The following is a 71,892-nucleotide window of genomic DNA, read 5'->3' on the forward strand; positions in this document are numbered from 1 at the left end:
TGTAGACCAGGCTGGCCTTGAAACTCACACAGATCCACCTGCCTCTGCCTCCTGAGTGCTGGAGTTAAACTCATGGACCACTACACTCTGCTCCCGAATGCTTAAGAATTCCTTTGAAATTTAATGCTAGGTACTTTATGTTCAGGTATAAGGCATCCTTAGACTCTGGCTGAAGTGATTTGTGTCGATCTCACAGCATCGAGACAGCCCTGTTCCCACCATGAGGGAACACACACCCTGCAAATGGCCACCGTTGCCCATCTGCACACTCCTGCGTCACCCCCAGAAGAAGCACACAGGGTCACTGGGTTAAAGCTTGATCACGCCAAACTTTAGTGAGATCAGAAGCTTTCCTTGCAAACCTCACTCCAGCCTGTCCTGTCGCCTTCCTTCTAGGAAGGCAATGACAGTCGTGAGCCATTGGTAGCATGCTCTTCCATGTGAACGAAAATACATCTGTTGGATGGGTGTGCTAGGCAAGAGAAGGTTATTATCTGGAGGCAAGGGGATTCCTTAATTGTGCAACAAAGCAACTCCTTGTACACTGCCTTGAATAAACGCTCCTTTATTTCAGGGGCTGCATGATCTCCTGTGGCGGGCTCCCTCCCATGTCAGTAAGCAGTCATGAGGGAGAGGTGCTTAGGCGATGCACCAGTCTGTAAAGGGCCTTTGACGGAATGCTCACTGCATCTATTGACGCACTGGGAAGTCTGAGGTCACAAGCTTGGCCGGGACACATGAGCCCAATGAAGAGGCTGGCTTTGCCCTCTTGACACGAAGCCAGACACTATCAGCTTCATTGTGCACTTAGGGTCATGTGCTAACAAAGAGGATTTCTCTAGCTATAATCCCCCTAATGATGGCTTCTCCCAGCCTTCCCCCAAACCCCACCAGGCCCCGTGGCTTGGCAAGCCCGAGAGAATAAAGGCAGCTCAGCGCTTGGCTTTTGAACCGAGTTCAAGGCAATTAAAGTCAAGGGCTAAAGAGAGAAGAGGGGTGCTTAGGAACAGCAGCATAATAAGCAGTATGGCTGGAGCACTCTAAATTAACTCAATTAGACAGAGCCCGATTTAACGGGGAGGGCTGGCGAGAAGCGCTCCTCTCATTAAATTTGATGTTAGAGGGGCTTCTGTTGAAATTAAACTTGTGTTAGCTGTCTGAGTCACAGAAAGCAGCATCTGCATGGGCATGTATGCTTGTGTGTGCACACGTGCAGGCTCTCTGGTTTAGGTGGGAGTTTCGAGAGGGGAGAGGAAAAGGCTTGCACAAAAAAAAAAAAGAAAGAAAGAAAAAGAAAAAGAAAGGAAGGAAAAGGAGATTTGAGTGAGTGAATGCCCCCGGAGCTCAGGAGTGGAAGACCAGGCAGAAATCCAGACAAAACTGGCAGGAGCCCTGACCAGGTCTCCCAATTAAGAAGGCATGGGCCTCGCGCCATGGGGGCTTCTGCTGTTTTGCCTGGGCTGCGGAATCCTGCTTGGAGTTCGGGCTCAGTTTCCGCGGGTCTGCATGACCTTGGAAGGTGTCCTGAACAAAGAGTGCTGCCCGCCCCTGGGCCCTGAGCCCGCCAACATCTGTGGATCTCAAGAGGGCCGAGGCCAGTGCACAGAGGTGCAGACAGACACCAGACCCTGGAGCGGCCCGTATGTCCTTCGAAACCAGGATGACCGTGAGCAATGGCCGAGAAAATTCTTCAACCGGACTTGCAAGTGCGCAGGTAAGGCCCTGGGGCAGGTGCTGCTTCTCTCTCTCCAGATTGCCCCTTGGTGGAGCATCCTCGCTGGGATAGCGATCCCTCCCGAGTCAGAGCTGAGACTGGTGGCAAACTGTTAGGCCAGCTGTTTTGGTGGCAAGTCTAATCAGTAAGGCGGATGGGCTGGGCTGGATACATCTTTCACGCCCTGTACATGTGCTTATGAAAACTAAGTCAACATTGTGTGGGCCGAGCCGGAGTTTCTGAACACATGCCAACATACCTTTGGCTTGCTTGTTGAGAGGGGAGGCTACGGAGATGGGGAGCCTGCTTTGAAACTAGAACAAGTCCTTTCAAGATGGATCGGGCCTCTCTTTGCAATGGGTTCACACTTGCTGAGGCTTTGGGTGCGGCTTGGCATCGGGTTAACAGGAGAGGAGGCAGGTGCTGCCGAGTCCTGGCCTCAGCATTTCTCAGGATTTGAGGAGACCACGAACAGGGTCCATCTGCTTTGTTCAAGCCAGGACTGGACTGCAACCGCCCAAGTTGGGGTGATGGGGCCAAGAAGCTAACTCACTGGGCTGCTAGGAGGGATCAGTGGTTCCCTTCTGCGGTTGTCTGAACTCCATGTGAGCAGCTCTCAGACCTGCTCCCTGTCCTTCCCGTACAATCCTGTCTCTCCCAATCCTCGCTTCTTTGAAATCTTCATTTTTCTCTGCCTTTCTGGGCTTCTTAAACCTTCCTCTATTTCACTTCTGGTTTGCAGAAACCACACCCAACTGTGATGAACTCGCAGTCTGCCAGGGCATCTGAAATATCAAAAATGTGCAAGCAACAGCTCCAAGGTCCTCAGACATTGTCCCTCGGCGGCCAGGTGCCTGCAGCCTTCCCTTCTGGCATATTCCTGCCTTCTTCCGGGCTGCAGAAATGTGGGGGAGAACAGACAAGCCAGCTGTGTCAGGGTCTGAAACAGTATCTCAAAGGGAAGGTGACAGAACTCCAAAAGTCTTATAACTTTGTATCGATGTGTTTGCTATTATGTTAGAAGTTCTGAGAGATCCAACCTAGGCCCTTGGGTATGCCAAGTAAGTGCTCTGACACTAAATTACGTCCCCAGTCCTTGTAATGATTTGGAATTTTCAGGTCCTAGTTTTGCTCTACCCATCAGACAAAAGTTATGGTATCATATTGAATATTATTACCCATTTTCGAGCCACTGAAGCATTTGCTTCAATAGACACGTCATAGGCTTTCAGCCCCATAGGGGGCATTACATTCCACATTTGGGCTATTAGAAACCACACTAACGTAGGTAACCTTTGCTCTAAACACCCACAGCCATCTAAGGCAATTATTCCCATGCCAATGGGTGGCAAAAGGCTGTGTCTTTTCAAAAGCCAAGCATCTCTGTTTTGGAGGGGCAGAATAAATCAGATGAAACAGTTAGCCTGTCTTAACCCACAGACTCAGCTTCCACTTGGGTAGTGACAGCACATTTGCTTTTAAAAAGTGGAAGCTGTGGAACACAGCAGAATAGAAGGGTTACTTGCGATCTCTCTTTGTTGGGGGAATATTTTGAATATTCATCAAGAAGGGACCACAACTTGGGTCTGAGTTATACACGTTCAGAATGAAACAGGAGCTACTGTTCCATGAGGTAGTGGGTCAGGAGTAGGGCCCGTCTGTAAGTGTCACCTGGAAAGACATGGCATTTCCAGAGGTCAGTTCCCAGAAGCAGGGCTCCCAACACTGACTACCCTTGAGGGCCGGCCTCTGCCTGTGGTTTATCTCCTGTCTCTGATTCATTTGCCTCCTGCTCCCTCAGGACCATTGCTCATCCTGAACTGCATGCACACGTGCGTTAAGGTTGCTTAAGATCTGCTGCTCCTAATATTTAGTTTGATAAATTATAGTCCTTTTATCCAGCTTTAAGAAGTATAATTGCCGGGGGGTGGGGGCAGAAGAAAATGGCTCGGTGGTTAAGAGCACTGAGTATTCTACCAGAGATTCCAAGTTCAAATCCCAGCACCCACCTGGTGGCTCACAGCCATCTACAACTAGTTCCTTGGCTAGTTCCGTGGGATCTGATGCCCTCTTCAGGTGTGTAGATGTACATGCAGACAAAACACCCAAATACATAAAAAACACGGTTGCCATACTGAGTTCTGCACATAACCAATGCACACAATTTAAAAAGTTGTATACGTGTCTAGCCTCACTTCCCTGTTTCTAATAACCGTGTCCTTGTCTTCCTTTGTGGTTTTGCAGGAACGTTCTTTGTGGACAAGGCATTATCTTTAACTGTGCTAAAGGGTGGATATCCAAAACTTAGTCACGGTGTGCCTCTAACTCGGTGTTCATTTCAGGGAGAGTTTCCTCCTCTGCCCTCTCCCTGGTAACCACCATGCGCCTGTCCTTTCTGGTTAGCTGAGCACTTCAGACGCCTCACTAAGGAGGAACCTGGCAGTATTGTACAGTGTGTGTGTGGGGGGATTTGTTTCACTGAGCGTAGCATCTTTCAGTCTATCTACAGGTTGTGAGAGCTAGATGCTGGTCCCATCACCTCTTTCTCCTCTTTTTTCAACTTACTGAAAAAAAAAGCGTTTTTTTTTTCAATTGTAGAAATTGAACCAGAGTTTGCACACACTGAGCAGACATTCTACCTGTGAGCTACATCCTCAGTCCCCTTTGGCTCCATTTTTGCTGCCTGGGGTCTGTTTTCCTGAGTCTGGAGGCACAAGACGGAGTCTTTATAGGGACTTGCAACAGAACATTTTGCTCTGTGTGTGTAGCTGTCGTCATTGTGCGACATGTCAAATCTTTCAAAGGCAGACCATCCGATCTTCTATTTTTTCCTCCTTAAAGAGTGAGTGATTTGCCTTCTTTGGGAAGTGTTCTCATGTACTCTATGGAATTTATACCTGATGAGCATCCCAAAGGCACTTGGCTCTGGGAGCCCTCAAAATCACTTGCAAATGGAGCACTTGGGACCCTCCTGGACACCCTGAGGTTTCTAAGGCAGAGTTGGAAGTTAACATCTGGCCAACAGAGGGCCGGGGACCTTTGTATCTGCTGATTCGTTGAGAAAGTAATGAGACAGGTTTTCTATTGCAGGCTGGTAAGAGAACCTTTAGTCCATGCAGGAAGACAAGGAAAACTAAAACAAACAAACAAACAAACAAAACAAAAAACTAAACTAAAATAAACAAATCCTATGCTCCAGTTCTCTATCGAGCATTTCTCTATTCTTTATTGGGATAAATTGGAAAAAGCACTTGCTGGATGCAGTTGCCAGGGGTGAAGTGCGAAAGTTGGGAGGCCTTGGTGTTGGCCGTCACATTCTGAGGCTCACCCCGACAGTTAGCATTTATGGGCAGATGCCGGTTGCAGCTGTATGTTTGGGCTTTTGAAATCCTTGGGCACCGAATAGTTTTTGAGCAGTTGGCTGAGAACTTCTTGTTTGTACAAGTGACTAAGTGCCTCATTTTCCAATCTCTGAAATGGGGATAATGATGGAACCACACTGGTAAAGTCTTTTTGAGCTCTGCAGATGAAAGAATCGGCGTGAGTATAAAGTATTGTTATTAAAATAATAGAATCTCTAATTAAAAGGAATAGGCTATTTAGACTTCCTTGTAAACTCTCTAATAGGTGGTCGTTAAACTTAGTTAGGCTAATAGCGTTTTTGAGTTTGGGCCGTGCGGTGCGTGTAGGGACATGTGTTGTGTAGATGTTTTCTCTCTCCTCATCCTAGTCCAGGGGAGGATTTTGACTCTTTAAATTTAATTTTTGCTCAAGAACACACTCAAAGATTGGAATCATCTTCCCACCTTGCCTGTTTCCCAACAAAAGTAGCAGCAACAACAAGAACGCATAATTTTTTTCTAAATGTGTCCCATGTGTATTTCTCACCACTGATGCATGAAGGAGAGGGGGAGCTCATATTAACCTGGTGCAAGATAAACCAGAAAATCGGAAGAAATATACAGCATGCATGCCAGGCTGTCACAATGCAGCTTTCTAGTTGTTTTTAGCCTTTTGATAAATTCTACAGGCCAGGTCTGTAAGCTAAACAAAAAAATAAATAAATAAAAATAGAAGGGACCGATGTACATTTAGAAAAATAATTTTTTTAACTGAGTAAATAGGATTGCACACGACAAGTACCAACTACTTTCTGGCGAGTGGTTGACTGCGTGTGTGTGTGTGTGTGTGTGTGTGTGTGTGTGTGATGCATGCATATGTGTGTGTGGCGCATGTGTGCTTACGCATATGTGTGCACACGTGTGTGCGTGTGTGAGACTTTTCTTTCATTACAGCTCTGTGCCCATCTTAGTTGGCAAGCAGTGCTGTCTTCACCTGAACCAGGAGCGCTGGTTCCGTCCTTGGTCAGATCACAACCCCTTCAACCCCCACCCAGCCCCCACCCCGCCCCCCACCCCACCCTCACCCCGCCCCCACCCCCACCCCCATTCTTTCTGCTTTTACTTCTCCTGCAGTTACAGTTGTGTTGATGTCTCCTCGTGCACACGTGTCCCATTTCGTCTGTGACGGTGCTTTATTTATATCTGCGTTCCCCAGTGCCTAAAAAAAAATGCCCCTTCTCCAATATTCAGGGTTTCCTCCATCACTCACTTAAACGACATCTGTTTAGTACCGTGTGGCTCCCATTTTGTGTAGAAAGGGGGCAGTGGACGTTTCTGGGGTGTGGTAAGTGAAGGGAAGCCATTGTTCTGCCATTTGGGAAGTGGGGTTTTCTAAGACTGTCAACAAAATGCAGGTGGAGTTTGTGACCGGGACATCACACTCTGGGGTCTGTAACAATACACTTGTTTATTTATTTATTTATTTCAAGAACTCTGTGGAGCAGAACTCTTTTTTTTTTTGAGACACAAAAAAGCCACCAGCAGCGGCAACTTGTTTAAAAATATAAAAATCTGTGGGGACAGAGGAAGGCATACTGAAACTTGTTTTAAGACTATTTTTAAAAGTAGGACGTCTTTTATTTTTTCTTTGGCAAGTCATACAAATGAGCAATGCATGTTAATCTCATGTACCCCAGCTTCCGGAAACCCCAACTTCCCCTTTCTGCTCTCCCCAGGAAAGACTATGTTTTAGAACAACTTTAAGTTCAGGTGAAAAGTAAGTCAAAAGTTCAGAGGTTTCCCAGGTATCCCCTGCCATAGATGACCCCCATGACCCACCTCAGTGTCATGGTCCCTTGTTTAGTCTTGGCGGTAATTAGGTTGTAGATGTTCAATGAGTTCTCTGTTGCATAAATAAGCCAGGAAGACTGTTATTGATGGTACACCTCTACCAGCCAGAAGAATCGTGGTGAAGCAGTGTTGTGTGGAAATTGCAGCATAAGCTGTGAATAACTCAGCTTCAGACCTCAAGAGTCAAAAGCATTTTCATATCTTTATAATGTAAGCATGTATTAAAGTCACTGCTATGAAATTTAAATGTGTTTTTCCCTACTATTTAGAAATATTTTCAGGACTGTTTTGAGTCCACAGAAAACTGAATAGAAAGAATCAAGGAGATGACTCAACCGGCAAAGCATTTGCCGTACAGTCAGGAGGATCCGCTCTGGGATCCCCAGGGACCATGCAGAAAGTGGAGCTCACTGTGTACTTAGAAAACTTTACCCACATATATGTGTGTGTGTGTGCATATATGTATTACTTTTTAAAGATTTAATTTTAATATTTGTAGGAAAGTGTTAGTGAGACAAATAGAACTTTGCTGACCTTCTGTTATGATTTCATTGATTTAGTTTATGAAAGAGAGTATTTTATTTAAGATATCGTAGTGTCAACTATCAACCACAAAGTGTTGAAACTTTCAGGGTTTAATCCTCGTGCCTATCACGTGGGTCTTTGTGACCGAAAGTCTTTCATTAATTCTGGTAAGCATGATGAGCTAGACGGTGTCTTCAGATGACCCAACTAACCTTCTGAAACTTTATTATGTATAAAAATATTTATTTTTATTTCATATCTATGAGTGTTTGCTTGCATGCATATGTGTGCACGAGGTACATGCATGGTTGGTGCCTGGAAGACTGTGGAAGCCAGAAGAGGACATCTGATCTGTGGGAACAGGAGTGAGTTTCTGACTGTTGTGAACTACCGTGTGCATGCTGGGAATTAAACCTGGCCCTCTGAACCATCCTTCCAGTTCCCCGTGTGCACGTGTAATTCCAGTGCTGGAGGCAGAGGCAGACGAGTTCCCGGAGCTTGTTGGCCAGACAGTTAGCTCGGCTGGCCCAGGTTCAGTGAGAGAGTGGTTTCAGAAATAAAGTGAGAGTAATAGAAGACACTTAACATTGACCCCTGGCATGCACATACGCATGTAGGAACACAAACCCGCATAGACATGTATGAACATAACAGCAACAGAAACAACAGCCACAATACACACACACGCACATGCACACACACACGGGCACGCGTGCACACACATGCACACACACACACGCACACACACATGCACATACATGCACACATGCACACACACGCATGCGCACGTGCACACACACACGCACACGCGCACACACACTGAGAGCGAAAGGCACACATATCCTTTGTCCTTGTACCTTCCTCCCTGCCCACCACTGCTGGCACCCTGCGCCACGCTGGTCTTGGTTTCTCCCCCAGTGACGTCATCCTGTAGATGACTATGCACTTTCTGAGCAGACTTTAAAAAAGCACCTGCAAGTTTGACCAACTAGTATGCATTCTTCAGACATAAAAATTGTGTTCAATCGCTTCTCAAAAAAAAAAAAAAGAAAAAGAAAAAAAAAGAAAAAAAGCAAAGCTATTCCTGTAAAAGCTATCCCAGTGGGTGACACATTCTCTCTCTCACTCTCTCTCTCTTTTTGTCCTGATGATGCTGGGGGTGGGAGCCAAGAGCTTCACCACTGAGCAGCTCTCCTCGATGATTATAAATAAACAAGCAAATCAATCAATCAATAAGAGTCCAAGTGGCTGAGGGACCGCAGCTCAGGCCTTTCGTCTTGCAGGGGCCCAGGCTGGGGTGCAGGCCGGTGGCAGGGCATGTGAGTAGCTCCTGCAAAGCTCTGGGCTCCACACCTCCTCACAGTTCTGCCCAAGCATGGCACAGAGAGGATCTGCCACGATGCTAAAAGGCAGGCAGGCAGGGGAAGCTCTCCAGGTGCAAGGAGGAACAGGTCACAATCTTGGGGGCGTGAGGTGGAGGCAGAGCCTGACTGGGCGCTGGCCATCGGCATCACATACGCGGAATCACTTTAATGTTCCGGGGATGAGCACCTTTATCCTCCTGTGGGAATGACAGCTGGGCTTTCATCCGCGCCTAAAATGTGAGGGGCTCTGCATGCCCAGAGGAAACTCACAGGTCCCAGGTGCAGAGGCTTGAACTCAGGCTTGGCCACCAGTCCTCAGGGACGGACCCCTTCACGCGCGCTCACTGTTCTTGTCCCCTGGGTGTGGGAAGGCAGGGGCGTTTTGTTGCAGACGGCACATTCTAAAGGATCTGCACTTCTGGCCATCATGGTCTCCAACTCACTGTTACCGACAGCCAGGCACCATTGATTGTTTGTCTGATGCTGTCTTCTCTGTGAGATTAAACCAGCAATTTTAGAGTTAGATGCCAGCCACGTGCTGGAAGTCAGCTTCTTTGCTGCTATTATTATTATTATTATTATTATTATTATTACTATTTCCGGGACAGGGGTTCTCAGTGTAACCCTGGCCGTCTGTCCTGGAACTCACTAGTTGGACAGGCTGGCCTTGAACTCACAGAGACCCACCTGCCTCTGCTTCCTGTGTGTTGGAATTACTCAGTCCGTGGACCAGTCTGTGCTGGCCCAGTGGCGTGGAGCTTAGCCAGATCTTGACGGGGCTGGCGTGTGGACAGGGTGCTTGAAGAGGGAGCTCCGGGACACAAGAGGCAGGCGGGAGCGTTCCTTTGCTAGGGCTGCTGCAACAAGCCATGGCAAACTGTGGGGCCAAGTCGTTTTCTCCTAGTGCTGGAGGCGGAAGCCTGAGGGACAGGGTGTGAGCCTGGCTGCTGTCTTCCGAGACCTCTCCCCTCGGCTTCCAGATGCTCTCCCCGGGTCTCCGCATGATCCTCCCCGGGTCTCCGCGTGGTCCTCCCCGGGTCTCTGTGTGATCCTCCCGGGGTCTCTGTGTGATCCTCCCCGGTCTCCGCGTGGTCCTCCCCGCTGTGTGAACAGTGGTGGCAATCTTGCTGGGAGAGGCAGGGACGGCTCCACTGCACTCATTTTTGGCCTAACTGCCGTCTTGATGACATCATTTCCAAAACTGGACACGTGCTGAGGTCCTGGGGACGAGATCCCCACTTCTTACTCTCCTCCTCTTTGGCTTTAACAATAGAAAGGGATTGCCATATAGCAATCGAGGCTGCGAGCCTGAGGAAAAGGCCACAGCATCGAGCCTGGGCTCTCCAGGGCTCCCACCCTGTCCTGTGCTTCCTGTCTGCGTGGTGGCCTGGTCTCCCCTGGTGCCGCAGGTCAGGGCTCTTCTTTGCCCCTTGGGATGTCGGTTCTCTTCCATTCTACCTGGGATCCCAACTGAGAATTTTCTTTCGCAGTGTATAACCTCCCCCCCCTCCCCCCAGGAAACTTCGCTGGCTACGATTGTGGAGGCTGCAAGTTCGGCTGGACCGGCCCCAACTGTGATCAGAAGAAGCCCCGGGTCCTGCGGCGGGACATCCATGCCCTGACCGCCCAGGAGAGGGAGCAGTTCCTGACCGCCTTGGACCTGGCGAAGAGGACTGTGCACCCGGACTACGTGATCACCACGCAGCACTGGCTGGGACTGCTGGGGCCCAACGGAACCCAGCCGCAGATCGCCAACTGCAGTGTGTATGACTTCTTCGTCTGGCTCCATTATTATTCCGTTCGAGATACATTATTAGGTGGGTTTTCCCCACTGGCTTAACATCCATCATTAGAGGCTTGTGACTGGCTGGGGGGTGGTGGAAGCGATTTGATACAAGGTAATTAACGGGGAGGCACCCTCAAGCGAGGTTGCTTTTTGGACCCGCAGAATCACCAAACCCCGCCCGGAGTTCCTTCCTGTTCTCGCACACACTTCAAACCTCTCCTGGCTTACATTCCTGGTTCAAAGCCTAATCCTAGCTCTCTCTCTCTGTGAAACTTAATCCTCAAAGGCATGAGCTGGTGAAGTGGAGGCAAATTCCTTTTGAATCCAGGAAAGAAAGAAAGAAAAAAGTTCAACTGTGGCTTGAAAGCTGGCTCTGGTCTTTTGTTAGAATTAAAGATTTAACTGAACACACGCTGGGGGGAGCACAGCACTTCCTCCAGAACGGCAGCACTAGAAAATGCGGGGCTCCTGAGACACACCCATCTTCAGGCTTCCCTCCCTTGGAGTTCACCTGAGGATGCTTCCCAGCTGGACAGTAGGCTCCTGCCCTCCACAGTTCTCTCCTTCCACCTGGATGTGGGTTCCGTGGATGGAACTCAGGTGTCCCGGCTTACGCGACAAGTGTCTTTACCTTCTCGCTGGCCACAAGCATCATTTTCATTCACTTCTTTCTTCAGCATCCAACACAGGCACAGGCAGTTACCCACAAGGCGGAGTGAGGGGAGCTCTACTTTGCTGTGTCTTGGTGTGAATTTTTCCTTGACAACACAACTCCAAAATGCTGGGCGGCTCCTCGGGTTCCCCAAAGTTGTCCCTTGACCCCACCCCCATCACCTGTGCTGTAGTGCCTGTGTCTCCCACCCACACAACAATAACAAAAACGATGGTTGTGAAGTATTGAGGACTCCCCCAGAACCTAAAACATGGGGACTGGGATATGGCACAGGTGGTTCATGGTCGTGCACATGGGTTGGGGGGAAGCCATTGGCTTGTTCCGGGAGAGTTCGAATCCATTCTAGATTCTTCTCGTAACAGTCCTGCACACTTGGCTATCTCTGCTGCTGTCCCTACCTCTGGGTCCCCTCCCTGGGGTCAAGGTGGACAAAATCATTGAGCGTACTTGGTCTGGTGCAAGTCTCACTTGGCCCGTCACTGGTTCCCATCCTTTGGTGTCGTGTCAGCCTCATACTTTTGGGGTAGGAAACTTGAAACATTTTTTAAAAATCATTTTTGTTTCAAAGGCTCTGTGGCCAACAGCAGCAGCAGGAGCTCTGCTTTCAGTGTTGTTAGAACCTGCCTTACAGGCTAGCATCCATCTTCCCTTGTCGATAGGTGCAGGGACCCCTCTGACTCCAAGCCTTTGCCGCTTTCCTGTCATTACTCGGAGGAATTCTGGCTTTATGAGAGGGTAGCCTCTCAGGAGGAAAGGAAGACTGTAGTGTCTGGTCCTCTCTAGGAACTCAGTTTATATTCATGCCTGTTCAGCTGTCTGCAGTTATCACAGGTACTTTGAAAGAACTAAAGAGAGCTGGTGTTCCTCATGCCATCCAAAGCCGCTATGAAAGGCAGGAGGAGGACGGAGCAGGCACCAAGATGGGCGTTAAATTGCTCAAAGAGCCACACTGAAATCGGCAGCCCCAGCAGGCAGCCAAATTGGTTCCAGCATGTGTTTTCTCTTCTGCTTCCTGACCATGCTTGTCAGCTGGAGGTTCTTACTGACGGATGCGTGAGGCAGACCTTGAGGAAGTTCTTTCTGGTTGTATGAAGGCTGCATCAGCCCCCAGATGTGGCTGAAGCTGATACGTTATTAAGCAATATCTCTGCCACGAGCTTATGCAATTCCAAAGAACTAGTCAAAAAATACCTTTAAAATACATTTCCTTTAGGTCTCAACGATGGGCCTTTTTAGACAGCATTTTATTTTCATGTGTTATCATGAAAAAAATTAAAGTGTGTAACAGGACACTGACTACTGAAAATGGCCTGGGTTTCTGTGTTCTCTGCTAAAAAAAAATCAAACTAATTGCTTCTGAAGCTCTTTTACTCTTAGTCTTACTGTTGCTTCTGAAGCTCTTTTACTGTTAGTCTTACTGTTGTTTTTTAACAAATAGTTTTTAAGCTAAGGCACTGTAGACTTTCCGGACACAGACATACCCCTTGTATTCTGTTCTGTGACCTCTGTTTCCCAACGGTTCCAGGTCCAGGACGCCCCTACAAGGCCATAGATTTCTCACACCAAGGGCCTGCGTTCGTCACCTGGCACAGATACCATTTGCTGTGGCTGGAAAGAGATCTCCAGGTTGGTGCAAAACACGAGCTCTGTATCTAAAAAGTGTTTGCGTTTAAGGAATACATACTGTTTAATATCCTTACTTCAGTGACTGCTAGTCAGGAAAACGACTGCACTCAGCCCTTCAGACAGCTTCCCTTTCTGTGAGCATCTAAAGTATGCTCACTTGACAAACTCCCCGTGGAGGATGCTGCTGCGGGTTTTGCCCTCCTGTTGCACATAGTTCTCCAGGCTCTCCCGTCTCCCTATGCTCCCCACTTTCTGTGCCTTTGATACTTCTCCTTCAGTTGTCATGCGCACGAGGCTATGCAGCATTTCCCTTTTAAATCCGCTTTACTGGCTTAGCAATAATGTCCTCCAGGTTCATCTACTTTGCTGCGAATGGCAGGATCTCCTCCTCCATTAAATCAGGACCGTTGCATCATGCTTATTCCCACACATGCATATGTGAGGTTTCCATATTTATATAGACATGTATGAATATATATTTATCGACTTTTAAAACTCATCTGATTTGTATTCCTGGTTCTGCTATAAATTCGGCCAGGAAACACACCCAGTCTTGGCCTTGCACGTGCCGGTGGGGCATCTGACACGCACATAAAGTGATGGGACCTACCTTTGCTTTTTAGAGACTCATTGGCAACGAGTCCTTTGCTTTGCCCTACTGGAACTTTGCAACCGGGAAGGCTGAGTGCGATGTGTGCACAGATGAGCTGCTGGGAGCCGCTAGGCAAGATGACCCAACCCTGATTAGTGAGAATTCAAGGTTCTCCACCTGGGAGATTGTGTGTGACAGGTAACGCGCGACTGAGCTCCCAAGGCTGCTTTCCCTCGGTCCCGGGTGGTACGCGCGGTATTTCTTTATACTTCTCTCTCTCCGTGGTACATGGGGTCATGTTTACGTGTTCCTGAGAGCAGTTTTTCCGTGGGAGGCAGGAATTTAAACACTTTCTAAGTTCTCAAATGAAAAAGCAGATGCACGGCAATTGTGTTAGTGGGCTGAGTGTGCTCAGGCATCGTTTGGAGACCTGGGGCATGAGTTTACAACCAGGGGCAGCCCCGGCTGGCTCTCAGCCAATGCTTGCTGTGAGCATGGAGCACATCCTTGGTGAGGCAGCCCTGCTGGGAACACGAGGGTTAATAGGACCCAGTCGTCCGCATTTGCAGAGATCAATTGTGGTAAATGAATTACCAAGCAGTCTGAGAAGTTCTGTAGCTCTGTCTCTGTCTCTCTCTCTGTCTCTCTCTGCCTGTCTCTGTCTCTGTCTCTCTGTGTGTGTGTGTGTGTGTGTGTGTGTGTGTGTGTGTGTGTGTAGCCAAAAAGAGAGTCAGGACAAGTCCACAGGGTGGCTAGATGTGGTTAGGCAAGGAGGGTGTGGGTAGACTGTAGGTTCTAGGTGAGGGAGCGCCACACATGATTCTCCCGAAGCCTCTGGAAGAAAGCCGGTGGGTGTCTGGCTCACAGGTCCCTGAGGGGTTTGTGTGGGACAGAAGCACAGACCTCGGGATGTGGGAGGCTCAAAGCTATCCCTTAACCCTCGAAAGCTGCATTAGCAAACAGGTGGCCGGAGTCCTGGAGGAACTCTTTCTTCAAAGTTGTCCTTTCCGGGTGCAGTTCAGGAACCCCTCTGACTTTTGGGGGTCTGTCCCAAGAGTCCCAGGGGTACTTGACATCCAATTTTCCTCCTTATGGTGAAATTTAATTTATGAATTAGGCACAGCAAGAGACCAACGACAATAACCAATAATAAAATAGCGCAATTGTAGCAGTGTTCTGAAGTAGGGTCGATGTGAACAGGGTCTCCCCTTTTCTTTCAAAATCTTTTCGTTTCTCAGGGTGCTGTAGGGATGTTAGAGACCAGAGTTGACTGCAGGTAACCAACTGTGAAAAGTGAAATTGTGGACAGGGAATAACAACTGTGTCTCAGAAAAAGATTCCCCGAGAGGTTCTCCTGCGTTCCTTCATTTATTTCTTCTCTCTCGAATTCCCGCGTTTTAACTCACACTACCCTGACTCCTTATCCGCCACTATTCAGTTGCTTCAGGGCTACCTCCCTGGCCATAACTGTCCCTGGGCATTTGCTGCTCCGAGGGGTCCTGCCCTGTCACAGGAAACTGCCTTCTGTATGCTGCACATCCTGAAGCCCTTGCTCGGGTCAGGCCTCAGCTAGTAGGATGCTGTAGATACTTTTGCAGAGTCTCACTCAATCCCATACAACACCACTTGCCAACACGCCTTTGCCTACTCATAGGTGATATGAAAAGAGGCTCCCGTGATCACCTAAGTCTAGAGGACACAAATTCAAAATGTGTTTTAAAAAAAAAAGACTTGGGGCATCTTGTAGCCTCTGTAGACGAACACGGTATTATCCATCTAGGGGAACCTAAACGTGTCCGAATCTGGAGTTCACCTCACAGGCCATCTCCCAGGAACACACCTCGGCGCCTCTGAGGTCTTTTGTTGGTTGGGGTTTGGGTCCTGGCATCCTGCACCCTTGCATGCGTGCCCACTCTCTTCTCACTTGCCGACTGTGTCCCCTCACGCTTTGAAGCCCACGCAGGAGTGTCTCTAAAGTCTGCCTCTATGCAGCATCAACACCCTGATGCTGAGACTTCAGGCTCCGGCAGCCTGTGTCGTCAACCTCTCAGCCTCACAGTTCCCAATGTGGTTTTCATTTCTCACTTAGAAAAAATTTATTTCATGGCCTACAGAGGGGACGCAGTGGTTAAGGGTACTTCATGAAAAAAAAAATCACAAAAACCAAAGTTCCAGTCCTGGCACCCACATAATAAGCTGGGCGTCCCAGGCAAGTCTGTCAACCCAGACTCTTGGGGTTGCAGCGTAAGAGGGTTATGGTGCTTGTTGGGTCCTTGCCAAGGAAACATAACCCCCAGGTTCGTGTACCCCCTACACATGTGTGCCATAACCCCCAGGCTTGTATACCCATGCACACGAGTGCCATACCCCCCAGGTTCGTATAACCCCTGCACACATGTGTGGATACATTCACAAAAATGAGTCTATGACCTGAAAAGTGTTATTACTTACACATCATAGTTGATTTATAAATATATTATACATCTATGTCATTTACACTATAAATAATTATTTAATAATTATCACAACGATTTTAAGCATACAAATTATGGGGTGTAATATTGATAACTTTGTGTGTGTGTGTGTGTGTGTATGCATGTATGTGTTCAATGTGGCACAATAAAATCAAGGTGCTTGAGACTTTTACCACTTTAAGTATTACAAAGTGTTTTAGTGCTGCATTTTATCTGCATACTTTTATCTGGTTTTCTGGCTTCCCGTTTGTCTCCACTTGGGCTAAATGTTCCTCCCATCTCTATACTTATTCCTCCCAAAATGGCTCAATTACAATTATAGTGGCCACCATCTTGCTTGTCACGGTCTTTTGAATGGAACGGTAATCTTTGTCACATTTATTTCTGCCTTCATGTTTTAGGCACCCACATTTTTGAAATGTCTCTGTCCATGATTGATTTCAAGGGTAATATTTTTATGCCTAGTTTTGACCATGTAAATTAACTAAGGACCAGGACCCTCGCTATTTGTTCGGACCAAGTTCTTGATACCATCCACAAAGTTAAGGCGTATTGTTTTTAATTCTATAAACCTTAGCTTGGAAGACTACAACCGCCAGGTCACACTGTGTAATGGAACCTATGAAGGTTTGTTAAGAAGGAACCAAGTGGGAAGAAATGGTGAGACACTGCCAACCTTAAAGAATGTGCAGGATTGCTTGTTGCTCCAGAAGTTTGACAACCCGCCTTTCTTCCAGAACTCTACCTTCAGCTTCAGGTAGGCACTGACCTCTTCTACAGTACTTCAGAACAGTGTTCTCCACCTCCCTGATGCTGCGACCCTTTAATACAGTTTCTCACGCTGTGGAGACTTCCCAGTCATAGAATTATTTTTGTTACTACTTCATAACTGCATTTTTGCTACTTTTATGAATTGAAATGCAAATGTTTTTGGAGACAAAGGTTTGCCAACAAGGTTGGGATCCACAGGTTGAGAACCACTGCATTAGACTATCATGCTTGTACTTGTGTGGGGCCAAGAGGAATCTGGGTGTTGGCAGACACCTACAGAGCTAAATATTGGAGAAAGTCTTAAAACCACAGACTAAGGAGCGGTTGATGGTGAGAAATACACTCTTACCAACACTGCAGTTTCATTAGCTTTTGAATGCCACCACAGTTTCTTGATTGCAAAAGCTTGAAGTGAAAGAATGCTAGACCAGTCAGCAGCAGAGCCTCTCCTATCCCTACCCAGCATTAGATGGCCAGATAATGCAGTTAGCAGCAGACCCTCTCCTATCCCTACCCAGCGTTAGATGGCCAGATAATGCAGAGACCTTTTGCCAATCTGAACTGACGTCACTGACACTCTGGTTTCTCTCAGGAATGCTCTGGAAGGTTTTGATAAGGCAGACGGCACACTGGACTCTCAAGTTATGAGCCTCCATAATTTGGTTCACTCCTTCCTGAATGGAACGAACGCTTTGCCACACTCAGCTGCCAATGACCCGGTCTTTGTGGTATGTTCAGAGACTTGAATCATACAAAACTCTTTCTGCATCATCTATCGGATTCGTTGGGTTTTCAGTGCAGTGAAGGGTTGGTGATATTCCCATTCTACATCAACGAGGTGATCTCTGCACATATATACTGGGTGGATACACACGGGAAACACAGTAGGTAGCAAATGAAGCCCCTACTCAGGGACCAATCCTTTGGAGATGGTTGGATTTAGATAAACTTAACCAGGAGTTTAGAGTCCAGAGGGTTGTTTGTAAGTTAGCAGAGTTCTGTCAACAACGCAGCGGAATTATACCAGAAGCTAGCACAAATGTGAATTATTATTTTCACTGGCAAATGAGTGGTGCTGAAGAATGTTAACCGCACACAAGCCATCTTTAGCGTGTTAGTTGCCTGTAGGAAACGAAGGCTTGGCTAGTCAAAAGAAATTAGGGAAAGGAATGCTGCCGGGTGAGAACCACAAATGCTTTCCACCCTGGTGGTTCTATGAAACCTGGACTTTGTGTCACTCACTTTGTTGGGCTTCCTCCTCCTATGAGAAGAGACAGCTATTAGAGAGAGTCGGCTCCGTCTACTCAGGGTCTCTTTGGCTCTCTGACACCCCAAGCACAATGAGTTTCTTTGAGAAGTCTGACTTCAGCATCACTTTAAAGCAAAGGGACTTTGATAATACTTCACAATGGGGTTGTCAATTTTAAGGTTCAAAGCTGTGCTAGTTCTTAAAGATAAGTCTTCCAAGGAAGTCTCTGGAGACGACTCGAATGGGGACTGTGCCAGCCGGGGTCACAGTATGCGGCTGCCCATCACGATGTGTTCCACCTAGAGGCGGTCCTCTGGTCACGTAGCTATACAGCACACCCCTTTTCATGGCTTAGCTACCCATGGTCAACCATGGTCTGAAGAAGGAGGAAAGATGAATATGGTATGACAAGTTGTTTTGAGAGAAAGTCCACAGCCATACCAATTTTATTACTGTATGTTGTTATTGTTCTGTTATTTCATTGATTTGTTAATCTCCTGATATTCCTGAGTAATGAGTTAAATGTCACCATAGGAATGCATGTAGAGTAAATACACAGTGTATATGAGGTTGGCTGTTACCTAAGGTTCAAGCATCCATCAAGGGCTTGGAACATACGGCGTCCGTTTCCTTCTAACATAGACGAACATGTTGGGCCATTACAACTCTTTACATGGAAAGATCGGAGGATGATGGGAAAGTCCTGGCCAATGGGCATTGGAAAGGATGGTTTGTTAAGCTTTGGGTTTGTGCCAACTGATTTGTGGAAACAAGCATGGAGTTTCACTCTGGGTCAATCCTGTCACGAAGAAAGGGCGATTCTGTCACTGGGTACTCAAAGCACTTATCCGTAGGGAAGGCAGACTAGATGCTGTTTACTGGTCAGTCAGCAGCAGCCACTTGTAGCGGACAGCAAACAGGACATTGGGTATTTTGTCTGTGCTCAGACATGCCTGTAGGGTTATACTGGCTTGGTCCTGATCCATCAGAGTCACAGAGGGCCCTGTCTGATGCTAATGTTTCACGGAGCAGCTCATGTCTGACGGAGCACATCCATCCCTAGCTGGCACCAGATCCTGGGTGTTGACGTTGCTTCTTGCTTCTCAAGCACCGTTCATTAGAGTTGGCTGAGAGGATTTGCAGAAGAGCAGCACCGGTTGCTCTCGGCTCACACTACAGGCTTGTGGGCTGTCTTCAGAGCTGTGTGTCTTTAGCAGATGGTTTAGGACCCATCATAAAAATAGAGGCTTCCTTCTGTGCTTCAACTTTCGGTCGTATTTGGGATTTGGACTCTTCTAGAATTTTCCATTCATTTGTTGAATTTAATTAATGCGTCTTAGCTTGCTCGGAGTTTTGTGGTGTTAGCTTAAACAGTAGCCACCGCTCTGGGCTGGGGGTCAGCAGTCTGAGGTCAAGATGCTGGCACCCTTAGCTTCAGACACAGCAACAGGAAGGGAGAGAGTGTTTCCTTTGGCTCATAGTCCAAGGAGATGCAGGTGATCAAGGTGGAAAATCGTGGCGGGAAGGATGAGAGGTGTCCAGTCATGCTGCATCAACAGACAGGAAACATAGCAAACAGGAAGTGGGACTTGCCTATAAGACCTCAAGTCCTCCCCCACTGAGTCACTTCCTCCAGCAAGGTTCCACCCCCTAGACGTCCCATCATATCTTCCTACACAGCGCCTCTAGGTGCAAACGAGACATTCAAACACAGGACTCTCTAGGGGAAATTTCACACTCAAGACACCAAAGCTCTCCCTCTGGGCTTCTCGCTGTAACCTTGAGGGGTGGAAATAGAGGAGTAAGGTCTCTTGCGCTCTTTCTGAGGAGGACGCTAATCCTATCACATCAGGGCCCCACCCTGAAGGCCTCAGCAAACCTTAGTTACCTCTTTTTAGGCCACGTGTGCACCTCAACGAGGGTGGTTTTCAACACACGAACTTGGGTGAGCTCATCGGTTCATAGCTTCTTCAGTTTTTAGAAGTCTGTCTTTGTAGACCGCTGGGAGGCAACGTGACATCAGGAGGAGGACACCGGACCCTGCGTCAAGTTGACCTGATTCAGCTCCAACTTGTTCAGCCTGGAGAGTGTGGCTGAACAACACGGGGCCCCTGTTTCCCACCATGCAGGTCACACGTCCGGATCTTGTAGTGGGAAAACACTGCACTTATTATTAACGTAACTTTACCTCAGGATAATGTGATAATGCTCTAGGCACCCCAGAGGTGATTTGAGTGTTATCATTAAAAATAATAATGTTTTTTTTTGTGGTAGTGTATGGGAGAGGGTTAGAGAATTATGGGCCGGGCTTGAGTTTCCAAACATTAACTGAGGTTCCTTATCTTGTTCTAGTGTTCTCGTCTAGTGTAGACAGTGATGTTCTGGGGCAACTGACACTGAGCGTCCCAGGGATTTCACGGTGACTCCTTGTCTTTCGCTGGACCTGCTCTACAAAAGAGAAGGTGTTAGTGACAGTGTAGCTTCCAATGATGTTCAGCTTGCCTGTGGTGTGCAGTATGCAATCTCCCAGGGTTAGATACACAGCTGGGGCTCCTTGGTGGATTCAAGAGTGGCCAAGGTGAGCCTTAGGAAATCCTGAGATCAAAGGTGAATGGTTAGTTATTCCTTCTAGAAACTGCTTCTCCCGTCAATAATACTTGGTGGCGTTTTCAGGAGTGTGGACTATTGTTCTCTGTCTCTCACCAGGTGGAGACTCATCTGTGAGAATTCTGCAGCCATTTATGCCACCTCCATCATGCCGGCTGTGGTGTCTTGAAAGAAAACGTCTCCCAAAGGGAGTGGCACTGTTGGGAGGTGTGTCCTTGTTGGAGTAGGTGTGTCCTTGTTGGAGTAGGTGTGTCCTTGTTGGAGCAGGTGTGTCCTTGTTGGAGTAGGTGTGTCCTTGTTGGAGTAGGTGTAGCCTCGTTGGAGGAAGTGTGTCACTGTGGAGGTGGGCTTTGAGGTTTCTTATATGCTCTAGATGCCACCCAGTGTCTCAATTCACTTCCTGTTGCCTTCGAGATGTAGAACTCTCAGCTGCCTCTCCAGCAGATGTCTGCCTGCACGCTGCCGCGTCCAATCGCAATGATGACGGGCTGGACCTCTGAGACTGTAAGCCGCCACCTCAGCTAGATGTTTCCCTTTACTTGAGTTGCATGGTCATGGTGTATCTTCACAGCAATAGAAACCCTAGCTAAGACATCAGCGCTGCTCTCCGTCTCTTACTCCATGTTTCAGGCCGTTTCCTTGACTACCACATCAGCCGTCGGCTCTCTGGTATCTATGTGCTGTATCTGCTCCTCACTAGATGTCTCCAAAAAAAGGTTTTCTTAAAGTGTGAAGTTTCTACTATAAATTTGAACACACGGCCCCAAGTCATAAGGACAATATTGCAGCTTCTTTTGTCAATATTTCCAATTATTTTCAGTAGAACCATGTGGCTCTTTAATGGATTGAGGATGAGGTCAGGGACCTCCCTCTGCTCCTAAAGGAAATAACAGGAAAATGCTAGTAAATCAGTTTCTGCGGGACCCCTGTCTCTGTGAGGAAAGCTCACGAACCTCATTAAATCCTACGGGCACAGGCCGCATTTCTCTGTAAAGGGCCAGATGGCAAAATTCTGGGGTTTTTGTGGCTGACAGAGTTAGTTACTCAACTCTGTTCTCCGTCCTCTCCACCTCCTCTATTGCTCTGTCTCCATCCCTGTTCCCCATTGCTTTTATTTATTACTTATTTGCAATTGGTACTGGGAACTGAACCCGGGTTCCACGGTTGTCATATTTCATTCACTTAGCACTGAACTCATAGTATTTGCTTTGCTGGTCCTTAAACTAACAGGCCCACAGTTTTCATTTGCAGCCAGGTTACGGGGCACTCTCCCTGGCCCCCCAATGTCTCCATCTACCTTTCTTACTTTCTGTTTTCCAATGGAGTCTCCCTATGTCACCCATGCTGGCCTTGAACTCACAATCCTTCTGTCTTTAGCCTGTGAAACATCATATTCTTTTCCTGTCCTGGCCGAGAACCCACACAGTAACTTGGTTAACGAGAAACACTGCAGCTTGCATGTAGCTCAAGGATACCAGGCATTAAGTTGTCTTGGTCTTCATTGCTTTTAATGTCATCTGTATCGAAAATTTGGGGGAGGGGCAATAACACATTATTGTACACGTATGAAGAATAGAGCAAAGCAGAGAGTCAGAGCCTCTCTTTGAAGGCAGGGTAGCACCATCCTGGCGCTGGTTTCGGGACGCACACCTGAGGTTGTTTACAAAGGGCTTTATGCCTGTCGCATATTGAGCTTTAGGTTAGATTATTTTAGCTGACAGAACTATAGCTTCGGGAATTTCAGATTCGTGAGGCAACTCATGGCATACTGCTTTTATTAAAATTATTTCCGTGAAATCTCTACATGCAAGAGAGCTACAGATTTGTGTAGGGCCACAATAGGAAGAAGGGAGAGAAGGCAGAACATTGAAATAGAGGAAAACACTCTGAAGCAGTGTCTGGAATTCTAATCATCCCTATGAGCTGCCGCAAATCCACGTCTTTATCATGGAAAGTGAGGTTAGGCCACAGGAATGCAAAGCACTACTCAGTTCTGTATCATAGAGCCCAGAGACTATGAACAAAACGGGAGGCCAGTACCCTGTGAAGTTAAACACAGAGAATATGAAAAAAACGAGGAGGCCAGTATACTGTGACGTTGAACAGTAGTTAACCGCTGAGAAACGGCTGGGCTGGAGCCCCGGGATGATCCTCCTGAGGTGTCTTTAAACAGGGCTATGCGGCCTGTCTCTGTGCCTCGATTACGATGACAGTCACACTCCAGAACTGAGCAGAAGCTGTGAGCGGTGCAACACGCCTGTAACTCAGGACTCAGGAGGTAGAGGCAGGAGGATCAGGAATTCTAGGCCATCACTGGCTACGCATTGGCTAGTTTTAGAGCTAACCTGGCCTACATGAGACCCTTCGTTAAAAGGAAAGTAACGGAACGGTCTTCCGCTGTGTTTATATGCCACTTTTAAATCTAATCTAGTGTTACCTTTCAAGACACGGTTTATGTGGCTTGGGGGATGGAACCCGGGTTTACGTGCAGGGATGAGCCCTTCCAACTGGACTAGGCTTGTATTTCTTGTACCTCTGTAACGTGTAGTCTTCCCGCCTGACGCCTGGGTCCTGTTGCTGCTTTAGCCCCCAAATAACACACAGGACGTTATATTAATTATGAAGCTCTTGGCCGTTTGCTTGGTTTCTTACCGGCTAGCTCTGACTAGATTATCAACTCATAATTACTAATATATATTTTATAAGTGTTGGGGTACCCCGAATTGAGGAGGGGTCCCTAAGCTGGATTCGTCGCCCCAAGAATCAAGAGACTACGCGCCAATTGATGCAACATGCAAGAGGCTTTAATTAGGCATCTGCAGATGGGCCTCTCGGTCAGCTTTTAGACCGATTGGCCCCGAGGTTCAGTTACAATCAGCTTTTAAAGACAAAAACCACAAGCCTTTGGGAGGGGTCCCTATCTTGTGATGGGGGGGGGGGCGGTGGGGAGGTACGTGACTACTGACCAGGGGAAGTAGATGTCTTCCTGACCTACACGTTGTAAATTCCTCAAACCTTGGTATGAGTTAATCATCTCTCCCTAAGTAAATGGTGGTTATCATCTCCTTGTTTCCCACGAATCTTGTTTGCCCATCTCTGATGCCCTGGTCAGTTCTTCACAGGTGGTCAGCAGCCCGGAATTGGCCTTTTGTGGGTTTACAGCCCTTCTGCAATTAAGGTTGCTAAACCATACATCCCATTCTGTGGTTTGGCCAGTTCCTGGGATGTGGACCTTTGTTTACTTTCTGAGTTCTCTAGTGGGGTGCCCTCCCTGTTTACGCTTATATTTTATTTCTATAAATTGGGGGTCTTTCATAAGGACTTACCTTTTTTGAGGACGCTTCCGGAAGATCACACAGCGACAACATTCTTCACTACATTTCCCAGAATCCTCCTAGATTCCTAGTCCCACCTATCCTGCTTCCCTATTGGCCAACAGTGCTTTATTGACATATACACAGGACTTCCCCCATCACACCTCCTTTCAAGGCCGAGTCCTCTGTTGGGCATGTGTCCATTCCTCATCTTGGCCTCTGTGAACAGCATGGTGGGAAAACCGCAGGTGTCCTTCGACATGCTCCCCTTTAGATACCAGGCCTGCAGTGGGGCTTGGGATACACAGTCTCTTTCTCGCTTTTGAGATGTTTTCCATCATGGCCCTACTAGTTTTACACCAACAGTGTGTAGGTGTTCACCTTTCTGCACAGCCTCACCAGCACTCTTACCTTCGTCTTCCTGGTAGACATACTCTAGATGTACTTCTTTTTGTGACTTCAGAGTTGTCCTTATGCAAGGCACATGCGCGATGAGTTCTGTCTGTGCGTTCGTTGGGAAGTCCGCGAGTTGAGTAGGTAACCATCGCTAGCTCATGTGTTTGTTTTCCACTGAACATTACCATAATCCCCCAAGCCATTCTGGCTACCACCACTTCCCCCTCTCTCACCTAGTTTTTGTCATTTGACACAAGGTACAGTCATCTGAGAGGAAGGGATCTCAACTGGAAGGGAAAAAATGCCGTGATCAGATAGACTCATGGGTATTTTTTCTTTACTGGTGATTGATGCAGGAGGGCTCCGCTCATTACAGGTGGGGCTACCCTCAGGCAGGTCGTCCTAGGATGACGAACTTGAAGAGAAGCAAGCTTGTAAGCAGCACTTCTCCGTGTCTCTGTTTAGTTCTTGCCTTGAGTGCCTGACTTCTTTCATAATGGGCTACAACTGTAAGCTGAAATAAACCTTTTCTCCCTAAGATGCTTTTGGTCATAGCCTTTATTGTAGTAATAGGAATCTAACTAAGGTAGTTAGGACAGTGTGGATGTGTGTGGTTGTGTCTCCACATGTGTGTGTGTGTGTGTGTGTGTGTGTGTATAGTTCAGAGATTAATTGATAGCATTTCAACTATTCTTCACTTATTTTTTGAGACGAAGTCTTACACTAAATCTGGAGCTCATTGATTCAGTTGAACACGCTGGACAGGGCACCCTGGGATGCATCTGTTTCCAGATTCCCGATGCTGGAATTATAGGTGTGCACTCAGTAGCTCCTGGCTTTTTAATGTGGGTTCTGAGGATCTGAACTCAGGTCCTCATGCTGGTGTGTCTTTTTTTTTTATGCACTGAGACATCTCCCCAGACCAAAAAAGGCTCTAAGTTTCTCATAATCCTATTTTCAGTTTTTAAATTTAGTTTTTTAAATTCATGTGTATTTGAGTGTGTCTGCTTATTCCTATTTGAACCAGGTGCCTGCAGTGTCCATGGAGTCCAGGAGAGGACATTGAAAACCCAAAGCTGCAGTCAGTGAGCGCCATGTGGGAGCTGGGAACTGAACCCAGGTCTTCTGCAAGAGCAGCAAGCTCTCTTAACCACTGGGTTATCTCTCTAGCCCCCATTTCAATTTTATACTTACTTTCTTTCATGCTTCAAGTTATATATGGTAGCAAGTATAATTTATAAATAGCACATGTTTCTCTTAAGTTCACTTAATTTATAAAGTTGTTACATAGTTTCTTTCTTTCTTTCTTTTTTTTTTTGGTTTTTTGAGACAGGGTTTCTCTGTATTATTTTGGAGGCTGCTCTGTAGACCAGGCCTGCCTCGAACTCACAGAGATCCGCCTGCCTCTGCCTCCCGAGTGCTAGGATTAAAGGTGTGTGCCACCGCGGACTTGTTACATAGCTTCTTAACTTTTCAGTTTCCTTTGGTGCTGGGGATTTAAGCCAGGGCTTCATGCATGCTAATTAATCATGTGCTCTGCCACCGGACTATACCTCCAGCTCTCCTTAGAATTCTGAATATTAAAATAAATAACCCACATAAGAGGTTCGCAATGTAAAAATGTCCATAATGAATCCCCAGTGTCATTGCTATCTTTCAGCCACTTGATGACATTTCCCCCCTAGACATATTTTATAAACATGGAAACAAATAGGTTACAGAGTTAACTAAATGGAAACATACTATAGACCTTTCTTCCTTCCCTCTCCTTCTCTCCCCTATTCATTCCTTTCCATGCCAGCACCCACCCTCTCGTAAAGGCTGTTGTCCTTTTTTTCCTTTATTCTGGCCGGTTGGTGATCTGCAGCCTAGATTTATCGTCAGACTTTAACCAGTCTCCAAGAGACAGACACTGCTTTTGTGTGTGGCAATAACAGGAAGCCCGAGGCTGGGAAAGTTATTCAAGGCGGATGTATTTAGCTCGTGTTCTAGAGGTCTGAGATATCTCCTAGACTTGGGAGCCTCGTGTAGAGTCAACTCATGGCAGAGACAGTCAGCAAGAGAGCGTTCCCCAAGAGAGGAGCCGAGAGCTGAGGAAGCTACCTTCAACAACTGAGTGGCTAGACTCTGGTCACCCACTGACTCTGACGACTAGGAAGAGAGTATTAGCCACTCAGGAGGCATGCCCCCCACAACTTACGCACTTAGCGTTCCCACTACCCTTATGCCTTTGCTTTGGTAACTGGAAGCCAACACGGATTTTGAAGGGGACGAAGCACATTGACGTCACAGCAGGTGCCTTACAAATACTATTAGGATAAATAACATAGGACAGGTACGCTGAACAAGTAGGACAGAGTCCTTGAGCTGAAGGGTAGATAGAGCATTTGACATTTGCTGAAAATCCCGAGTCCCCCGGAAGGCATGCCCCTCCTAGCTCCTATGAGGCAGAACCACCTTCACCACTGGTCTCTCCTTTGTCATTCTGTTATTTGTCCCTCTGCTCTCTTTCCTTTTCTTCTTTGCTGCTTTGGTAGGTGAAGAAGCTTTAATTTACTTTCTCTTTATAAGTGAAGCTCAGCATCTTTTCTACGCATTTAAAAATCTTGCTTACATTTGCTTTTATACGATCTGTATGCCCATTTCATCATGGACTCCATATGTTTTTAAATCCCAAATATCCAATAGAATCAGAATCAGTGAGAGTGATTTGCTCTCTATGTGACTAACGAATTGCAACATTCTTTGTGTTGATGTTTTTAACGGGAGCACTAGCGTCATGTCCATGCAGTTATACAGCTTTCACTTTACTTATTTTTAGTTTACGCAAATCTTATGTGGTCACGGACACCATATCTAGCCTGGCCATTATGTGTTCAGTGACTTCTTTTAGGGTAGGTATAGTTTGGTAGACTTCATGTCTACCTGGTTTTGAGGTCCTGGGCTCAGCCCTCCAAACCTTTATTTCCTCTGTTTTATTTTCTGTGAAGAAGCTGTTTCATTATTAAGCATTTATTTGGTGACAGCTCATATTCTGGAGGTGTGGATACAAGCATAGTAGCTTTACCTCCACAAAGCTCTCTATGCGAAATCACGCTCCTCGTTTGCAGTGCGGAGAACACAAGATTCAGCGAAGCTGCTGAGCGTGCCCAGCAACCACCAAGTGCCCGAGCAGAGTTCCCCTGCTGTACTTGCAACAATTTTGCCTTTGTCAGTTGAGACGATTCTTGACTTGATCCCACCACAATTGCTTTCATTATAGCTGAGCTAATTTAGTGTGGTTAGGTCATGCTAAGCAGAGTGAATGCTAATTGGTGAAGGGCATGTCTGAATAAACCTTTCATGGCCTTTGAGACGATGGGGCCGTCGGTTTTACTGCACTTATGTTGCATAAACGTGGTGTCCACTTGTTTAATACGCAGCTTTCACGTAACAGACATCCAGTCACTGCTCCTTACGCAGCATGTCTGGGCAAGTCCTAGAAGAGCTGAAGTACCAGGGAGGATAACTGAGTACCACTGGCAAAGATCTCCATGGGTTCAGTCTGGGAGCGTTACTTTAGCAGATGGTAAATGCCTCTCAACACTCGGCTTTATAAGCAATAGACACACACACTGTTGAGAACCAAGTCAGTACCAAGAGCTGAACCAAACGCACTTCCTCATTGATTAGATAAAGCATGACTCTAGCGGAAAACCATAATGTATGTGAAAACCTGGGATGGTCTAACATCAACTTCAGTACCCATCTCCTAGGGCTTCGATGATTCTGCAACCAAAAAAATGGCCTTGTGGCAGCTCTGGGCAGACTCCATCCTAACACCACCATGGTTTTCTCCCCTCCACCTTTACTTAGGCTGCAAGCTGAAATGGCCACCGCCCTGAAAGTTGCTACCTTGATAGCAGAACGCAGTTGCACCTAACCTATGTGTTTCCTCAAAATTTACAAAATTATACACACGTGACCCCTCAAGGAATTAACAACTAAATTTCCAGTGTTATAGTGTCCTTCACATAAATGCTATCTTACCTTGTATGCCACGCATATCATATACTATATATATATGTATATATATTATGTCCATTCAGTTTAATGATTTCTTTTACTTCATATGTATACGTGTGAGTACTTGCATGTATGTCTGTGCACTATGTGCATGTTTGGTGTTCTTGGAGATCAAGAGACGGTGTCAGAGTTGGTGGAGCTGGAGTGACAGGCACTTGTGGACTGCCATGAGGATGCTGGGTTGTGAACCAAGGGCTTCTGTAAGAGTTCTTAACCAGTACACCACCTCTCATCACTGGACAAATTTAAGCAGGAGAATTTTTTTCTGATAAAACTTCTTCAAAATGACAGAGGAAGTCTCTACCCCCCCTCTCCCTCTCTCTATCCCCCCTCTCTCCCTCTTTCTCACTCCCTCTCTCCCTCTCTCTCTCCCTTCCTCCCTTCTTCCCTCCCTCCCTCTCTTCCTCTCTCTCTCCCTCCCTCCCTCCCTTTCTCTCTCTCTCTCTCTCTCTCTCTCTCTCTCTCTCTCTCTCTCTCTCTCTCTCTGTGTTCATGCATGTGGAGGCCACGGGTTGACAGTGGATGTCTTCCTCAGACACTGTATGCCTTCACATTTATTTTTCTATTTCGTGTGTCCACAAGCGCGTGTCCCGTAGTGTATCATCGTCAGACGACACCTTGCTGGAGTCAGATCTCTCCTTCCACGATGCGGGTCACTCACAGGGTTTGAACTTACCCACAGAGCCATCTCACCTACGCATTTAATACTCTGGTGTCCTTGTGACTACAGTTGCTCACTAGTCCACTTAGGATGCTGTAACAGAAATACCAGAGACCGGGCTCAACCAGTCAACAAGGATTTCTTATAGCCCTGGAAGTTCAAGATCAAAGCATCAGAGTGTGGCAAGGGCCTGCTCCGTGGTTCATAGAAGGCTGCCTGCTGTCCTTGTTGTGTTTTCACGTGGATGAATGTGAGGAAGTGTTCCCTGGGGCCTCCTTTATAAGGGAACTAATCCTACCCATGTGCACTCCACCCCTGTGGCCTGCCATCTTGCAAAGACATTCAGCCCCCCCGTCACTGTCAGTCACAGGGAATCAGTCCATGCGCCAGGGAGGAGCACATGCATTCAGTCTGTACAAAGCTGCTGATTCTTATCCCTCACTAGAATGTGTTTCCTGTGGCACAGTTCAGCCGCACGGGTACAGTATGGGTGTTAGCTATCCATTTCATGCATATTCTATATTGCTTGTTTAGGGAAAACAGCATCCTTATGACATATTGCTTCAAATCCTTGGGAGAACAAGGCCAGAATAAAAAAACACCATGAAGTAACAAGTTTGATTAAATATGGTTTTTGTTTTTGAGACACGGTCTTACTATGTCATGTAGCTCCGACTGGCCCGGAACGCAATATGTAGAACAGGCTGGCCCAGAACTCACAGAGATCTACCTGCTTCTGCCTCCCCAGAGCAGGGACTAAAGGCACATGCCACTACTTCTCACCTTAATAGGTTTGAAAAGGCAGTGCCCATAGGAATTCCTTCACTGAATCAGGCTGGCTCAACTTTTTGTTTATTTATGTCTTTCACCTTAGGTTTTAACTAAGGCACAGCACCTGCGTGTCCTCATGTCTACCCACCCCTGTAGGATGCTTGCCTTGTGACTTTCAACACTCAGTCCGAACTCACCCCAGAGTTCAGAGTGTAGACCCTATAGCAGTAACATGTTTCCCCCATGGGAGCCTCTCTGATTACAAAGGATGTCTTCCGGGGAGTTACAAAGCCGCCGCGCTACCCGTCTCTGATGAAGTACGCATCCTTTTGCAGCTGGGCTCAGCTGTTCCCAAGCACCTTTTCTCCAGGTGCAGAAAGTCTTCTCATTTCTCTACTACGGCAAGAATCTGAATTTACAGCCGTCTGAGTTCAAGCCTCATATTCGTTCCTGTATGGTATTTTCTCGCCAGTGAGAAGAATGCGTGCTGATTTACTGCTTTCTCCGGCAAGGGTTACGTTAAAAAGTTTTTCAGCCGCGTGCTCACATTTTCTCCAGCAGGGCTTCTGAGACGGGGCCTAGGCCCCCTGCTTCTTGTACCTATCCTTCTTTTCTGCTTGAACGGAGCAGAACACAGAGCTGTGCAAAATTTTGCCACAATTATTTCTAAAATGTTAAATTTTTAATACCAAAATACAGTTATGTCCCAAGGTCGTGGGTAAAGGTCCGTAATAATGTACATTTATTTACTTGATTTTTGCCCCTCGTATCCGACCCTGAAATAACATTTGGCTATTACAACAACAATACCTAAGTTAATTTTCAACTTGCGTCTAACAAAGATACAATGAATGTTCCAAGAACAGCACACGGTTTCCTGCTGAGGAACTAAGCCTTAGCAAAAACACTCGTTGTGTGAGCTACGCTGCGTCTCTTGGTAGCCTTGGGTAAGTTATTACTCACAGTGTATTTATTATATTCTTTATTACTCACACTGTATTTATTATATTCTTTGCATCTTTTCAGAGCACACTGCTCCCCCTCTTTTATTGCACCCTGTAAATTGGGCACTCCGTACATAGTTTGTGCTAGAGCATTTATTGTATGTTTTATGGCCCTTATGAGACCTATTGTCTTTCATTATTTTCCTCCTTTCTTTTTATCTCTGCCGATTATAAATTGCTTTGGAGTTTTGTCTGCTTTTTTAATTATATGCTTTGCACTGGGAGGATTCTACCATATTTCTACAAGCTACTCGCCTCTTGCAGCCCAGGCACTGCCTCTTCCTTGGAGTCTCGAGAGTCTCTGGCCTTTTTCCTTAATCACAGTCTTTTCTCCGAGTTGGACTCAGAGGTTATTAAAGTTCCCAGTTGGCTTAGGAACTCCTAAGTCAGATTCTGTACTTCCTCCTCCTTGCCAAACCCGAGAATACACCTTAAGACTAATGTCTTATTGTGGTTGGTCCTGGGAGTTAGATTCATGGCTGAAACAGTGCAGTTTATTGTGTGTGAAAATAAACGTGTGGGTTAAGAACTCTGGCTTCATCTTTAAAGGTGTGAGGATGGGGTGCAGAGATGTTCAGCGACTAGACTATACTGCTCTCTCGGAAGACCCAAGTTAACACCCACGTTGGGTGATCCAAAATCACCCTGTAGCTCCCGTTCTAGGGCTCCCTAGCTCACATGCTCATACCCCTGGCCCTCAGGTACAGATGCACACGTTGAATTTAAAATGAAAGAAGCGTTTTATCGTAAAAGGAACTCTGGCTTTAGAGTGGGGCTTCCTGGGTCCAAAGTCTTACTCCCTCACATGCTATCGGTGTGCTTTTGAACCAATCTCTTAATTCTTCTGTCCCTTATATTCTGGCTAGATTGTGGCCCCCACCTCACTGAAATCCTAATCCCTAGCTGCTTAGTAAATGACTTTGTTTAGATGTAATTAGCTCAGATAAAGTCATATTAGAGGAGTGTAGGTCCCTAATCCAAATATGCAAGGGGCCTAACTTAGTCTACTTCCCGCAGCTATAACAGAATTGCACAGTCTGCATGCATTGTAAACAATACATTTTTTTTATGGTTCTAAAGGCTAGAAAGTCCAAGAGCATGGCACAGGCACCCAGTATCGAAGCAAGGCAGCTGTGACGGAAAGGCAGAACGTGAGTGTGCGTCAGAGAAAGGAGGGACAACAGGCAGAAATTGTTCTCTTTATGAGGAAATGGCTCCCATGGTAACCACCCCACAATCACAGTGTTAACCCATCTACGTGAAATGGTTCCCATGGTAACCACCCCACAATCACAGTGTTAACCCATCTATGTGAAATGGTTCCCATGGTAACCACCCCACAATCACAGTGTTAACGCATCTATGTGAAGTAGTTCCCATGGTAACCACCCCCACAATCACAGTGTTAATGCATCTATGTGAAGTAGCTCCCATGGTAACCACCCCCACAATCACAGTGTTAATGCATCTATGTGAAGTGATTCCCATGGTAACCACCCCACAATCACAGTGTTAACCCATCTATGTGAAGTAGCTCCCATGGTAACCACCCCACAATCACAGTGTTAACGCATCTATGTGAAGTAGTTCCCATGGTAACCACCCCCACAATCACAGTGTTAACCCATCTACGTGAAGTGGTTCCCATGGTAACCACCCCCACAATCACAGTGTTAACCCATCTATGTGAAGTGGCTCCCATGGTAACCACCCCACAATCACAGTGTTAATGCATCTATGTGAAGTGGCTCCCATGGTAACCACCCCACAATCACAGTGTTAACGCATCTATGTGAAGTGGCTCCCATGGTAACCACCCCACAATCACAGTGTTAATGCATCTATGTGAAGTAGCTCCCATGGTAACCACCCCACAATCACAGTGTTAATGCATCTATGTGAAGTAGCTCCCCTGGTAACCACCCCACAATCACAGTGTTAACCCATCTATGTGAAATGGCTCCCATGGTAACCACCCCCACAATCACAGTGTTAGCCCATCTATGTGGTCAGAGCCCTCAGGACCATTTACCTTCAGTGGCAACAGGATTTCAGCGTGACTTCCAGAGGGACCGTCAAACGGTGGTAACTGATGTCTATACAAACAGCAGGAGCCGGGATATAACCAGTACGCATCATGTGGGGATGAAGGCAGAGGCCCACAACCAAGCAGGGACACAGATCACAGGAGGGAACCAATGCTACTAGCGTCTTACTTTGGAACTCCGTCTTCTAGATCTGGGAGTTTGTAGTGTCTGAGGCACCCAGGCCGTGGTCCTTCCCTACAGTAGCCTGAGCACTGAATGAAGATAACGTCCATTAAATCAGGCTGTTTTGAGGTTTCAATAATGTTATTATATGTAAAGTTCTTAGGGCAGTGTTTGGCATGGAACAAGCACTAACAATGTTAATTAGTATATTTGTTAAGTGCTAATTATGTACCATATGCCTTCCTTAATGCTCATCTCTTTGTAACTAGATCTAAAAAGTTATGATTCCAGAAGAATAGTAGCCTGCGTGTAGCCATAAAAATATGAATGCCTTCATTCTTCCTCCATAAGTCACGGTTTCAAGAAGCCAGCAGCAGTGTTGACGCTACAGTTGAGTGACAGTCACCATTCACTACCATTTCCCACGCAAACGGAAGCTATTATAGTTGCTGCGCAGTTACCTCCGTCTCCCCACAAGGGGTGATGGATGTCCCACTGGTGTCCACCGTGATGTTTTCAGTGCTTTCTTCCCAAGGTCACCGCTTATGAGCCATGTCCTCCTCGTCTTAAACCTTATTGACTCCTCCTCCTCAGCGCCAGCTTCAGGGTTCAGGAAACAGCCTTCTCCCTGCATGTTGGATAAGTGTAAGTCTGTCCCAGGCTGTGTAGACCTTCCCCCTTTCCTCTGGCTGCCTGCGGTGGTGTTGGAGATGACCCAGAACTTACTCCTGAAGCCTTCCATGGCCATTTAGTTTCTCACGGTTTCTTATGAGTTAGGACAGAGACTCTGGAATGGCTTTACTAAGCCAGTGTGTGTCAGGATCGCAATTCATCGGGACTGTAGTCTGACTAGCCTTTGTTGCCTTTGGCTTCTCTGTGTGGTGTCTCCGTGTAACTGAGTTGGACTTCTTTCCAGCTTCCTCTCTTCTTCTCAGAGGTAGAGCGAGTATATGGTGGCTGTCTCTAGGACTTAGGGGCAAGAACGGGCGCTATCCTGATCCTACTCTGAACTTGCAGTCTGGGAAACAAAGAGGAAGTCTCACTGCTACATGCGAAGTCTCAGCTGAACTCTTGCTTTTACATCCTGTTAAAAAATTGAACTCTTGATTTTACACCCTGTTTAAAAAAACAACCAGGGCTGTGCATATGGGGGTTGCGCTGGTGATGTTTGGAAACATATAATGATTGCAGGCAGGGTTTGCAAAGGATTTTACAGCTTCTTTGAGAAAATAAAGAAGAGCATTCTGTGTATTCAAGCATTTTTAGACTTTTATTGCTATGCAATACTAAGAATTCAAGGGAAAGGTCTGTAAAATGAGTAGGTGAAGGTTGAGCAATATCTGAAAATCCTCTTGCAATGTTTTTATTTATTTTTTTATTGCTCGTTTATTTTACAATAATGGTAAGTGCTACCTCATCTTTTCTGCTAAACTAAAACATCTGAATACTGAGTAAAGTCGGTATTTATCTTCTTTGCCTTCCTCCTGAAAGTCATAGTTAGCACAACCATGCTGAAGAGCTCAGATGTTTCCAAACCAGTGTGAAATCAGCAAAGTGAACTCTCATCTGTTCTCTCGATCAAAGGATTTACAGCCTCCCTTGAGGAGATGTGTCCACATGTCATTGCAAGGTTCATCTGAAAGCCTCAGTACGTTTTCAGTGCATGGCACCAGGGCTAGGTTGGGTACAGACAATCCTGTGTGAAGAACTGTGCTCCACTGTCAGGAGGCTCGGGTTGGGTTAGTTGCTCCACACCGTGTTCTGCTGTCTTGCAGGTCCTACACTCCTTTACAGATGCCATCTTCGACGAGTGGCTGAAAAGAAACAACCCTCCCACAGATGCCTGGCCTCAGGAGCTGGCGCCCATTGGCCACAATCGGATGTATAACATGGTTCCCTTCTTCCCACCAGTGACTAATGAGGAACTTTTCTTAACCACAGACCAACTTGGCTACAATTATGCCATTGATCTGCCAGGTAAGGAACACAGCTTCTAAGTGGGTGACTCACTCAACTTCTAAGGGAGCGTTCTCTCTCTCTCTCTCTCTCTCTCTCTCTCTCTCTCTCTCTCTCTCTCTCTCTCTCTCTCTCTCTTTAATGTCAAGCAAGACTGTTAATTGAAGCATTCAGGCTGAGTTAAGTTTATTGGCTATTTTCGAGAATATCTTGGATTTAACAAGGTGAGCCATTAAGCCACCAATTAAACACCAGAAAGGGGCTAGCTGCAGATCATTTGGGAAAACTGTAAGTTGTTAAGAGACCTTATTCTACAGGGGCACTGTCTTATCCTTCTGCCTGACTTGACAGTTTTATCTGAACTAATCAGATCCATAACCCTGCCCCATGGCCAGTGAAATGTGTAACTGATGAAGTCAGCAACTTTTACTCACCTGTGGGCAGGGAGGGATTGGCACGCTCATCTGCAGGCAGGCAGTGTGGCAATTATGGAGACAAGTTTGGGCTTGCTGCCAGATTCGAAGACCAGAAATTAGTAAAACCTGGGCCGTTGTGGAAAGTAATAGAGTACAGCATTCTAGAAGATTGTTATTACCAATGCAGAGCCTGTATGGAGATTCCCTACCATGGCTTCGAAGGCCGACTGTTGTCTGTCTGATTGATATTGTGAAATTACTTTGCAACGGCACGAGGCATTTTCTTCCCCCCCTTTTTTAAATGTAGAAACAATCTTATTTTACATATCAAAACCCCCCCCATTCTCTCTCCCTTCTGTCCTCCCCATCCACCCCCACCCACTCCCCAAGGATAGTGAGGTCTTCCATGGGGGATCATCAAAGTCTGTCACATTATTTGGGGGAGGGCCTAGGCCCTCCTCCATGGGTCTGGGCTGAAATAGTATCCCTCCATATGCACCAGGCATTTTCAAGCGGCCTTGACTATGCCAAGGTTGCAGGGACACGTTTACCCATGATGGCACTGGGCCTCATAGCAGACTGGGATAAGTGGAGGTTATGACATGTTTTCAGTCCCTGCTTTCTTAGTCTTGCTTTTAAGTTGTAGACGTTTGGAAAGCTGGTTTCCACGGGTTGAAAATAGGGGAGGATGTCTTTCTAGAACAGAAGGGAAAGTCCAAAGAAGCCAATGGCCTGGGAGTGTAGGTGCCACTTTAAGCTGAGGATGAGAAATCGTGGAGATGTGACATCACAAAGACCTCCGTCTCTGAGAAGTGGTGAACCATGGGTAGGAAATCTTGGGGGAAGTAATGGCAGCTAGGGCTGTTTTTGTATGTGTGTGCGGCTTTGTGGCTGACAGTTTCCCCTGGAGGGATTTTTTATCAGTTCTTGTATCTTGTGAGTTTTTCCATTAGTAGCTGAGGAAGCTCTAGATCTTGCCCAATGTCAAATGCTTCCATCTCCAAATAAACCTGTACCCACAGGTGTGCTGTGGGGAGAGATGGTCTGATCCCCTCCTGACCAGAGGTAGAGAGCAGCGAGGGGCTTGGGAAGGACTCTGTGGAGGAGGCTGTGAAACTGCACCTGACTGGTAGATGCCAATAGCCGAGCAGGTGTTTTAGACTGAAGATGGAGAAGGATGTATGGGGAAGGGTGGCTTACCTTCAGGTGTCTTACCTGAAGGCTGGAAGAGGAAAACGTAGTTTCCCTCAGGTGATCTCTCAGAGTGTGTGACGTCTTGGCAGGCTGAGTGCGCTCAACCGAAAGAGAACCAAGATGTGTCTGATGCTGCCTACACCCTCCCTGCCATCTTTATTGCCCTTCCTTCCCATTTGTGTAAAAGCTAGATGCTCCAGAGCATCAGCATGAAGTCAGAGAGCGTGTGCCCAGAAAACCATTAATTTCCCCCAGAAAACCGCTTAGTCTTCCCTACAATCACTCTTCAGCTCCAGTCAGATGGATCTCAGAGTTTTACATCGTGTGGGACTCCCATGCACTTACGCGCTCATGAATTGGGATGCCTTTTCTCCCGTCAGCGTGCCTACTGTTGCCTTGCTTCTTTTATGGGTCCAAATAATCTTAACTTCAGAGAGTGGAATGAAAGTCCTTTTGTTGCCACACCTTGCCATACCAGAAGGGCCTAGGCAGAGAGAGTCGTTATGCATTATAGAAGAATGAGAATCATCATGGGTTTATTGCAATATCTCAGTTTCATAAAACAAGAAATGTTTCATAGACAATGGTGATGACAGTCATATACAAACATGAAGGCATTTTAATACCACCAAACTACATTATAAAAAAGGCTATGGTGGTAAAAATCTGTATTATATGTGTTAGTATTCAGGCACATGTGCTGGCCTGTCCTTGGGGTTCTGACAGGATCCGCCCTCAGCTGCAGCCACTAAGAGCACCACCTGAGCACATTCACTGTGCTCCCTTTAAAAAGGGCCCCGCCCACCCCACATCCTTCTCTTTCTCTCTCCCCATTCACTCTCTGTCCCCCCTTATCCCTTCTCTCTGCTGCTTCTCCTGTCTCCAGAGGCCAGTCTCCTCCCTTTCCCTGTCCCCTTTTTACAATCCCTTTCCCTAATAAAAAACCCCTCTGCTTGAACCCTGTCACATAGCATCTTTCTCTTGCTGCCTTCCTTAAATTACAATAATACGTATGTTACCGTAACTTAAAAATAATTTTTTAAAAGGCAAGCAGGGCTTGGAATAAGAAGCAGTCAGTCGTTTTTGGTGTCTCATTAAATAAATGCCAAAATAAAAACCCGTGGTTTGGTAGGTTATTTTTGAGACAGGATCCCCCCCCCCATGTGGTCCTGGCTGGCCTGGAACTTGCTATGTACTCTGTAGACCAGACAGCCTTCAAACTCGCAGATATCTGCCCGTCTCTGTCTCCCAAGTGCTGGGGTAAAAAGCGTGCAACAAACAGGCAAAACACCCTGTTTTAAGAAGTTGTCACCAGCTCACACGCAGTCACCCACACAAGATCAATGCAGTCTGCTGTTTTCCACTGAGGTGGGCAGTCACATGAGCCCCCACAGGTGACTGAGACACTCTTCACTGTTGGCTTCTGGCATGGGGGGGGGTCAGTTTTCTTGAAGCCTGTGAACACTGATGGGTCCAGCACGTTCCAGTGGATGACTATGTTCCGGGGAGTGTGACCAGCACACATTGGACTCATTGGGTTATCAGAATTTTTTTTTAAAGGTGTTGAAGTTGGTTTGGGTGAGTAGACAGAGGATGGCCCTGAACAGAGTTAGGAGACACGGTGGAAGGTAAATACCAAAACGCGGTGCCCGAGGTTCTGGAATAATTAATAAGAATATTGCATTATGAAAAGGAAAAGAAGTTATAACTAGTAACGAGTGCTGCTGGGCCCTACCAGGAGAGGACAATGAAATCCCTTCTGGAGGGGTGCAGTCAAGAGAGGCCATGGCCCATGCTGGGGCTGGAGAAGGAGAAGAAATGTGATCCGTCTTCCCCATGAGGGTCAGGCATGGAAAGAGCAGTTGGCCTGGAAGGGATGAACTCCTCCAGCTGCTGATGAGTTGTAAAGAAATGACGCAAAACTGTAGATACATTTCTAAAACATGTTAGTGTCATGGGAGAGTGCCATGATGTGTGGGCGGATTAGATCTGTCATGGGAGAGGCTTCGATTTCATTCACAACTATTTAAGTGGATACAAAGAGCTCTGCTTCTGCTGGTGAGTGTCCCCGTCTGGAGAACCCATCTGATCTCTTACGTGTGTCTATCATCCATCACAAGGGTAGAGACAATAGGAGAATTTCCTGCTGACGGCTGTTCACTTAAGGGTTCCCCGAAGACCGTCTTAGCTCTTATGTCCTCAGATGAGTTTCTAACTCACAAAAGCAGTCTACGTTTCCTTAGAGGTTTTGACCCAACATTTACTGGAGCAGATTTACAAAGTACAATGAGCCCTATTTCAATAATGGGGTAGCGCTTCCAGCTTCCTTGAGACACCACTGTGGTTATAAGCAGCAAGAAAAGACAAGATGACGTCGTAGCAAGGGTAGTTCTCCTTTGCAAACAAACGTGCGTGTGAAAGGTGAGCAACTCTTTCCTTCCCTGGCAGTGTTTGGTTGATGGAACTGTAATCAAAGAATCTTCTTTGTCTGTTTTCCTTTCAGAGGAGAAAGCTCCAGTTTGGACCACGACCCTCTCAGTGGTCACGGGAACACTGGGAGCTTTCGTCGGTCTCCTGGGGCTGCTGGCTTTCCTTCAGTACAGGAGGCTTCGCAAGGGTTATGCACCCTTAATGGAGACACATCTAAGCAGCAAGAGATACACGGAGGAGGCCTAGGGTGCTCTTGCCATCCTGGCCTAGCAAGCCATAGTGCTGACCTAGGCAGTCACCCTCACTGACCCTGCTTTAGGTGACCGTCTCCGGCATGTGCTCTTCGGTAGTGATAGCGACCCCTGCTTGTGCTCTTGGGTAGTGAGGATGACCGCTGACAGAGATGCTTACACGTAGCTGCTGCTCGGCTTACCGCACATGGGCAAAGATGCTTGGACCCATCACCATCACCAAAGTGTGATGGGGGGAGTTATCTGCGGCCTTGATTAAAAGTCCTTACATTGATCAAGGCTCTTCCTGTTCTGAAAACACCTCCACCACACCACACCACACCGCCACCACCATCACAACAGCAGCACAAACACTGAATGAATTCCTTTAAATTTGCAGATAAGTGTGTTTTGAAATCAGGGTAAGACCAGTCAAAATATCTTTGCATGTAATAGTATCTGTGGGAGGTGTGCTTGCCAGTATTTCACTGTAATATCGAAACACATGAAGCAAGCTAACTTCATAAAGAAAAGAAATGTTTTTTTAATCACCATTTTATAGGTGACAAAGACACATGGCAAGAATTAAGGAGTGTGTGTGTGTGTGTGTGTGTGTGTGTGTGTGTCTGTCTGTCTGTCTGTCTGGTGTCTGTCCCTCTTTTTATAATATCCATCAGAATTCAGTCAGGGGCTTCATTCTGATGGCCTTATTTAACCCTAATTACTTTCCCACCTCTAAAACAAGAGTTTAAGTTTTTCCTTCTTAATTCTTCATAATGGGGTTAGATTTTAGAGTCATGAAGCTGGGGTGGGGGTTGGGGAGAGTACACTCAGGCCATGTCCAGTCTTTGGGAGAGCAGGGAGTAAGTGGAACACACTCACAGTATGCCCAGTCTGGGGAGGCGTGGAACACACATGTCCTGTTAATCCCACCGGTCAAGAATAAGACCACTACCATAGCTTAAAGTCAAATTTGAAGCAAGATCTAGTTAAATATTGGCCAGGTGGATGGACTCTGGCCAGACCCATTAGTGGTTCCCCAGAAAGATGGCCCCAAAACAAGTTTTGCAGTGGCTTAAATATTTCCCATCAGGTCCAATCAGGGCAAGCACACACGCTAACATACCTTCAGCCAAGCATACATCCTGACTTATTTCCTGCCCGTGAACCTCCCACCTACATGTGATCAAGCACATCTGGCACAGATGGGCCAAACAAACTTGATTAGGGGAGTCAAAACATTCCGCTTGTTATCTCCCATAAACAATGGCCTCCAGCATTTCAGGGCCTATGTGTCCTTGGGCAGGGCAAGAGGCTTGCAAATCAGTGGCCTTTCAGGACCTATCTGTCCTTGGGCCAGAGGCTTGCAAATCAGAGGCCTTTCTTGGATCTCTGTGACATAGTAACTAAAACTTAAAATGTAACTTTGGTTCTCACATTCTCCCCTTGAGTTGTAACCTGAGTCAAATCCTCGATTCTGTGATGGGTACCTGTTTATATTGGGATCTAAGAACCATCAGCTTCATGGTACCCAGGCAGGAATTATCATTTAGCCAAGGCATCAGGGATGCAAGAACCAACAGCAATTAGAAGAAGCAGAAGGCCAAAGGCCCTATGATGGCTGGCATCAGAGTTACTATCTAGAAGGAACCTAGAAATGAGAATGGAAAGCAGTATTTACTTCATTTCAGGTCCTCTTTTTCTGCAATGATTTTTTTAGTACAACCAGATTATCTCTAATAATTCCCGAGTGGTTTATGTAAGAATAATTTCCTCTTAAAGCTACACAATAGCCTCTGTTTTCCATAGAGCTGGTTGAGTGCCCTATCATACTGTAGAGCTATTCAGCTAAATGAATCTTCCTGTTGATAGGTCTGGGTCCATTTGGTTCTAACAAGAACCTTCCCTGGTGTGCCAGTAGGCATTATGGGTATCTATTTTATCCCCTATGCCGGGGAGTTTCCTTTTGATCTAACGTTCCAGCGTGTTGGGGGACAAGGGGCAATACACTCTGTAACTGCTTCCTACTGAAAGTAGGATGTTGCTGTCAGGGCCCATGAGGGCAGGGATGCTAGTCAAAGGCCAGGAGGGAATTCAGGCAATGGGGCATCCGTCAGAAGCATCTGGTTCACTGACCCGGATGAAGAGACGGGGCATTCACTGGCTGCCTGGCCCACATCAGCTTTCAGCAAGTCCAGGGCTCACAGTCATTGGAACATTGTAGTAAGCAGCTGACGCTTGGATGTCAGTCAAGTGGAAATCTGCTGAGACAGATAAAGACTAGGGACAGTAGTTGAAATTTAGGAACTTAAAGGAGAATCTTACATTTGGAATCTTCAGGTCCATAGTCTTAGTAATTGGGGAAGGGGAGGAGTCCCAAGACCAGGAGACAGAGAGAGAGAGAGAGAGAGAGAGAGAGAGAGAGAGAGAGAGAGAGAGAGAGAGAGAGAGAGAGAGAGAGAGAGAGAAAACTTAGGCTGTACTTATCTGGAGTCCTTTTGACCTATGAGAAGCGAATTCAAGTCTTATGACTCCCTAGAGTCTCTGAAGCTTACGTGTGACATAAGAGGTTCGGCTCTTATGTGTAATGAAATCCACATTTCAGAAAGCACAGGTAACAGGCGTTTGTTAAACAACACACCTGTAAGCCCTAGCAGCAGCTATAGATTTGGTTACAAAATCATGAACATTTTTTTCCTCTGTCCTCTGCCTTTGGCCCGCTGAGAAGCACTTTCAAGTCAACACTTAAAAGACAACCAAAACAAACCTAAAATCTTGAGCTTGTGGCTGAACTGTAAGTAGTCAGTGCTCTACTAGCTCACCAGAACTCCACTGTTCATTAAAACCCTGAACTTTTGAAATCTTAGCGTAGCAATCGCATTGAGTGGGAAAGACATCTGAAACATTCTCCATGTTCACATACCCGAGATGACTTATGGACACCTTTGCAACTTGCACTTACATCTTAAAGCACTTTCTGAGACCCTTCAGAAATTATTACTTAAGATGTCATATCCTCAGACCTTTGTGTACCACAGGACATTTTCTTAGACCCTCAAAACTTGCAGAGACTTCAATACTTTTCTCTCCCTCTAATCATTTACCAGCGTCATTACTGAGAACGGTCTTTGCAAATCCTGTTCCTTTAGCGGGAAGTCACAGCTGAAACCTGCCTATCTCTTAGTATGAAGCACATTAGCAAACCTGTCTACCTTTGCTCGGCAAGAGTCCTCGTAGCTCTACAAAAGGCAAGGTCCAGTTTTTATATATGAAATGAAATGAGGTTGCTGCAGTCTTGGGGAGGAACCTGGCTGCCATAGTTAGCCTAGCCATCAATACCATCAGAGATCTGAGAAGGTTAAATTATAGCAGAAACCATAACAAATGGCCTGTGTATCAATAAAAATGACAGAGACTAGTCCATTAGCCAGATGCCTGCCTTCCGGATCCCAGCCTGCTCCGTTTTGTTGTGACTGGTGCTTTCAGGTGGGTATAACACCCCAGTGGCATTTCCAGAACTCCTGAGGCCCACCGCCGCCACCGGGCTGTCTTCGGGAGCTCTAGGCGTGAAACGAAGTGGCAAGCCTCAGCTGTTCTCCATGACCCCTTAAAGCCAGTACCACCTGGGTGGCTCTTAAATGACAATGTTTGGTTGCCAGCACAAGACACATTTTTTTTTTTTGCGTATGAAAGCATGGAGGCGCAGCTATAATACCTTATAAAACAACAAGCATTGTTTTTTTTTAACTCTCGTCTTTCATAAACCTTGAATTGTCAAACAAAAGAGTCCACCCTAATCCAAAATTGTCTCGGAGACCTGCTGCTGCCTCCTTGAAGGCCCCCTCCACGAGGTCACCTTTAATCAAGATGGTGGTGAAAGTCACACGACGTCTACCCTCTCCAACCCTAGCAAACATGGCATCCAGCTGTGTGGCTGCCTAAAAAAGGCAACAAGCCACGCGCTGCTTGCACCCCCAAGTGGGGTCACGCCACCGGGTTCCTTTAAGATTACCTAGGCATAGATTTCTTTTTTGAAAAAAGAAACTATCAACTCCCAGTGTTACTAGTTTTAAGTTGACTTTTCTCAGAGATTTCACAGATCTCTGACCATATCCACTAAAATAAACTTATAAATCCTGAGGTACAGAATGTTCACGTCAGCCAACTCTGATGCTTTTGGCCGTTCTGCTTCCTCTCCTTTCCTCTCGACAGCGTCATGGCTCTACTGACCCAGGATATAGAGGGAACTTTTAAACACGCCTGGGTCTAGGGAAGGGAGAGTCGTAACCCCACTCCAGAGCCAGCTTTCCCATACAGTAGCATAGCATAAGACAACTTTGATGTTATCCATCCCAAAAAGACATCCGAGCTCCTGCTAACCTGAATCCTGTGACCAGAGGGCTCAGAGATAAATTCTGAGTCCCCGCTGTAGCCGTAGCCATGCGGTAACTGGAGGCTGGCACACACAGACAACAGAAATATCTGACCCAGAGAACACAGACAAAACTTTCTAACAAGACAGGGAGATACAACCTTTGTGACAAACACACAGACAAAACTTTCCAACAATACAAATAGAACTTCCCATGGGAAACACACAAACTCTCCGACTAGAAACAGGTAGGCGGGCAATGTTTTGCTATATGCCCTGAAAGGAAGAGTACTGGAGTCTGGTCTGCATCCCAGATACAGATCACATAAAACACAACCAGACTGATTCACAGGTTTACATCCCAGATACGGATCCCATAAAAGACAACCAGATTGAGTCACAGCTGTTTCTCAGCGTGGCAGATTCACTCCGATAGTCCGTGGACTGAAGGTGGTCTTTGAACCTTGGAATGTCTCAAGTCTGAGCCTCCTGAGTGGCCCCTCAGTCCCAAAGTTTCAGAGTGAACTTCCAGCTTTGGAATTTTGGTGGTTTGAGTCTCATTGTGGCCTCTGAAAAATGGTTATCCCAACAGCCAAAAGCGAGACCACTACCACAGTTTACAGTCAAATTTGAAGCAAGTGTTAATTAAATACTGGCTAGGTGGGTGGGCTCTGGCCAGGTCCATCTCTGGTTCCCCAGGAAGATTGCCTCAAATAAAGTTTTGTACTGGCTTAAGTATTTCCCGTCAGGTCCAAGCATACATCCCGACACATCTGCCCGTGAACCTCCCGACCACATTTGATCAAACTCATTTGGTGCAGATGGGTTAAACAAACTTGTTTAGGGGAGTGAAAAAGTTGCTCTGTTATCTCCCATAAGCAATAGCCTCCAACGTTTCAGGAACTATCTGTCCTTTGAGCGAGGGGCTTGCAGATCAGAGGTATTTTTTTTCATGGATCTCTGTGGCACAGTAATTAAAACTTAGAATGTAACTTTGGCTATCACAGTCCAGCTTGAGACAGGCACACACACATACACACAGATTATGCTCAGCCTGGAAATGTGTAGAAGAATTACACCAGACCATGCCCAAGCCACAGCATGGTATTAGCACTCATTCTTCAAGATCCCTTTAGTTAAAAACTGACCCCAGTACCCTTGTCCTCACCTGCCTGGGACTTTGTTTACCCACATGTTTTTCTCTCCAGCTCCAATGATCAAGAAAATTCCTTATTTTCCAAATAAGATAAAGAGTGAATAAATGAAACTTCAGTTCAGTCCTCTTTAATGAGTTGGACCTTACAAAGCTTAGTCTAAAACTGACATTCTTGATGGTGGGCCTTCTACAAGATTCAATAGTTGCAAAAAATTTTTTGCTCCATATGATAAATATCAGATAAGGGAATAATTCTAGTTTCCCCATTCGCTGCCATGAAATTCAGAGCTGAGGGCCAGCATGGAATGGTGTTACTGCAGGGGAGGCTGTCTGGGGAGGAGGGTCATTAGACATTCAGTAAGAGCCCATACGACCCTGAGGTCTCACTTTACTGCTGCTGAGCCCATTCCTTTGTTAGGTACTCACACATGCAAAATCATTCCTTACAACTCATTGGATTGTCTGTGAGGATCAGCTGTAGATTTACCGATGCAGTGCTGTACGGTAAATTATTCAAGAATACCAGTCAGTTAGGAGTCATCTTTCTTTTATGGAGAGATGAGAAGAATTTGCTAGAAGCTGGTGTACAAAAGGCAGAATCAAGAGAGGCCCTTCCTGGAAAAATAAGGAGGAAGGAGAGAGCTGACTCACAAATTTATCCTCCAGTCTACACACAAATAAATAAGGACAAATAAATAAATAATGAAATCTAAAAAGAGTTTGAGCCAGGTGTCATGGAGCTTATGCCTGTAACTCCCATACCTGGGAGGTTGAGACAGGATTGCTCTGAATTTCAGGAGAGCCTGAATACAGTTATGTCTCAAAGAAAAAAAACAAAAATATTTTTTAAAAAGATTATTTATTATGTTCCATATGCCTGCAGGCCAGAAGAGGGCACCAGACCTCATTACAGATGGTTGCCAGTCACCCTGTAGTTGCTGGGAATTGAACTCAGGACCTGTGAAACAGCAGTGAGGGCTCTTAACTGCTGGGCCATCTCTCCAACCCCACCCTCCTTTTTTGTGTTTTTGAGATAGGGTTTCTCTGTAGCTTTGGAGCCTGTCCTGGAATTAGCTCTGTAGACCAGGCTGGCCTTAAACGCACATAGATTCATCTGCCTCTGCTTCCCGGGTGCTGGGATTAAAAGAGTGCGCCACCACCGCCCAAACAAGATAAAATTGGAGTCTGTTTAATATTTGACATATGTGCATCAGGAACGAAACTGAAGTCCCAGGGGCCCCTCTACGGGCTTGTCGTGCCTTCTCTGCTGACATGGGTTTTTGAAAGTAGGAAATGGGTGTTAGCTGGTCTCTGTAGCTGCCTTGGGTGAGGGCTGTGAGGTAAACCGTGTCCTTGGAGCGATGGCATGGCACAAAGGGACGGTGCCCAGTTGGGATGGAATTCAGTCCAGGTAACATAAAGTTAGAAGAGGATCCCAGAGGACACTCAGCAGAATCAGCCCAGAAGACCCTTGGTGGAGTGAAGGTCACGGCCACACAGCCACATGGAACCCAGACAAGGTTCATCCAGGTGGTCAGGGTTGTTGGCTACACATTTTCAGACCCTACGTTTGAAATGAAAGAAAAATACTAAAATGAAGATAAAATTGTGCATGGTGGATACGCTCTGGAAAGGTTATGTATAAATCAATTATATAATAAAAGTGCCATGGGAAGTCAGGTTTTTAAAGGTGAACATTTATAAATAATTCCATAAGGCAAATAACCATCACTATCTTACCTTTCAAGCATATCAGGATTTTCATATACCATATTATCATAAGATTTTATTAAAGCAGCTTGTGTCATAGATAGAGATAAATAGAAATCATTTATACTCAGCTTCTTTTACCTAGAGCATGTGGAACTTCTTTTATATAAGCATTGTGGTTTGTGTTTTCCTAACAGAAATAATTTTCTAATTTTGTACTCCATATAAAAGGGATACAGTTGTCTAACCTCACAGTAAATCAATTAGGAATGCCTCTCAGCAACTCTGAAGGTAGAATAAATTTACACAGCCAAGAGTTGGTATTTACTTATATTGAATATTATGCAAATGAAGGCAGAAAATGTCACTGAGCATTTCAGGGCTACTCTTCTTAGTGACAGGGGTACACTGAACCTTAAGGAAAAGGGACAAACCACTTCATGTGCTTACAGGCTCAGGATAAGGAAGGGCTTGTGACTCCGCATCCCAGTTTCCATGGAAGGCTTCCCCGAAGCTGCCATTCCAAATGAAATTAGATCCGGTAGCAAACACCTTTTGTGAATTCAATTCTCTCCCGGATCCCAAATTCTCTGACCCTGATTTGTCTTGCTCAGGACTTAATAGTTACTTACAACACTTTAAATGAATAGATAACCTGTATGCATCATCTTTTATTTACAAACAAGTGGGAAGCTTTTAAAGGAGAAAAATTGAAATAAATGTTTTCCAGTTTATTGTTTTGCTTTGGAGGGGGGTGTTTACTGGTTTCTAAGTTGTGCGCACTAATTTCCATCCTTTGGGAGCTCAATGCAAATGTATTGAAGAACGGACACAGATGTAACAGTTACTTCTGAAAACCTGCCCTTACACCAACAGTTGACATCTTCTTGGGTGAGTTTGTAAGAGTCTGGATCTTAGGCGCACAGGCAGGAAGGGAGCCTGCAGCTTTTCCTGTGTGAAGTATTTCCTGCCATGTCTTCACAGCTCCACCCCAGGGTGGCGTGGCTCCTTTGTCCAAGGATAGGAGATACTATAGGGGATAACTTGCTAATTCTGCAGGCAGATCTTCAGGGTCGAAGTTGCCATGAATTCTCCAAGTCTCCAAGAAGAGGAAGTGAGGTGTTGGCTCTACAGCGTCCGTACTGATTTGGTCGGAGGCCAGGTGGTATATCCTTTTGTACCACTCCATTATCTTTGTAGCTAAGCGTCTTGCCTTACTCAGAAAATGCAGGCTGTTAATTGAGACAAGGGCATCAAAGAGCCTCTGTCCCATGGTGGATAATTACCATGCTCAACACAATGGGGGAAGACCTACGTTTAAAGTCTGGCAATTTCCACAGAGCTTTGCTCATCCGGAGCACCCTGAAAATATTTTCTGATTGAGTGAACGGATTAATGCACCGGCCTCAAAGCGGAACTTTTCATTCAGAGCCCCCTGGTGGTGTGTTTTAGTATGTGTTAGATCGAACGTGATACCCCTGCCATGAAGTTTCACAACTCACCCTTCAGATTGCCTGCACGAGGGGGACTTTGACTCCATGCAATCTGACACGAGAGGACACTTTGGCCCCGTTCGGTTTCTAGATGAGTTTTCCTACCCTCAGTGATGCTTGAACCCTCTGGTGACAGAGACTAAGTAGAAAATTAAGATTTCTACCTATCTGTCCTCTAAGACTTCACACGTGTTGCTACGGAGCCTCCCAGTGTCTGCCTTCTGAAGCCTTGCTCCCGTGGAAGGAGATAGCGGACGAGTAACTCACTCAGACACACCAGACGCTGTGAATCTGAGCAGGGTCACCCCACAGAGGTAACAGGAGCCCCTGGCTAACTGCGGCAGAATACTTCCACGATCATGAGCCCGCAGGGTACCGCAGATCCATGGATGCTCAAATCCCTTATATAAAAAGCTCGGACACTGGCATATAATGGGCACACGTTCTCATGCCTGCCTCGCCGTCTTTAGATAGCTCTTAGCCCAGTGTAGACGCTGGTAAGTAATTGTTGCCTGGCGTTCGTTAGGTGATGACGACAAAGGGGGGACTAGCCTGTTTATGTTCACCACAGGGCATTCTTTTCCTGCAAAATTCCCGTCCTTCATTGGTTGAATTACCTGAGGAATAACCCACAAGAGGGCCGACAGTACTTTCACGGAAGTTGGAACAGAACGTGACTCCTGTGAGCTGGGTCATGCTTTGGAAGGTCATCAAATGAAATCTTAAAACAAAATAAATAAGTAAACAAAAGTAAACGCCCAGGAAAACTGAGAGCCAGAGTGGATGTCAAGGTTTCCTAAGATAAAACAAAACAAACAAAAAGGTCGCAATTCCCCAACCCAGATGGGTATATTCTGTGGTACCATGAAGACTACAGTTACGGGGGAGAAGCCACTGGCCATGTGTGTTTTTTCTCTTTTTCCCACGGCAATTTAAGTCTGGCCTTTGGGATGTAATGCATAAACAAAGTCATGTAAGCCGTGTAGAAAGGAGGCGTGGGTTCGGCTTCCTTCATTAGGATATTATCAACCCCACTGCCAAAGTCGCCCACCCCACGGCATACGCCCGTTGCTTGCTGTTGGCTGCCCCTGGGTTAGCAGTCACTGCTATGACCATCCCTCACTAGCAGATGGAACTACGTTTACAGGAAAGCAAACCTGCCCTCTTGTGCTAGATTTGAAAATTGCGCCACGCAGCTTCAATGATCCTACAACTCCGGCCCCTTTCTTTCCCTGTGACTTGCTTAACCCTGGGAGTGGGTATGTGTGAAATACTGGAGGATTCTCTACGGATTCAGAAACCGGAATGGACGGAACACGCAGTTTTACAAAGGGAAGAGCTCTCTGGGATGCTCGCAGAGCCTCACCCTGGTTAAAGATTTACTTACCTTGATGTGCGTGGATATTTTGTCTGCTTGTCTGTCTGTGTACCTCGTGCATCCCTGGTGCCCGGGAAGGCCAGAAAACGACTTCAGATACCCTGCGACTAAAATCAGAGATTTCGAGTCACTATGAGGATGCTGGCAATCCAACTCAGGTCGATGGGAAGTGGTCTTAACCAGCCCAGACCTTCATTTTTCTAAAAATAATGATTTCATTAATTTAAAAAAGAATTTAATACAGGGTTTTATGGTCAAAACTTCATGTTCATGTCTTTTCGTGTTAAATAGCTGCTTGTAACCCATCAGAGTTTGGGGGGCATAGTTCAGGCTGCTGGAAAATTCTTTTACTTCTTGAAAAATATGTGCGGAAAACAGTTTAGTTATATATGCGCATCCAACCTGGAGATTGGGGAACAGTTTCTCCTTTTTTTAATTTTAAAGGTTTATTTATTTTCATTTTATGTGAGTTAGTGTTTTGCCTGCATGTATACCGGTGCACCATGTGCATGCAGTGCCCATAGAGGCCAGAAGAGGGCGCTAGGTCTCCTGGAACTGGGTGCTGGAGACTGAGAGCTGGTTCTCTGCAAGACAGAGAACTGCTCTTAAGTCGCTGAGCCCCTCTCCAACCACAGAAACATATTTTTCTACTAAATACAGCCGTCTGTTACTTGGGATCCAGCCCTGAAACACCAGTTACTTGGAAGGGTGAGGCGGGAAGGCTCTCGGGGTCTTAGGTTTTCTCTTGCTGTCAGGAGACACCGTGACTCGCGACGGCTGTTACAAAGGAAGACTTTTAACTGAGGATGGCGCCTTCTAGTTTTAGAAGTTGGGTCCACCGCCATCATCATCGCGGCAGCGAGCAGGCACACACGATGCTGGAGAAGGAGCTGCTGCTACATGTTGTTGTGCCGGCCACAGGAAGCAGACTGGGTGTCACACCGAGCAAAGCTTGAGCAAAACAAAACAAAACAAAACAAAAAAAACCCGAAGCCCGACCCCACAGTGCCACATGTCCCCCAACAAGATCACAGCTGACTTCAATAGAGGCCACACATAGTTGTGGCAACGACGCCACTCCCTTTGGGGACCCATTTTCTTTCAAACCACCACATTCCACTCCCTAGCTCCCAAAACCTTGTAGCCGCATCATAATTGCAAAAATGCGTAGACACGGAATTATCTGGGACAACGTGTGATGACCTCACTTCTAAGGCAATGACCGGCGATTGGCATTTCTAAGTAAATTTCTAGTATCCATGGAATTGGCTTATTTTAATTACAGTCCGCTGTCAGCTCCTTTCCTTCCTCATCTTCTCCTGTCTCTCTTCCTCCACTTATACACTCTCTCTCTCCTTCTCTTCACTCCTTTTCTATTTGAAACGCTGGCTGTGTAGCTCAGGCTAGCCTTGAATGCACGATCTGGTCCTCTCGCCTCAGCCTTCTCTAAGTGCTGGAATCCCAGGTGTGTGCCCCTTTTCTTTATTTAGCTGCTTTTCTTTATTTAGACACCCCTGCATCTCACAGCACTAACAACAACAACAAAAAGATGCTCTGCTGATATAACCCACGCGCTGGTGATGTCACCAGAGTCATAAACAAGGTCAGAGCCCTAGCAAGCCAGGCTCAGCATTTCTGCCCTCAGTAAGCCAATGAATGAACAAAGTAACAGTGGAAACCTGAAACAGAAAATATTTATTCCATGTGGCCAAGAGATCCAGTGGACGATGCTGCCACCCCTCACAGCCAAGTCCGTCTTTAGGGTACTCTGCTGCAAGCAGCCTGGTGGGCTGTCAGAACCCTGCAACACCTCTTCCTGGGGGACAACCTCACGCTCCAGACATTCCCTTCTCTCAGTATGAGACTCCTGGGGGAAACTCTAGTTTCCTGGGCACCCTTGTTTCAGCTGCTGCCGGAAGGAAGGGGCACACGTGTCTGTTTAGAACACCCGCGTTCTCCTCAGCACAGTCTTTAGGGCCATTTACAGAAGCAAATGGCGGGCACTGGAAACAGCGGTGTAATGGCGTTGTCGTCTGCTCCTGACTCTGATGGCTCCTGCCCAGCTTCCCCTTCTGTAGACACAGTTTCCGATCCACCTGGTCCCGCAGCCCCAGCCCCAAATAAGCACACAGGGACAATTTAATTATTAAACTGTTGGCCAATGGCTAGGGCTTCTTACCGGATGGCTCTCTTAATCATTAACCCATTTCTGTTAATCTAAGTATTTCCACATGTTCTTGGCATGTTACTCCTTCTGCCTCTACATGGCGTCTCTCCCTGGTGGCTTCTCTATCTCCCCTCTCCAGAATTCTCCTCATCTATACCTCCTGCCTGGCTAGTGACCAGTCAGTGTTTTATTCGTCAGCCAATAAGAGAAACATGTATGCAGAAGGACGCCCCCCCCCATCACTCTCCCTCACCCGACTCTCGGCCATTCTTCTAGTTCAGAACCTTGTATTTGAGCTGCGCGTTTCCTGCTTCCTTTCAATCCTCTTACAGTCTGAGGCCTGGAACTTTCCACGGGCTCCGTGTCATTTCTTTTCTTTCTGCACATTTGCCTCCCCAACGGCGCCTTCTTAGCGAGATACAGGTTCCTTTGTGCTTTTAGTATTTTCACTTGAGATATTCCTAGCCCTTTGATCCCGTGCTGACTGAGATGTTTGCTGTCAGCTACCCCGAGAGAGGATCTGGTGCCGTCGGTCGGGTACCGCTTTGTCTGCCTGGCTCTTGACAGCGTTATCAGGCCTCTTCTGCAACCAAAGGGCTCTTACAACCCAGGAGCATGCAAATTTGTTCCTTTTCTGAGAAGCTGTCACGGCTGGCACTTCCCAGCTTTAGCTGCACAAAAGCAGGCGTGATAAAAGTCATTCTGCAGCAAGGGATGTAAAGCCATTGTTTTCAAGGCCGTCTCCCAGAACACCTGGGCACCAGCGAGCTCACCTTACAGCTAGACGGCTGCCTTGGACTCCACGTTTCCCTTTTCTGGGATGGTAATGTGATGGAGTGTCCTCGTCATGGGACAATCTGCCCACTCCGGTTGTCCCCACCGGAAGGTGAACATCTGGTGTTCTCTGGTGTTGCTGAGGCCGTTAGGTATGTCCCCAGCTGTGTGTAGCTGTATAACACAGCCTCCTCTAGGAGCCTTAGCCACTGGCGTTTCTGTCTCTCAGAAACCACCCTTCCCCACCACCCCGCTTTTCTCTCGACACTCAAAGCCGCTGGATTAACGTACCAGTTAATCCCCCAACCCATGTAAACTGCCAGTAAGTGATTCTGTCTTAATTATTTCCCCATGTGGATTCTCTAGCAAGACAAGGGTTCTGGGCTCCCAGGAAGAGATGATGTGTCCTGAATCCTGTCTCAGATTAGTGTCCAGCATCAAGAGTTGCGGCTGCCGGCGGTGGACAGGGGTCTGTCGTGCTCACGGACTCGGCAGTTTCAGGTGTCTCTCCAGATCTGTCATCAAGGGGCACGTTGTTCCAGGAGGGTGGAGACCCTGATTTCTTAGGCTCCTGGGGAGGTGAAATACTGTAGTGGCCAGCCTCCCCGTCTTAGCGGCCATGACTACTAAGTCACTAAGGTCGGATGCCCTCATCATGGCAAGGAACCAATCAGAAGTTAGCTGGTGGGGCTGTGCTTTACAGCTCTGGGTGTGCTTTATGGACAGTGCACATCAGTGACATGCAGAGCATAGCAACTGCCCTGGGAGGGGCCATAACAACCAGTTGACCAATCAACACAGGGCAGGTCGTCCACTGCCCCTGCCTCATGATTTCCCGGGGCCTTTTCTCCAGCCATCCGCCATGGGCCTGAGCTAATGGGTTTAACTCTTTAAATAACTTAAATAAAAGACTCTTTGCTTTTGCATTGAACTGGGCCTCTTGGTTACTCTGGTGTTCAGAATTTGGGCACAACAACACGTTGAGATTTTTTCTTTTATTGTTTAAAAGAGCCTTTGTGATAAGATGATGATAATATAAAATGGGTATTTGGACCATTTTAAGCGTACAGTTTAGTGGCATTAACTATGCCTACAATGTTGCACAGCTGGCAGCATCACCTCTTGATTCCAGAAAGTTCTTGACGTCCCTAACAGAACTCTGCCTTCTTTCGTTTCTGGGGTGGTACCCAGTGCCCTAAGGCAGGCTGCACAAGTGCTCTGCTACCCATGTATGCCTCACCCTCCAAACAGGAGCACCACACCTCACTATACACTAAGGCACCCCAGCTCCTGTAGCAGCAGGAAACCTCTGAACCTGCTTTGGAAAGCCCTGCCTTGAGACCCAGAGCTCTGAGATTGCATAAGAATCTACTTATCTCTCGAGAACCTGCTTATCTCTAACCAGGTAATCTGCTCTGTGCCGCTGCTGGCCACACAGTTCCAGCTGTGCAGTCTGAAACAGAAAGCCCAGGTGAGGGTCTTCCTTGAGGCTCCCGGGAAAGATCACACAAAGCCTCAGTCTGCTGAGTAGTTAGGGTGTAGGTCAGAGAGCCTTCCTTTTCTACCCCAGATAGAATCGAAGCAACCAGGGGAAAGGGATAGTGGTTAGTTACTCTTGAAGGAACCAGACCCCAGTCCCCCACCCCAGTACCCCCGTTTTAGCAGCCATGACAGGCTTGCCTGACCTCCTGTCCTGGTCACTAGGAGGTAAGATGCCCTGGCAAGGAACCAATCAGAAGTTAGCTGGCAGGGCTGTGTACAACAGTGATATGCAGAGCATAGCAACTGCCCTGGGAGGGCCTATGGGCCATAACAACCAGTTGACCAATCAGCACAGGGCAGGTCGTTCAAGCCTGCAAGCGCGCCAATCCTGAGACTGTTGCAGACCCCCCCCTAGACACGCCCCTTATGCTATCTGATGTATTCCCCGCCTCGTGGTTTCTCAGGGTCTTTCTCCAGCCATCAGCTACGTGGATGGATGAAAGCCCTGAGCTAATGGGGTTATCTCATTAAACAACAGCAATAAAAGACTCTTTGCTTTTACATGGAAATGAGCCTCTTGGTGATTTTGGGGTTCAGAATTTGGGCACAACATTCTCCTCTTCAATTAAGCAAACAGGGGAAAGGGATAGTGGTTAGTTACTTTCCTCTTCAATTTTTAAATTTTCTTTCTAAAATTCAAGCCACTGTGAGTGGGGCTATTTCCACAGTGAGAGAATTCTAACTCATAAATAACACTTATTGAAGAATTGTGGAAACAGAGGTTTTGGCCTGTTTGCTTATTTATTCCTAGACACTGTAATCCCTGCCTTGAACGAAATACAAAGGCTTTGTTATTTTTTTTTAAAGATACGAAGAGAAATAAAGCAGTATGTGAATACAATGTGAAGGATTTTTCTGGCCCGAATCACGGGAGTGCGCGGTGGCTTATCCCGTGGCCTGTGGAGGCAGGCAGAGCCCAGGAGTTAAATTCCAGCTCAGCCACTTTCTGTGCCATATTTTCAAAAAACTTTTATTCCTAACTGCTGTGGATTTTAATTTGTTTTTGCCTGCAAAAAGTTATTAATAGCCGGGTGTTGGTGGCACATGCCTTTAGTCCCAGCACTCGGGAGGCAGAGGCTGGTATCTGTGAGTTTGAGGCCAGCCTGGTCTACTGAGTGAGTTCCAGGACAGCCTCCAAAACAATACAGAGAAGCCCTGTCTCGAAAAACCAAAAAAAAAGTTATTAATAGGCTATTGCCCCTGTATTAGATTAGCTGGAAGCAATGACACAATAACACATTTATGTATATGTGTGATATGTATGTGTCTATATGTATACACACAAATACATATAGACAGACAAGCAGACAGACAGTTTATTTTTTCCTCCCCTCTCACTCTTGAGATCCAGGGTCCAGCAGGGCTGCCTTCTCCTGTTTATGTTTGCCCCTACTCCCTTCCCTTTCCCACTGTGTGTGGGCAATTCCTTGCTGTCTGCTTGTCCACGTGTTTTCTCTTGTAAGGGCACTTAGTTCGTTTAGATTTAGACCAGCAAAGGGCCTTTTTTTTTTTTTAACTGAGTAACATATTTTAAAGGCCCCGTCTCCAGATGTTTTACATTCTGGCATACTTACACGCATTAATTTCTGGGTCTAAAACCCAGTCTATAGCATCCTGAAACAGAGAAGGCCCTCCATAAACGCTGGTTTTTATTTGTCAAATCTCTCTGGAGCTCCTGGTGTGTGAAACCAATCTCAAAGTTTATATTTTACTAATTGAGATGGCAAATGCTGGCTCTCAGATAATGTTTTATAAGGAAAGAGATCAAAAAGCAAAACGGGGCTTCAGAGAAGGTTCCGCGGTTAAGAGAGTCTGTTCTTGCAGGGGAATGGGGTTCAGTTCCTGGCACCCACAGCAAGTGGCCCACAGCGACCTGCAACTCCATAACAAAACACCTCCTGGTCTTTCCGTTAGAAGGCATACATACATACATACATACATACATACATACATACATACAAGAATTAAAACAAATAAACCTTAAAATTGTTATGCTAAGTTCTCGAGACCCCCAAACAGATCACCAAGGAGCCGACTCTCTGATGCAAAACCAAAGGTTTCTTTAATAATTAATGAGCTAACTGTATTAACCGGGGTCTCTTGTCCATCCAACACAGAGGACAGAGCAAAAGGGTACAGAGGGGCCGTGGACAGGGAATACATTGGGTAGAGCAAGGGGAGTGTCTCAGGATTGGTGCACTTCCAGGATTGGCCAACCTGCCCTGTGTTGATTGGTCAGCTGGTTGCTATGGTCCATAAGCCCTCCCAGGGTGGTTGCTATGCTCTGCACCCCACTGTTACCATAAAGCACATTCAGAGCCTGCCGGCTAACATAGAAGCTCAGCACACGTTGCTGCGTCAGGGGCCTACGCTTTGCTGGATCTTTTCTGCACCCTGTCATGGCTGCCAAAGCAGGGGGCTTCGTGAGGGTCTGCTCCCTTCAAAAATAAGCAAATAAATGAAGAATGAGGGAAAAGCCAAACAAGGTTATCTCGCGAATCTTTCCATTCACCCAGGAAGCGTCTGTGTGCTCGGGTGCCCACTGAGCTCTGATGGTGGTATGCGGTGCCAAGATCCCACCACTGGTGTGGAATAATTTGGGGGTGGGGTGGGGTGGCAGTGGGGGGAAGGGTGGGAGTAGGGGTGGGTGGAGGAGGCAGCTCAGTCCCAAAGGGCACTCTCTCCCTTTGCTTACTAGACAGCAATTGATCGGGAGGGTGTACAATGTTCAGTGGGAGTGAACTTTAGCCTGGCATCTGTTTTATTACTAATTTCATTTACTTTTCCAGTATAGCCAGAGAACCCCAGTTTCTGGTTCCTTCTCGTAGATAAGGACCTCTGACTCTGACGCTGGGCTTAGGGAGGGTGTAATAGGATTACGTTGGGTTTTCTTAGTTTGCCTGTCTTTATTTTGCTATGGACCGAGAGAGAAGCAGTAAGAGATTGGGTCACAGAGGGAAAGGATGTGGCAGGGAGATTCTCCGTTCTGCTTAGCCACGGACCCAAATGAAACTTCTATGTATAATTAGAGTCTCCCAGAGGCCATTTATTTGTCTTTGTGTGTTTCTGTTTCCTGTTGCCTTTCATACATTTTCATATTTTGTTGTTATGGTGAAGACACATTCTCCTGCAAATTATGCATTCAGGCTTTTGTGAGTGATGAAGAAAAGGGCTTCAGAATTTGAGCACCGGTTCACAAGTATGTATGCACACACGGATGTGTGGAGGAGAGGACAATTTTGGGTGTCACGCCACAGGACACCATCCATCTTACATTTAAGACGGTGCCCAAAGCAAAGATACCACTAGGTTTCAACTTGGTGAATGTAGTGCAAGCTCTAATACATCTTAGTAATAAAAAAAAAAAAACAGAGTCAGACATAGGAGAAACTGCTGAGAGATCAGAAAGAAGAAGGAACACCTCACCTCGCTAATGTCAAAAAGAGACTGAGTTCCTGCCTCCCTCCCCCCCAAGCCTTGCCACTTCCTCTCTCTGTCCGTCCGCATCAATTCCTGTCTGTCTGTACAGACCTCTATGGTTAACTAGTGGCTAGCTCCGTCCTCTGATCTTCGGGCAAGCTTTATTTACTAGAGTACAAACAAGATATCATCGCAAGTGACGTTTTATCAGGATTACTTACAGGAATATAGGTGAGGGGTTACATATGGGAACAGAAATGAGTTACAAACAGTTTATCCCAGCAGAGTTACAAACAGGCTACCCCAGCATGGGTAACAGCTGGTGAAAGCCAGACATCTGAAGTACACTGTACAACATGTAGGCAGCTCAGCAGGTCGGAGACTGTCGCCCTTCAGAAAGCTTAGCTTAGCCAACTGCAGGCAGGCCAGCCGGCTTCTGCTTCTTCTGGGAGCCTTGGCTGGTCTGTGAGTCTTCTAGGAAGCCAGGCATGTCTGGGGTTTCTGTCAGCAGTTCTTACTGCTTGTATTCTCTTGGAGAAGGCGATGCATACTAAAATCCTCAGCTTCAGGGACTTCTAAGGCTAGCATGTTGTCTATCTCCTGACGTTAAGGAGCTTCCCTGGAGGGAGAAATGTCTCACCTCTCCTTGGAATATTCTATTGTTTCACTTTCCTTTTTTTTCTTACATTCCCCCCTACACTTTCCTTTTCCTCCTCTCCTTCCAGTTCCTCCTCCCACCCCTGCTCCTCCCCTATTTGCTGCTCCTCTGTGTCTCTCAGAAAAGGCGGGCCTTTCATGGATTTCAATCAAATATGGCATATCAAGTTGCAATAAGAGTTGGCACCTCCCCATGTGTTAAGACTCAACAAGGCAACCCAGCAGGAAGAAAAGGGTCCAAAAAGCAGGCAAAGAGTCAGAGACAGTATCTGCTCCCACTGTGAGGAGTCTCATAAGAAGACCAAGCTACACAATTGTAACGTATGTGCAGAGGGCCTAGGTCAGTCCCACGAAGGCTCCCCGGTCATCGGTTCAGCCTCTGTGAGCCCAGGCTAGTTGATTCTGTGTGTTTTCTTGAGGTACTTTTGACCCCTCTACCTCCTACAATCCTTCCCATCTTCCACAGGATTCCCAGAGCTTCACCTAGTGTTTGGCCGTGGGTCTCTTCTTCTGTTTCCTTCAGTTGCTAGATGGAGCCTCTCTATTAACAATTGGACCATAGCAGAATATCGTTCCATCTTAACCAACTCTTCCATGTCCCTCCCCCTGGATTTTATCTAGGAGGAACCTGCCACACAACAGAGACACACTGTCTCCACCTCCTACTGGGATTACAAGCATACACCAGCGTGCCTGCACGACTGGCTTCCTTAGAGAGAGAGAGAGAGAGAGAGAGAGAGAGAGAGAGAGAGAGAGAGAGAGAGAGAGAGAGAGAGAGAGAGAGAGAGAGAGAGTTCTGGGGATAAAACTCTGGTCCTCAGGTCCTCATGCCTATGCAGCAACCTGAGCCATTATATTGACACTCATGTGCTGTCTTACAAGTCGTATCCTTGAACCTCTCAAGCAGGTCTCATCTCCTGTGTCCCTAAACTGCCAATAACCCATCAAATAATGAATGAGATCATTGACCGAGTCAGCCTATTGATGAGGCATGGGCCCTCATGATGCAGTCGCTTACCCAAATATCATCTGGGAACATGGCTGTTTTGGGAACCACGTCTTTGGAAAATAAGCTTTGGTAAGTGTTTCAGATACAAACCACAATATCCCTTGATATTTAAGAGAGAAGATAATACAAAATGAAGCAAAAAACAAGCAGACAAAAAGAAAGATAAGTAATAATGATGAATTCACACTACTTAGGAGAAATATGGAGGTCAAGTAGGGGTAGATTTATCAACAGAAGCAGAATAATTGTTGTGATAGTTTGTATCTAATTGGTTCCCACAATCTTGTAGGGAGTGGCACTATTAGGTGTGGCTTTGTTGGAGTAGGTATGGCCTTCTTGGAGGAAGTGCCACTTTGGCTTTGGCGGGCTTTGAGGTTTCCTATGCTCAGGATACTGCCCAGTGTCTTAGTTGACTTCCTGTTGCTTGAAAGATGTAGGACTCTGAGCTACTCCTCCAGCACCCCAGATCTGCCTGCATGCCATCACGCTCCCACCATGATGACAATGCACTGAACCCCTGAAACTGTAAGGGAGTTCACTCATATTAAATGTTTTCCTTATAAGGGTTGCTGTGGTCACAGCAATAGAATCAACCATAAAACAACCATATAAGAAAAAATAGAAGGCATGTTATGAAATCCTGAAAACATATCATCAGAAATTATGCCAAAATGATGAGGCAGCATTAAGAGTTACTATCTTTGGAATTATAATCAACCACTCTTTTTTACCTGGTATTGTATTAAGGCTAATTATTATTATTATTATTATTGTCGTTGTTGTTGCTATCATTATTGTTTTGTGTGTTGCATGTATGTGTGTACACACATGTGCTGGCCCATGCACATGAGGAAACCATAGGTTGGCAGTGGCGTCATTTTCTATCATTCTCTACTGTAGTTTTTGAGACAGCTCTCACTGAACCTGGAGCTCACCTTTTGGCTAGACCAGTGGGCCAGCAAGTCTCACGGTCTGCCTGTCTCCATCTTTCCTACATCCTGAGTCCTGCCCTGTATTGAGTGCTGGGGATCTGGACCAGCTTGCCTAGCAAGCTGTGTCACCACTGAGCGGCCTCCACAGCCCTTGGATGAGGTTAAGTTTAACCAGTGTTCCCAATCTGAATTTTCTGCTACAAATCATTATGCTACAAAAGATTGGAATAGCGTCTGCAGAACGGTTGAAATAAACACACCCTACTCAGACGTTATTCACGTACAGACAAGTTTAGAAAGCTTAGTAGGTAGGAGGCGTCCCTGTCATCACTATCAATCACCAATCCAACACTTGGAAACCATGCTCCTGACCCCAATTAAAAAGCCTCTTTCCAAAAGTAATCTGCAGCCACGAGGTCTAAATACAACATCTCCCCCCCCCCCCCAGTTAATTAGTATATGACCCATATGCTATATTAGTTAGAAACCCAGAATTTCTTTCTTTGCTTTCTCCTCGAATTAGCCGAACCCCCCCTGGGGTTCATGTGCTCCTCAGTATGGCTTCCACTTGTAGAACAAAACCTCCAGCAGTTTATTAGTCTACTCTCGCGGTTACTTCTCCTTATGCGAAGGTGCTGACGCTGAGAAATGATTGTCAATAGTTTAGCGGGCGGCACGGATTCACTCTGCTCTGGGAAGATCCGTGCGCAGTCGTCTACCTCTGCCTTTTGAGATGGCAGATGGTGCGAGCACACCGTGTGAGGATGGAGCGCTGTGCATTTCCGGCGGTCAGAACAAAGCCTGGGATACACAAGCCGCCTAGTAAACATCGAGCAAGCCGTCAGCCTCAGTTTTGAACGCAGACCCCGTCCTGACTGGCGGTTGTTAGGGGTGTTCACATGACTTTTCATCCCGGCGGCCCGCACCACACCCCCTGGCACTGTGCAGGAGACGGGGAACTTGTTTTTTATGTCCTGTGACCGAATGTGCGGTTGTCTTCAGCAACGGGGTCTTACCATCAAGTTCTGGTGGGTAATCAAGATAAAAGAAACGCTTTCCGGATGCCACACTTAGAAGAAGGGTTTCACGGGGCTGAGTCAAGGTCTCGGAGAGAGGGGGCGTCTTGTCTGAGTCAGGGCAGGGAGTGCACATGGTTATTGGCAGCACTAAGCGTCTTAGCCCTGTCTGTCCCAGGGCTGCCGTTTCCTGTCTGTGGTTCTCTGGTCACAGCCCTCAGTTCCTCTCCCCCTAGCTTTTACCAAAACGGCTACGTGCTTACTCCGCAGTCGGTGATGAAGAGAAACTCGAGTGACAGGCGCGGCTATCTCTCGTAACACAATTTCACGTCTGTAATGACACAGCGCCTTTTTGCTTTCACAGGTTTCAGTTGGTTGGAAGCAAATTGTGGGTTCCGCGGCCACGTGATTGGAGAAGGGCATGGCGGGAGGAGCCAGACCAGAGGGACCACTTGGGAGTCCGCTCTCCACCGCCCACACTTGTGAGCTGCAGCCGGTGTCGACAAAAGACACACACATGGTTTGGGAGTACGTGGCAGTTTGCATGAGAAACGTGACCTCCTCGTATGCTCCTGCATCTGAACGCTGGTGCTGCTGTCCGGGAAGGACCAGACACTTTAGGAGGCGGAGCCTTGCTGTAGGACTTGCAAGGGGGAGAGGGGCTGGGGATTTAGAGCCTCACCTCGGTTTTCGTCTTCTCTTTCAGCTTTGGGGTGTGAACAAAAATGTGAACCGCCCGCCTCCGGCTCCTGCCATCGTGATTCCCCCGTCTGTCACCACGCTTCCCTGTCCTGATGTACTTACTCTGTCCCTCTGGAGCCATAAGCCCAATAAACCCTTTCTTCCTCAAGTTGCTTTTGTCAGGGTGAGCACAGAAGTAATGATCAAGTCTGCAAGGCCAGCAATCAATTAGTATTCACTTCTGCTCCCCCCTCCCCTGCGGCCTCTTCCTTTTTTCCTCCTCCAGAGCCTTCCGCTGGTGTTTCAGTCCCTCCAGACCACTCTCCCCCCGACGATCTGTACTCAGAGTTCCTGGCAATGTTTTTTTCTGAAATTTCAACTCTCAGCCCCGCCTGCGGGGTTCAAATAGCAGCACCTGCCCCAGCCTCCCTCATTGCCAAGGCTATCCCCGCTGCTGCTTCTGCTGCTTCTGGCACGGGCTCTTTTCCTTCTTTCTCTTGTTCTGTTTGCTCCCATCTCATGCTCCTGGCTTTGAACATCTTCCCACCTTATACACAGGAGATTTTCTTTTTGCTTCCAGTGGCTCCCTGTGGGCACCATTGATTTAGAAAAGCCTGCTGAAGCTCGTCTCTTTGTAACGACGTGTGTTTCACAGAGCCGAGTTTCCCTGCGTGGCTCTGCACTCAGATTTAGACCTTACCTTGTAATAGATAAGTGTGTGCATGTATATACGCTCATGTACTGGCGATGCAGGAGACTGGACCCAGGGCCTCATGCGCGAGACCAGTTCCCTCCCCGTCATCTGTACAATTCTCAGTGTGCTTTTCAGTGATTTTCTACAATTTGTTCAGTTAAATCCAAGTTAAGGTCCAGAGTTTCTTTCTTGGTAACTGGCAAATACCAAGGCTAAGCTATGCCTCCTCTATTTCAAGGGCTCATTGTTATCTAGGAAAAGGAGGACACTTATTTAGAAAACTCTACTTAGCTTAGTGTTTTCTATAAGTAACTCTAGAAGCCCCCATTCGAATTCCAGGTGGATAGCTCAGCTGGGGCTGGGTGTCAGGGTCAGTTTCCCAGATGTGTGACCCATGTGGTCATGCCACGGTTCACATAGGGTTAATGTCTCCCAGAAGCCCTTGGGCTATGATCCAATTGGAAGCTGGAAGGACCTTTAGGAGGTAGGGCTTAATCCAAGGGGACTGCAGGTGGACAGTTGCACATCTCTTATGGTACTTCAGTTCAAGTCATAAGCACTTACATACCACATGTGCCCAAGCTGCTGCTCTCTGACACCTCTGTCATCACGATCTCAAAATTCCTGGGGATTCTTTCTTTAAACTTGTACTTTCAAGTCTGATGGGGCTGTATAATCCACGGACAGAGGACAGCCGCAGAATGTACATGTCTCTTGTGCCTTGTGTGGCATTCCACACTGACGTGTGGCAGTTCTGGGAGATCTGGGAGAACCAGGGAACAAACCCCTCCCAGGCTAAGAAGGCGGAGCAGCCCGTGCCCCCAGGGCCATCACTTCCCTTTGATTGAGACGGTCACCTGCAACCTGGGAAGACAGCCTCGATGTTATAAACACAACAAATCGCCAGGCAAGCCACTGTTGCTCCTCTCAGTCACATTGCTTCCCCATGAGTCCATAACTTGCTCTCAAAGCGATGACAGAGCAGGAAACAGCAAAGGAGAGGAGCCGAAGGCAGGATGAACCAAACACCGCCTCGCCTGCCGTGTGCAGGGCTACACGGTTCTGGGACGAGCAGGGTATGTACGCATGGGCAAGTTCCCGTAAGTTAAATGTGGCTGTGTTTTCATGGAAAGCTGGCAGTGCACAGCAGAAGCATGAAAATTAAATTCACCCTGATATTTTATTTGGTCATGTGGTGTCCTCATGTGGGATAGAATTTCCACGTAGAATGACAAAAGCTTAAAAGGCATTTTAGAAACAAAAGAATGGAGAGAAGTACAACTTCTTGGTAGCAGCATTTTTCTCAGGTGGGCTCTGTTTTGCTAGCGACAAGCAGAGACTTATGTGGTTCGCTTAAGGGAGTCTTCCTGACTCGGCATAAGCAAAAATAAAAAAAACAAAAAAACAGCAAGGTTCTTTTAAGAGGCTCTGCTAACAATTGAAAGGTGTGTATGTACAGCTGGAAGTGGCAGTGACCACATCTCCAAGCCGGCAGCTTTTGCTGGCATAGACTGAGTCAATGAGCTGGAGTCAAACGCACGCCCGCCATCTTGGAAAAACTGCAGTTTAAACAGCCGCCGTTTTAACAGATAAGACACGTGGCCAAAATAAAATAAAATAAAATAAAATAAAATAAAATAAAATAAAGATTTACAGAAAAGTCAGACTTGGATGAAGAAAAAACCTCTAAAGGTTTACAGTGTGTTAAAAAATATACATAGAATTGATAGAGAAAAAGAAACGGCATAGTAGTAAATAGAGAAGCCGGCTGTGGTGGCACACAGAGGCAGAGGCAGGTGGATTTCCAGAGAAACCCTGCCTCCGAGAAATGAATAAATAAAGAAAAGTAAAAGAAATAGAGTAATAATAGATAAATAAATAATCCACGTAAAGATGGAGAATATACAGAGAGTCTGGATACTGTATGCTATTGTGTTTTTCAGTTTTTTGATTGCTAAGGAAGGAACAATTACTAAAGTACACTTGATTATAAATGCTGCTGAATTAGTAAAAAACAAAAAATAAATAAATAAATGCTGCTGAATTAATTCAACTTATATCTTTTGAAAATGCCTTGACTTCAAAATTTAAGTATAAGGATATGTTACTTTGGAAAAGATATTTTATTTGTGTTTCTACAGAAAATGGAAAGCTATGGATTCTTTCCAGGCTTCTGTGGTTTAATGAACCAAGACCCCCGGAAGCAGTGGGCCAGGTGTTCCAACAATTAAAACAGCTGAGATGATGCAGCCTTACAGACCATGAAAATAAGGGCTTATACAGGTTTCTGAGTTTTGTCATGATCCCCATGGTATGAACAGCGCCCCCTTCCAGCTCGAAGCAGTTTGGAATGAGCGATGTACAAATCCCCATATTGTTTATAAATCTTTGTTTTCATTTGAATGGGGTTGCTTATAATTGGTTAATGATCACAACCAATTTCTTTTTAAAGGGAAAAGGGGATTATGGTATGGAAATGAATACTTTGTATTGGTATGGTTTTTCATTTATTGATATAAATTCAAGGTCAATTTTGTGATATGTATATTTCTCTTCTCGATTAAGTATTGTGCTTATACTGATCTTTTAAAACATAATGCAAAATTAAATACAGACTATAGATAGTTACTTATGACAGTCAGAACTTATAGTTAGGTTAGTTAGGTTTTATAGATATACAGAGATATATTTGAGATAGACAGTCTTCAAACCTTTCAAAGACCTTCAGAAAATGGCATTTAAAATGGTTTAGGGTTTTTCTTGACAATGAGAAATGTCTGCTCCTGGCACATCAATTATGTCTGACAGGAAGATAGGCATCGAAGAAACTGGTTGGAGTTTGCTTTCAACGTGGCAAGATTAGCCATTTGGGCAAGAAACTGCTCTTGCCTAGACTGTTTGACTGTTGCTGTATAATCTGGATATGCAGGACCCACAGGAAAGTGACTGCTGAACTCAAACAGTCCTTCAGGGTTCCTGACTCATGGAAGAGTCTACGAGACTTTCTGCAGGACACAGAAAAATGAATGACAGATTGCCAGTGCAGATGGACAGTTTGAAATTTCCTGCTTTACTGAGAAGTCTTCCAGACACAATATTGCCTATGGGCTGAAGATGGGTGCCCCAACATTACAGAGGAACTTCAGGTGACTGTCCAGGCATTGAGATGTCTTTGTCAATTCTAGTGTTTATATATTATCCTTCTGTGGTCTTTGATGGAGTTGAAGGCAGATAGTTATAATCATAAGCTACATATAGGACTTTGGACTCACAAAGATGGAGCAGATGATATTTTCTTTGAATCTTGCTGAATGTTGATGGACAAAATAATGTAACTGTGTTCTTACTTGAAAACTGTTCTGTTATATATAATTTGACTATGTTAAAGTTAAAACCTTTCTTTCTATTTAGGCAGAAAAGAGATGATGGGAGATGCCATTCTGAAATCTGTCTCTTATTGGTTGTTGAATAAAGTACTGTTGGCCAATAGGGAAGCAAGACATGTGGGACTAGGAGTCAAGGAAGATTCTGGGAAGGAGAAACACAGGGAGTCATCATGTAGCTGCCATAGGGGTAAGAAGTCCGGGCCCTTTTCTCCAGTAAGAGAAACACTTAGATGAACAATTATGGAGTAAATACTTAACTCAGAGCTAGCCAGTAAGAAACAAGCAAGGCCAACAGCTTCCTAATTAATATAGCCTCCTGTGTGTTTATTTGGGACTGATGCGGCTCTGGAACCAGGCTGTCAGGAAGGCTGCACCCAACATTCATGCAGTTCCTTAAATGGCATATTAACAATCATTTGTGATGAGGGAATACAGAAAAAAAGTGAAAAGTTTATCATAGCTGTCTGAACACACGGGTATTGTTTACAGCTCCCTTCCAGGAGCTCTCTTACACCCTTGTCTGAAGAATATTCTCTCTGTAGGACACACTACAGATTTCTTTGATCTCCTGCAGTAGCTCCGCCCTCGGGTTCTGGGATACGGTTTGGGATACTGAGCGCTCTGACCACCTGCAGGTGAAAGTGACACTTGAACTGAGGAGCAAAGGTTAGTGTTGTCATTGCGGGAGAGCAGGAAGCACACACACACACACACGCACATACACACACACACACACACACACACACACACACACGAATTAGAGGCTACTGTCTTCTTAAAGATCACTTGATGAGCAGACTGGTTCCGTCCAAAGGGATATCAGATGTCTTAGGACTTAGGGATACTTAATTTTATCATCATTTTTCTGGCTTTGCCACGGTGGTGATGTCAGATCCCCCTTCTGCTGTAACTGAAGAAAAGCAGTGTGCAAGAGAAAGAGGCCACAGGACAGCGTTCAAGCAGAGGGCTTTTTTTTTTTTTTTAATTAGGGAAAGGGATTATACAAAGGGGAAAGGGGAGGGGGGGAGACCAGCCTCCAGAGACAAGGAACAGCAGGAGAGAGGAGAGAGGGGGATAAAAGAGAGCAGACAGAGAGAGGGGGAGAAAGAGAGAGAGAGAGGGATGGGAGGTGGGCGGGGCCCTTTTAAAAGGGAACACAGTGAATGTGCACAGGTGGTGCTCTTAGAGGCTGCAGCTGAGGGCAGATCCTGTCAGAGCCCCACGGACAGGCAGGTACAAATACCTGAATACTAACACCTTCACTATCTCTTATAGCTTAATTAAGATATGTCCCAGCATTTTCTCTCTGTTAGTTTTGAGCAAATTAGGAGGCAAAAGACATTTAACAGATGCTAAGGATTTTTTCCCAGTGATTTAAGGATTAGGCGAATGCCTCTTTTAGAGATTCTGGGTGTTTCCTGGCCACCTCAGCAGGAGTCGGAAAGAATTTAATAACTGATAATTTAGCGAAAGCCAAGAAGCTTTGAAAGTGAACCCTGGCCCAAAGAGTTACTGCAGATTAAAAGGGTTTCTTATCCTTTACAGTCGAATCAGGCAGTGCAGACCAGCAGGATAGAAACATTCTTGTCTTACACTTCGTAATAAAAAGTTCCTGTTCATTAAGACATCCAGACTAGCTGGAAGACAGAAATGACTTGCTTCCCTCAAAAAGCCAGACATGGTGTTGTCAACATTGTAGGTGAAGAAAGAATGCTCAAATACAATTGGAGTTTGGGGATGGGGTAATTACTGTCACCACCTGGTAGCACCTGGTGAGTTCTTTATTAAAACTTACACCTCTCCTGTGTTTTCACAGCTCACAGGGCATCTTGCTAAGCAGCCTAATAAAGGATCACTTTAAAATGCTACCTTGAAAGCAGTTTAAGACCGTCTTTGTCTAATAACACAGCACCCCATCTGGTGGCATTGCCGTCCTTGTAAAGCAAAATCTCCCCCCCCCAGACAGGGTTTTTCTGTGCCCTGGAGGCTGCCCTCGAACTCACTCTTGTAGACCAGGCTGGTCTCGAAACTCACAGGGATCTGCCTGCCTCTACCTCCTGAGTGCTGGGATTAAAAGGCATGCGCCACCACCTCCCGGCAAGCAAAACTTTTAAAAATAGTATTTATTAAGTGCTTTTGGCAGACGCATAACCCCCGACATGAGCCGGTGCCACGGAGGGAGCGCAGTCAGGCAGCCGCTGGTCTTCAGTATGCAGGAAAGGCAGGTTCAGCAGGAAACCCATAGCTGATTATTGCAAATGCAAAACACAACATGTCAGCCTCACTCCGGCCTCTCTGGGTGAGAACAGGGCTTTCAGGACCTGACAACCCGGTGAACTCTCAATACCCACCCTCTCTACTGTCTGGCCAGGGACAGCTTGAGCTAGACCAGCGCATGCAGCAAGGCATCCCAAACGAGCCCTATGCGGAGCAAGGGCACTTGCCTTAACGAGGCTGGCTTAGGAGATGGCCACACTGGGTCCATGCAGTCTCAGGGGGAGTGGAAAGAAAGCATCCTTCTAGGCCTGGAGGGCGGGAGGCACGTCAAGACCCTTCTTGCCTTAGTCACTGAGCATCAGAATTGATAGGACGCATGTTTGTCTTATTGGTTGATGAATAAAAGACAGCTAGTCAATAGGGAATCAAGACAGGCGGGACTAGGAGATAAGGGGGATTCTGGGAAATGTAGTCAAGAGAAGTCACCATGTGATCCAGGCAGGAAGTGTCATAGCAGGACAGAATCAGTGTATATAAGCAGGGACAAGCAGGAAATCTCTCTCTCTCTCTCCCCCTCCCTCTCCCTCCCTCTCCCCTCCCCCTGTCCTCCCTCCCCGTCCCCCTTCCCCCCTGCCCCTCTCCCTCTCCTCTTCTCTTCGGAGAAACTTAGCAGACATGATGTAGACCCCAACGGAGTAAGAGGCCTAAGGCCAGCAGGAAACAGGGCCGGGGAACCAGCGGGGCGGAGAAAGCTTCACGTCACACAGAGTGCTTGCTTTCCTCTTCTGTCCCTGCCAGTCCGTCCAGTCCAGCAGCCCAGAGTGCTGGGCAGCAGTAGCTTTAGTGGTGAGGGGTCTTCAGAGCCAGAGGTGTTGCTCCTCACACCTTGGCTATGGAGTGTGGTCCACGGGGTAATAAAGAGGGAACGCGTGACGGGAAAGTTGTTAGTCAGCCACGAGGTTGGGTGAGCTCATTCAGAGCCAGCACAAAGCCACCATGGTGCTCTAGGCAGTACCAAGACCTTAACATGATGCCTTGCTAGTCAGTGGTGTCCTGTGTGTTTCATAGAGCACGGGGAATAGAGGTTGAAATCTTTTTCCACGCTCTCCACGGGTGTCTATGTACACACATATGGGCTCTGGGGGCCTCCTCCCAGAGGAGGGTAGACTCCTCAGACCATTGGGACATGGGCTAGAAATACATTTTTTTTCCACCTTCTGGGAATGTTAAAGCATATATGGGAATGAGATGATTTCTGACAGTTTTTCATCAGCCTCATCTGCAGCGGAGCCTGCAAGGGAGACTGTTGTTTCCAAAGTAGACATTCCCTTTCCTCTATGATTCCTCATAGCAGGCAGAGAGCTGTAGCTCCAAAGGACGCTGTAACAATAATCGACACAATTACTGAAAGTAAAACTAAGTATTTATTGTAGAAATTACTCACAAGATACCAAACAAGTAACCCAGATGAGCCAAGTAGTTTTCCCACTGCCGAACCAGAAGCCGAACTCTGGGAAAAGAGACCGAGACTTCCTGTGTGCTGTCTTTTATGACTTCCCCCGTAATGGCCCCTAGCCATGCCCAAAAGTGGGCCTGGCTAGTGACGTAGTTCACCGCCTACGTACGTATACGTCTGGCCGTATACGTCTTTAGTCATGCCTAAAGTGGGTGTGGTTAGCGGTGTGGTAAACCGCCCTTTTATTACCTCATCTGTATGCACCTCTAGTAAGTCACATGGTTAATGGCGGCATACAGACTTCCTCCTACAGAGAGCAGTCTCTGTTCTTACTCAGAGGACACACCTCCCCCGGGAAGCATGTCAGCCCTATTGACTTTATCATCTTTCAGATGCCAATTTCTACTTGAGTAAGAAATTTTAGCTTATCTGTGTCTTAGATTCCTCATCTAATTAGAACAATAACAGCTATTCTTTTTTGTTATTTTTACAATATTCTATTTTTACATTTATTTATTTATAGAAACAAAGGTCTTACTATGTAGCCTTGGCTAGCCTGGAACTTACTATGTAGAACAGGTGTATTAATCGGAGTTGTCTATAGGAACAGAATTTATAGAATGAAGACATAGACACATAGATGCGCACACACACACACACACACACACAAGATTTATTGGAATGACTTACAGGCTGTGGTCCATGCAATTCAACAAAAGCTGTCTTAACAACGGAAAGTCCAAGAAGACAGTAGTTGTATAATTCATAAGGCTGGATGTGTTATCTGATCTTAGGCTCCAGTGCCAGTGAATGAATAGACTTGGCAGTGAGGATAACTAGGCAGAGGGGGAGGGATGGAGGGAGGGAGACACACACACACACACAGAGAGAGAGAGAGGGGGGGGGGATGGAAGCGCTTCATTTTTTCATGTCCTTTATACAGGCTGCCAGTGGAAGGTGTGGCCAGATTAAAGGTGGAGCTTCCCACTTTAAAAGATCTGCATTAGAAGAGTCTGGGAAACAGAGCCTTCATCCAGTGACTGATGGAAGCAGAGGCAGACACCCACAACTAAACATTGAACTCAACTCCTGGAACCCAGTGACAGAGAAGAAGGAGTCATGAGCAAAGAGGTCAGGACTGAGATGGTGAAATCCACAGAAACAGCTGACCTGAACAAGGGGGAGCTCGTGGACCCCAGACTGATGGCTGAGAGGCCAGCATGGGACTGATCCTGACCCCCTGAATGTGGTGTCAGTGAGGAGGCCTGATCAACCTATGGGGCCCTGGGTAGTAGACCAGTATTTATCCCTGGCACACAAATGGACCTTGTGTGCCCATCCCACAATGAGGGATGCTATCCCAACCTAGACTCTTGGGGGGAGGGCCTAGGCCCAGCCCTGGATGAAATGACAGACTCTGGACACCCCCATGGAGGGCCTCACCCTCTCTGGGGATGGGGGTGGGAATTGGGTGGGTGGGGGAGGAGGGGAGGGAGAGGGAGCTGGGATTGACATGTGAAACAAGCTTGTTTCTAATTTAAATAAAAAAATAAGGAAAAAAAAAGATCTGGATTAGAAGTGGGTCCTCCCACTTCAAATGATTTAATTAAGAAAAACATCCCTCATGGGTGTGCCTAGCCACTTGGGTTTTAATTAGTTCTAGATGTATAGGAGGAAAACAATGCCACCATTAACCATGTGACTTACTAGAGGTGCATACAGATGAGGTAATAAAAGAGCGGTTTACCACACCCCTAACCACACCCACTTTAGACATGACTAAAGACATATAAGGACAGACGTAAAGATGTATACGGATGTAGGCGGTGAACTATGTCACTAGCCAGGCCCACTTTTGGGCATGGCTAGGGGCATTACAGGAAAGGTATAAAAGACTGAATAACGGAAGTCTTGGTCTCTTTTTCTGGCTTTCGGCTTCCAGTTCGGCGGAAAACTGCTCGGCTCATCTGGGTTACTTGTTTGTCTCTTGTGAGTAATTTCTACAATACATACTTAGTTTTACTTTCAGTAAGTGTGCCGTTTATCGTTACAGCATCATAGATGCAGTCAAGTTGACGACCAAGAACAGCCATCACATTGTAGCTTCAAACTTACAGAGATCCTCCTGCCTCTGCCGCCTACGAGCTGGGATTGCAGATGTGCGTCCTCTGATGAATGCTGTACTTTTAGGACAAGATGAATTAATTCATGGATGGGAAATGCTTAGCACAGTTCCTCGGCATTGTTAAGGTGTTGCTAACAATACTTTCAGCAGATGTTAGGATTTTCTCTCTGATGAGAGGGAACATGTCTGGATGAATCCTCTTTCTTCCTAAACCAACATCAGAGTGCAGGGCTCTGAATAATTAAATATATCTGAGGGGATTTCCAGCTCACATCTTATCTAATAATGCGAACTCTAGAAGAAATTCCCATCTCTATTCTATAGACCATGCAAATGTACACATTTTCATCCAACTAATCCTTCAAAGAAATCTCCAGGAATAGATGATCTTGCAGAAGGATGCCTGAAGCACACTATGGAGGGCTGAATGATTTAAGGAAATGGTTATTTTATATGCTGGATATCAGCAGGTAACACTCTTTATATC

At 46.5% G+C, this 71,892-nt stretch overlaps 1 protein-coding gene across 1 annotated transcript; it reads left to right on the forward strand.

Moving 5' to 3' along the window:
* Nucleotides 1-932: 932 nt before the first annotated feature.
* Dct (dopachrome tautomerase) lies at nucleotides 933-39,515 on the forward strand. Its single transcript, XM_005079408.4, has 8 exons — nucleotides 933-1,714; nucleotides 10,313-10,612; nucleotides 12,780-12,880; nucleotides 13,504-13,670; nucleotides 16,524-16,703; nucleotides 17,310-17,445; nucleotides 34,770-34,971; nucleotides 39,064-39,515. Exons 1-8 carry the CDS (start codon nucleotides 1,420-1,422, stop codon nucleotides 39,234-39,236), a joined length of 1,554 nt encoding a protein of 517 aa, XP_005079465.1. The 5' UTR covers nucleotides 933-1,419; the 3' UTR covers nucleotides 39,237-39,515.
* Nucleotides 39,516-71,892: the final 32,377 nt, after the last annotated feature.

Source organism: Mesocricetus auratus, unplaced genomic scaffold (assembly GCF_017639785.1).
Source record: "Mesocricetus auratus isolate SY011 unplaced genomic scaffold, BCM_Maur_2.0 Super-Scaffold_2245, whole genome shotgun sequence".
In the NCBI taxonomy this organism is placed as follows: domain Eukaryota; kingdom Metazoa; phylum Chordata; class Mammalia; order Rodentia; family Cricetidae; genus Mesocricetus; species Mesocricetus auratus.

Bases quoted from the DNA above. Each gene is read 5' to 3' on its own strand.
- Dct (XM_005079408.4), top strand. From the start codon at position 1,420: ATGGGCCTCGCGCCATGGGGGCTTCTGCTGTTTTGCCTGGGCTGCGGA. The intron at 1,715-10,312 runs GTAAGGCCCTGG...CCCTCCCCCCAG, and splicing joins CCGGACTTGCAAGTGCGCAG to GAAACTTCGCTGGCTACGAT. The intron at 16,704-17,309 runs GTAGGCACTGAC...GGTTTCTCTCAG, and splicing joins AACTCTACCTTCAGCTTCAG to GAATGCTCTGGAAGGTTTTG.